The sequence below is a fragment of the Armigeres subalbatus genome, chromosome 3 (genome assembly GCF_024139115.2).
Source record: "Armigeres subalbatus isolate Guangzhou_Male chromosome 3, GZ_Asu_2, whole genome shotgun sequence".
Classification (NCBI taxonomy): Eukaryota; Metazoa; Arthropoda; class Insecta; order Diptera; family Culicidae; genus Armigeres; species Armigeres subalbatus.
The window spans coordinates 143,450,883-143,505,265 of NC_085141.1; the positions used below are offsets into that span (position 1 = coordinate 143,450,883).

Sequence of the window (54,383 nt, forward strand, 5' to 3'; positions counted from 1 at the left end):
CAATGAACATTAGTTTTGGGACAAGTGGTAGATTTCGTTCCTCGTATCCTGAATAAATGTTTTCTACTTTCCCTTTTGCTTCATCCAGAGAAGTTGCAAATACAACTGTATCTTCTTGGGCTACACAAACTGTAGGTTTGTATCGTGCTCCTGCTGCAATAGGTGGTAATACTGTATGCAAAGCTAACAAGAGAGCACAATGCCTGGTATCTAAAAGAAAAGAAGTTTAAAGTTAAAAGTAATCATTAGGTTCATTTGTTTATATTACTTTCACTTGTAGAGCAACTCGTCAATAGCTTCAACAGATTTTCAGCTGATAGATCCAATGCCTTTTTGGATATGTAGGAGATCAATGCAGGGCGATTAGTGGCCAATGTTTGCAAACCATACGATTGTCCAAGCGACAGAAGTCGAAAGTCAGCATCAATCTATAAAATAATATTTTAAATGTAAAACAGCGTTTTAATATGATATAAGTTCTTTTTTTAAGTTTCTTGTTCGATCTATATTAATTGATGAAACGAATCTTGATATAAAATATATTATTTACATTTTTAACACTACTACCACAGACAAACAGACATAATACATTGAACATTCATTCATCAAATCCATCGTCGTTCAAACACTAACGACATCTGTTGACTTCAGCTACATGGGCTAATCGCGAACTAGGTAGCGATAATGAGCAAATCTCAATATAGAGTAAATTCGATGCACACGCCACGAGTGATCGATTGGCCAACTAATGATTATTTGAATTGAACAGTAAATCAGTGAACGATGGAAATTTGTCGAGTGTTATGTCTGTTTGTCTGTGCTACTACCGTGATAACGTCAGCACTACCGTGATGTCCATGTTCATGCTAGTCTCTACAGCGGGATTTGACAGAAAATATATGGGTTAGTAGTAAAGACATTCTTCTGAAAAACTCTTAATAATTTTCTAATCAATGCTTAAGGTTGAACAAGTCGGTCCAAGTTGGTTTCTAGTTCAACTTAATTTCAAAGTGATTTGTGCGAAAATGTATAGATGCTCAGTTCACTTGCCCTGTCTAAATGTAGCATTATGAAAGCTTCACTGTATGCACTATTCCCAGCGACATGAATATGAACGGATTACAAATTCTATTAAATAAATAGTTGATACTTGAAGTAATAGCTCAGACATTTAATTTATAAATAAAAGATACTCTTCATCAAGTGATAAAGGTTGTAGTAGGAATGGGCTATGATTCGGTTAAAAGGGTTGAGTTACCGAAATAACGCTTCAGTTATTTACATGTTACAAAAATTATTTTAGTACGATGATGTAAAAGATATTTTTAGTTACTAGATAAAGATTGTCGCTTTGGTTCCCTTTGTTCTGCTGTCCGAAACATGTGTGGTACATACCTGTCAAATCGTATGGATTTTCCTTCTTTGACATTTAGCTCCCCTATCCTCGCCAGCAAAAGATGATCCGGACAGCGACGACAGCGACAATCTTTATCTAGTAACTAAAATATCTTTTGATGATGTCAACCAAAGATGCTAATGTTAAATGTAAAAAATGAGGGTATACTACGCGCTGGCCTCTGTATGTAAAACAAGTAATTTAAAGCGTCTATTAAATCTATGGTGGATGAAATTTTTCTACGAGCTACGTCTGTTTGTCTATGATAATACTATTCTGTGATACAGTTAAATTACTTACCAGTTGAAAACCGTATGCTTGTTTGTAGTGACTGTAGGTTTTGATGATTTTTACAGTTGATTTCCTATTTGACAGCAACCGCTTACGTGAAGTGAAGCTTGCATTCCATTTGTCAAGTACTGTGGACCATGGACTATTATTCAAAGCAAGCCATTCTTCAGCTTCTCTTGACATTTCGTCAACGGTATCTTCACCGGATTCATCAGGTTTGAGCTTTTTCAAGTGCGCTTCTTCTCTCACGTCGTTTCTTCTTCTCTTCTGTTTCAAATTGCCTATTTTATTGGCAATTTTCCCACCGATGTTACGACGATCGCCTCCTCGTGGGATGAAATAGTTTTCCTAGAATTGATAAGAACAATATGTTTAGTTAAATATAACAATCTTTTTCTATAACCTACAACATACATTATGTTGCATATACATTATGTATATTACATTATGTCAACACATTTTTTCTTCAATATTTGTTTCCTTTACATATTGTAAATAGAAATCGACAGATATTCTTAACATCGTATTTTTCGATTAAATTTGATGGATTTCGAAAAAAAATATGTTTAATCAAATAAATATTGCTATCATTGCACTATGGTCCAGGATACAGATTTACGCGGAAAGATGAATTTTACATAAAACTATATTTTTAAGAAAAACTGTTGTTCTACAAAATTGTTCGAAATAGTAAGGCCATCATTATGGTTCTACCAAAAAATAGGGTGGCCCATCATATAAAAAAAATTAGAATTTTTTTTTTTTATTTCTCAGAATATTGACATGTTATGTTCTACAAAGTTGTAGCGAAGCTCATTCCAATCAATTTTGCTAAAAAAGCTTTTTCTGTAGCTCTTAAGTTGGCTGATTTAGAGCAATTTTACCTAATTGGATTAGGGTGTACCTCAAAAAAACAGTATTTTTGATCTAATTTTTTTGTTTCAGATTTCTCGAAAAAGTCGTCTTCAGGTGACTTTTAGAGCTCAAAAAAATGCAACTTTTGATGGGTAAATATGCACAATATCTTTTTCCGATCAAAAGTTATAATCGTTTTTCTGTCAGAATTAAATTTTTTTTCATAAGTTGCTATCTCCGGTTAGGGCAGACCAAAAAAATATGTTCACTCGGCATTTTTATAAAATGGCCCACCCTATTTTTCGGTAACTCTAAAATAAGGGCCCAAGTATCCAGAACAACTTTGTAGAACAAATTTTGTTTCTTAAAAGTATGCTTCAGACCGAAAATGCATCTTTTCTCGTAAATCTTGCAATACGATGATAATGATAAAACTTATAAAAAGTGTTAGAGCTGTAGATTTTTTATTTTTCATTTCTCACGAATGTCATCTTCTGAAGACTTTTGGGGCTTTTCATAACGCGTATTTTGCTATAAGAATATCGTCTGTATCTTTTTCCGTTGTTGAGTTATATTAATTTATTTTAAAAAAACATGGTTTTAGTAAAATTGGTAAAACTTGAGATAAAAAAATAACATATCCCCAATTTTTTGACATATTAATATTAATTTATCTTTCAAATGCCGTGTAAACATATTTTTTTGGTCTGCCCTAACCGGAGATATCAACTTATGAAAAAAATGTAATTTTGACAGAAAAACGATTATAACTTTTGATCGGAAAAAGATATTGAGCATATTTACCCATCAAAAGTTGCATTTTTTTGAGCTCTAAAAGTCACCTGAAGACGACTTTTTCGAGAAATCTAAAACAAAAAAATTAGATCAAAAATACTGTTTTTTTTAGGTACACCCTAATCCAATTTGGTAAAATTGCTCTAAATCAGCCAACTTAAGAGCTACAGAAAAAATTTTTTTAGCAAAATTGATTGGAATAAGCTATGCTACAACTTTGTAGAACATAACATGTCAATATTCCAAGAAATAAAAAAAATATTTCCTAATTTTTTTTATATGATGGGCCACCCTATTTTTTGGTAAAACCATAATGATGGCCTTACTATTTCGAACAATTTTGTAGAACAACAGTTTTTTCTAAAAAATATAGTTTTGGCGTAAAATTCATCTTTCCGCGTAAATCTGTATCCTGGACCATAGTGCATTGATTGTTCTAATGCTCTTATTTTATTTTGACGGTTTAATGCTCTTATTTTTGGTCTTTTTTAAATTTGTACAATAGATTTACTTACCTCACGTTCTGACTTGAAGAGGGTAGTGATAGCTAGGGATCCTATAATGAGAGATATGCAAATACTTTTCCAGACGATTTAGCAACGCTGTTACTTTTGTTTGCAAACGCTTCCAGCACTTGCAGCACGGCAAAATGTTGAAGCTTGTATATGACTTTGCATTTTATAACAATTTGGAATATGTTTGTCTGTCCACTAACAGTGTTTAAAAAAGCATTATCACTAAAATAAAGGTGCAATACAAATAAGAGAAACACGATACATAAACTAGACTACTTCTACTCGCGAAAGTAAAACAAATGGTTTATTCGATGAAACTTTTTTTAAAATCTATCTCAATACCTCTCAACCCCGTCTCAATCTGCAACAATAACAACGTTCATTTGGCTCACGTTTTGACAGTTCTCAATGCTCGATTGGCTTACAATGGCCGCTTTCGCATATCTCTCATTATAGGATCCCTAGTGATAGCCAATGTATATTTCTGCAGAATATCGGCACGAAGGGAACTCGTAGACGCCAGCTGGTACTTCGCAATGATTCCGGCTAAGGCCAATTGTTTGGCCTCGCTCAGTTCACCCAAGGTGGATCTTTGAATTATATCCTTTCCTTCCTCAGTGCTGAGAAGAAGCTCACTCAACAATTTGACAGTGAAATCCGGGGAACTTGTAAAAGCTTCGTTGTTGTTTTTATCACCTGCGCCTTCTACAGTTCTTTGGCGACTTGCTAGTACGAAACGAAATTTAAAAAAAATAGTCTAGGATAAGTATTTACTACACGGACAGAAATTTACTTCAATTGAAATTATAATATCGTTTTTTATTTTCAAATGATTGAATTTATTTGAATTTACATCAATTATTATTGGTTTCATAATATTTGTTTACATGATATTGAAACAAAATAATGTTTGTTTCAATAATACAATTTATAATAATATTATTGTAAAACTAATGTAATTTATTCTTGAATCAATAAAGTTTGATTTAGATTCAAAGTTTAGTTACTTTTGTCATCCTATGCAGCAACCTTCCGTGTAACGGCATGTCGCCAGCAGAGTCTATTATATAGAGTTACGCAAAGAGTGAAGCCAAATCCAGAGTCTATTATATAGAGTTGCGCAAAGAGGATCTTCTTACTCTTATTCTTTTCATTTTTGTTCAACCCTTCAAGTGACTTCACGGGAGTGATCACTTCTAAAGCTTTTTAATTCGATAACCAAAGTCACCTACAGAGTGAAAAAAGGAGAGTTTCTTGTTGCAACTTAATTGGAAGGTGTGTTGAAGTTTTTTGAAGCTGTTTCTAGAACTAATCTAATACATTTCAATTCATGAGTTTTAATTCGCCATAATAATCATCAGGCGATAACAATACTTCCGCCATACCAACAATCATTTGTTTACTTTGCTCGATAGGTAGACGGTTTGACAGTTCAATAGGTAGATTTGGCTTCACTCTTTGCGTAACTCTATATTGTCGGCGTAGCACCAACTTAGAATTCGGAAGTCCGGACTTCCGAACCGAACTTTCTTCCGAAGTTTTATCTGTCAAACTAATGGATGCGTTGTTTAGCGCATCTTTAGGGGAATCCAGCGCACTACTTCCGAAGTTGGGAAAGTTGCCTGTATCTGGAGAAAAATCCAACTTCGGTATAAAAAGCGGTATAAATTTATTCCGGATACACAATATATAATAGACTCTGGCCAAATCTACCTATTGAACTGTCAAACCGTCTACCTATCGAGCAAAGTAAACAAATGATTGTTGGTATGGCGGAAGTATTGTTATCGCCTGATGATTATTATGGCGAATTAAAACTCATGAATTGAAATGTATTAGATTAGTTCTAGAAACAGCTTCAAAAAACTTCAACACACTCCCCAATTAAGTTGCAACAAGAAACTCTCCTTTTTTCACTCTGTAGGTGACTTTGGTTATCGAATTAAAAAGCTTTAGAAGTGATCACTCCCGTGAAGTCACTTGAAGGGTTGAACAAAAATGAAAGTTTTCAACATAATAACAAGAGCATCATTCAGAATAAGAGTAATGGGCCAAACACAATTGATACGTTTGCGTGCGTTTTGACAGTTTTCCCATGGAAAAACTGTCAAAACGCACGCAAACGTACCAATTGTGTTTGACCCATAAGAAGATCCTCTTTGCGCAACTCTATATAATAGACTCTGGTCGCCAGAATAACGCTCGCATAACATTTAAGAAAAAGAAAAACGCTCACATAAACGTCAAAAACAAAAAAAAAAGTTTGTTAATTTTTGTTGGATACCGGAAAGTTAATAATTTTAATCTGTACCAAAATAATTTTGCTTAGCAGCAGCAGTATTGAACGTACAGGTAAGTTAATTAATCCATTATTAATGTGTATTGATTAAACAATTTCTTCATAAAGGTACCGATGATGGGAAAAGTTTCGCGAATCCAGGAGAAGCCGATGGCAGGAACACAAGCATCCGGGATCTCAACAGTAGCAGCTAACTTGATCGACCTCCTCGTCATGATGACAACGAGATGGTCATGGGACAAGGTGCTATGCTGTGTAAACAACGAGATCGCTACGGTATGTGGATGGTGCATGGAGATCCGACAATCGTCAATATAGTAAAACGTCTAACTAAATTAAGTTCCGTCATTGTGTTATTTTTTTTTCTTTTTCAAGCTGGACGATACTATTTTTGCAAGATTTTCGCGATACCAACACCAACAGAAAACTTAAAACTTTTTTTGGTGAAACAACCTGAAAAGCTATCAGGTGGGCGGCGACTGCTGTTAATTATAAGTGAATGCATGGTGTTCTATTAGAATTGATCTAATTCACGCATGTGAGTACATTACCTGTTTATTGTTACTATGTTGCTATTTGTGCATGTCATATATGTTTTCCAGTATCTTATTGTACCTATGTGTTTTCTTGATAATTTCAAATCAATGGACTTTCGTTTAAATAGGTGAAGATCGGAAATCAAAAGGAAAATATTAAATAATCGGTGTTGAAGATGTAGTATACGATTCGTAAATGTTTTTTTTTTTTTTCAAATTTTGCTTCTAAGAAACTAAAAAATATAGGAATAAAGTGACTGAGATTGTTATAAAATAAAAAGAATGCATTGGAATAAACACGTGACATGCATAAATAGCAACATGTATGTTTGAGTCATTCTCAAAAAAGAATTTAAAAGAAATTTAAATTTAAATCACACCTATCTTAGTTATAACAATTATATCTACACTACTAAAAATCCACACATATTTATTGGCAAAAATCCATAGATTTAACTTATGATGTATATCAGCGCACACATAACCATTCTCCACGCGAACTACTTATAAAATATATATCCAAATAAACTTTATGTGTGGTCTCGAATTAGCAATTATTTAATTTATGTGTGGTTCTATATCGATTATATTAGGGTGGAGCTATTGCAAAAATCTATAACGGCGACACATATATCTTATATAGATATTTTTGGCAGTGTAACTTTAATTAAAAAATAAAGAATCATTAAAACAAAAATATTTTGAATGTATTTTTAATGAGAAAGCAAATTGATTTAATAAGTAATCTTTTAAAAACAACAATATTTATTGTAATTAGCGAGTTACACGTTACGACGTTACCAGTAAAGCGAAGTTTCAAATCATTATACCAATTAAAGTTTAAAAATATTTTCTTTTTATTTCAACAATCCTTGATTTTTAAAACAAAGATGTTTTCTTCCAAAACAATGTTAAATTCTTTTTGATTTTACATGAGATATTATTGTTTTACAATAGTTTTTTCTGCGTGATAGTATTTAAAACCCCAAACACCATGCAACGAAACGGCGACTTAAGTGAAATTTAATTCCACTAACTAGTCAAATAAATATTTAAGACAATAGTATCAGATTGCGCATATCACTAATTAAATTACAAATTACCTGTACAAAGGATCATGCCAATGAATGGTGACTTGTACACTCTATTTCTTAAATTACACTCGCGCAGTGTCGTTGGGGAATCAACAATTTATTACCGTGGACCCCCGTTAATATGACCGCTTTTAATCTGAACACTTTTTAATTTGAACCCCGTTCGTTTGAACATCGTTCAAATTAAAAATGGTTCAAACGTCATTTAACACGTGGAATCGAGAAAAGAAAAATGGAACATCGTGAAACGGAATGCAGAATCAAAACAAACCAGCAAAGAGAGCAGCCAGAAACCAGTTTTCTGATGCAAATAGAGTAACCAGAAGTTCAAATTAAAAATGAACCCCGTTAATTTGAATGAGGTACCGTTCAAATTATCGGGGGTCCACGGTATTTTAACCAGACGGATACGGGAAAATCTTGACCAAATTCATTGTGAGCAAGTTGTTGAATTGAACGCTTTTTTCACAATACGTAGTTATTGTTATTGTATAAAAGTAAACTATATCTATAATCGCATATCTCAAGCACTATCTGGAATAAGGGCGAATGTCGCAAGAGATTATTCTCTTCGTCGACTTCCCCTCATTTGAATAAAAGTGACGAGCAGCGAATTTCTTTGTCTTTTATCACCTCAGAACGATAGAAAACAATGCAAACTTGCATTCAGATGTGATAAACTGCAAAGAAATCCTCTGCTTATCACTTTTATTCAATAGAGCTTGATCTGTTCCAGCTTTGCTGAGTTTTCTATTTTTATTTATATTTAGAAAAAAAGTGTGTTTAAAATGATCGATTCGCTACAAATCAAGTGATATACGTGATTCTCTTACCTAATACATATAAACGAAACATATGAACATAAACATACTACAATATCGTGGTCGCTTTCCTATAAATTACTACTAAGCATTGTGATAATTGACTTACCCAATTCACATGTAGGATCAATTGCATGACTTCTCGAAGTAGAGGGCTTGGGAATACTGCTCGTCGAGTTAGCATCCGTCGAACTGTTGTAGAAGGCAGACGATCCGGAAATTTGTGTTGTTATTGCTGTTCCTGATTGGTGGTTACCGGGAAGATCTTCGGAAGATGATTCCAAAACTTGTTCACGCTATGTTGACAATGTGTGCTTCTAGTTATTTCCGGATTTTGTTCTGTGTGATTTGTACAGCCGACAGGCACCACGACACTAGTTTGCGCAACTGCCACTGTTCCTGCGAGGTTTGTTTTATCATCAGTAGGATCTTTGGGAGATAAACATCCGGAATTGATGTCCACTGCTACCTCGGGCACGACTATCTCTGCTTTGTAGTTGGAAGACAAGGAGCACTCATCCGGTGCCTCGATTGGCTGGCACGCGCTTTTTCAGGAAAGTGGGTCGGAATACTTATTGCGGCATCCGATGTTAGAAGTAGATGCTGGGGATTGCCTTTCGTTGCTCCTCCTAATAAATTGAGGATAGCTGATTTCTGAATTGTTAAACAAAACCAGCCGATTAACAAATTAATTATTGTTTTCAAGTATTTTACTCACATTTCGTTTGCGCCAAGATGTGATTATTCCAAAAATGTATTCAATTTCCCAGTCTACATCGGATTGGGACAAGTACTCTTCCAACTCCTCGGCAGAAATCTTGATCAGTTCAAACGGTCCGATTCCGCAAGCTGGAAAGATATTATTTCGGAAAATTAGTTTTAAAATTACTCAATCTGGTAATCCAAACGCACATTGAAAAATTTCTAGCACGCTTTCCGGAAAATTTAAATCGTCTAATAAGTCTGCTACAGAAGCCACTGCCGCCATCTTGAACGCAAGAAAAACACATAATTTTATTTACCGTAAATTCAATAAATTTTACCCAAAATTCACGTAACTTTTACCTGACATTCAGATGAAGTTTATTGTCATACCGATAAGTTGTACGGTTGTCACGTAAGAGGAAATAATTACATGGTTGCAGGAGGTTACCTGAATTTTCAGGTAAAATGGACGTGTGAGATCAGTTCAGTGAGCATTTAGTATTTGACCCAAATATTTTAGCACTCAAAAATACCAAATTTGTCACACTTTTAAAATAACATTAGAAAATGTTGGAATCCCAACTCTTTTTTTCTCTGTGTAGGTATTTCCTGTAGTGAATAAATTTACCTCGAAATCGAATGCGCTATTATTGCACTATGGTTTCTGTTCTGGTGTATATATGGCAAAGAATTGTTTGGGCGCAGCTGTAGATGAATTCAAAAAGCAGCAACGCAACGTATCTATCAAGAGACAGAACGAAATTTCTAAAAAGTACACAGCGTGCACTACTCTGTGTACCAGCATGGTACAAGGTGACACACCTGTGGTACAACTTGTACCATGGAACGAATACCATCAGTGTGTCATTATTATAAGACGATTCAGGTATTTGGATTAAACGTTTGTTCTTTTATTTTTTTTATTTTTTGCCACTCACTAGTGCCTAATAGAAATACTAGAATAAGAGATCGGCGAAGACGCCATCTTGTTTCCAATCGAACCGTCAGAAGCGGTTCCAATTCGACTTGTTTACTTTTTGCTTCCATAAGAAGCAAGCAAAAAGTTCAAGTGCTGCTAGTATAATTTAAACGATTTCATGCATTTTCATACGTTGCCGTTTCGTCAGTTTTTCACTCCGCCGGTCTCTGGTTATAGGGTTGCTAGTGCCTAACGAATCGCTAACACTACACTGCTAAAAATAACTATATATGATATATGTATCGCGATTATAATTTTTTGCAATAGCGCCACCCTAATATAATCGATATGGATCCACACATAAATCAAATTATTGCTTATTCGTGACCACACATAAAGTTTATTTCTATATATTTTTTATAAGTGGTTTGCGTGAAGAATAGTTATATGTGCGCTTATGTACATCATAACTTAAATCTATGGATTTTTGCCAATAAAAATGTGTGGATTTTTGGTAGTGTAACATTTTTCGTTCAGGGTATATTTTTATCCGGGCTGTTGGCTGCTATAAAACCGGACATATGCAGCAGAGATGCCAGATTTGAAGACATGTCTTCAATTTGAAGACATTTGAATCTCTGTGAAGACATTTATTTCGTGAAGACATTTTGAAGACTTTTCAAAATATTTGAAGACTTATCTACTTTTTTGAAGATACTTGAAGATAATCGATAAGCCAGCGAGTGGAAAATACAATTTAATTTTTTACTTATAAATTCTGCGACTTCTATATGTAAAATATACAAAAAAAAATTACAAAAGTTATAAAAGTCTTTGTCCCGGGCCTAGAATCTCAAACATAAAAATACCTTCACACAGCGCACAGTGGTTAAAATCCCGAAAACCGTGATCGTCAGCTTTTTCGGTATGAAATCGTGTTTTAAATGGCATGGTATGTTCAGCAAGTATGTTGCATACATCAAGGGGTATCATTTGAGAAAATTTCATTTTTGATTAATTCACCTAAAAGTGAGTTAGAAATTTTATTTGTTTTCAAAATTTGTTAACAAAATGGCGTTTTTGGAAAAGTTGTCAGAAATAACGTACAGAAAAACTTTGTCCAAGACACTACGGGTCTTTCTATTGAAACGAACATAATATGACTCAATTTTAGATAATAGGTCATTTAACCCTATAAAAAGTGGTATATACTGATTAACTTTGCATATTCGTATGTATTCGTTCTAGAAACTTATTCATCACAAAAAATACAGCATTCAGTTACTAAATCATGATAATATTTTCAATTGTCAGAAGGAAATTCGAGAATTACGAACAAAATTACACATTTTTCACACTAAAATATCTCGCAAGGTTTCAAAGAGTGGCAGTCAAATCAATGCACATTCAAAATAAAACCTTCAAAGCTTTCTATTACAAGTGGTTTTATTTGTATCTCGTTGTATCCTCGTCAGATATTTGTTATTGAAAAATAACAATTTTTCTACATGTTCTTTGGTGTATAACTGCAACGCATTTCAGACCTCATACGCACTTTATTTTGGGTTGTGCGCTGAGTAAAAAAATCACGATGGCAGAATTTGTTTGAATTTTCCTTGGCGGAGGCGGCGTTTTTGACGTGTATGTAAAAAGGTTTTTTGATCATTACATCGGAACGCAATGACTGATCAAATTTACGACAAAAATTGATTGAGTTCATCAATGACTTGATTTAATCTATTGAAGCGTTGAGCTCGAACCTGAATTTTATCTTAATTCCTTCTGAATTCATTTGATCTTTCATGAGACTTTCCTCTAAATATTCGTCGGGAAACTTTGAATTTTCCGTGAATTTTAAAAGGATTTTCAGTGAAAATTTCAAAGAATTCTTCGTGTAAAATAAGGAGAATTTCCAATGAAAATTATGAGGAATTTCTTGTCTAAACTCAAGAGAATTGAAATTGGAAGTTCATTACAAAATTTATATCTAACAATTTCCGTAAAAAATATTAAGGCAATTCTTCAAAACTTAAATTGAAAAATTCTGAAAAAAGTTCTTCTGAACTCCCACAATAAATCCCTTTTAATTTCCACAAGAAAATTGTCTCAATTAATTTAAATTGATTTTTTACGAATGTTGACAAGAAATTGAATTTTTTCTGGTGTTAAATGGATATTTCTCATTATTTCCATGGTACATTCCTACGTAAAAATCTTTCTAAAAGAAATTCAGAGAAATTCCCCAAAAAATCGGTGGAATTATTAAAGACTAAGTAGCAAAATCAGATGAAACTTGTTACACACTCTCGTTAAATTTTAACTTAAAACGGCTACGCAGTCTTTAAGGATTAAAACAAGATTTATATTTGTCCAACTAAACAATAGACAAGGAACAAACATAATATTTTTCCCCTGATGAAGACACCAACCCCGTGTCGAAACGTTGGACAAATATAAATCTTGTTTTAATCCTTAAAGACTGCGTAGCCGTTTTAAGTTAAAATAACAATAAACAGTCGATCATTCGAAAGTACTCTCGTTAAATTCTTCCTTAAATTCTTTTGGTAATTCTTCTAAAAATATCTTTGGACATTCTTCCAGTATTTTCTCTGAGTATTTCTCTAAGAATTTCTTCAAACATACGTTCTGGTATTCTTTCCGAAATTCATCCAAGAAGTTGTCCGGAAGTTTCAGAGATTTTTTCGAAAAATCCTCCAGGAATTCATTTGGAAGATCCTCCAAAAGTTCCTCCAGCACTCCTTCGGTAGTTCCTTCACGAATTCCTCCAATAGTTCTTTCAGGAATTCTTCCAAAAGGTTCCCCCGGGATTTCTGCGGAAGCTCCTCCAGGGATCCCTCCGGAAGTTCCTCCTCTGGAAGATCCTTCAAGAATGCCTGAAGAGTACTTCAGGAATGACCCTGGAAGTATACTTCTATTACCTCCAGGATTTCTTTCGGAATTTTCTGCAGCAATACCTCAAGGAGCTTCTCCAACTACTTCCAAGAATTTCTTAAGAAGTTTCGTCTTGAATTCTAGGGGAAATTGCTTCAATAATATATCCTTCAGAAATTCATTAGGAAAATCCTTCAGGTATTCCTCCAGAAAATCTCTCCGGAATTCATCCTGAAGACAGGAATTTCTTCTTAAGTTTTTCCAAGTATTCCTCCGGAAGGAAGTTTCTTCAGAACTTTCTCCAGAAATTCCTTCAGTAAATCCTTTGGATGTTCCAACAGCAATTCCTCGGGAAATTTTTTCAGGAGTCTTCCAGAAATAATAAGAAGCTCCATCCAGAAGAAAGTTATAAGAAGCTCCATTGGGAATTTATCCGGAAGTTGATCTAGATATTTATCCGGACGTTCTTTCAGAAAAATCTCTGGATGTTTCTTCAATTATTTCACAGTAAATTTTGCATTCCAATAGGGTATTCTTTAAGAAGCAATTTGGAAGAGTTCCACGTGGAAGTTTAATAGTTTAAAAATCCGACTCAGAACAAAATTCAAAGGAAACTCGTTTTTAAAAAATTAAGAATTTAAAAAAAATATTCTCTTGAATTCTAACAATTTGAATGTTAAAAAAAATAAACATTATTCAACACGAGATTCAACATCAGTAATACAAGGAGATTATTGAATTTATACACCTATTTGATTTTGAAATTTCTCGGATAATCATAATCTTAATATTGAAGACATTTGAAGACATTTTTAAACGACTGTGAAGACATTTGAAAATATCATCTGGCATCCCTGATATGCAGTCCCCTCGCCCATAAAAAAATATTTAAAAGATGTGGCAACCCTGCAGGGTCGACCGGCATCTCCTTTTCTTTATTTTGTTTTGGTTTCCTTTTTCGTCTTTCACATTCTGATGTCAAACTTCGTATCTTTTGCTACTGTCGTTGTTGCTCATCTTCGTTCTTTTATCACAATCTTTGCATCGAAAAAAGAAAACTGCGGGAGTGCTGACACGTATTCTTCCTGTAATCAAGAAACTGAGCTAAATTTGCGATATATCGTTAAAAAACGCGTCGAAAGCATAATGGTTCCCTTGTGATCTACCGGTTCCCGCTGGAGTTTCGGTTGGTTTATCGCGTAAAAGTGTTTAATATTAAATACTGAAAGTTTCATCAAAGTGACGGCAGTGCAAAACGCTGTGTCCGATTAGGAATAAGAAGAAACAAGGGCTTCGCTGCCGAGTCGAAATGGATAATGCGTATCTTGGGATTGTTTTGATTGCGCTGTCCTCAGTGTTGGCGGCAAACGGCCAAGCCTTGATAAATTCCGGAGGTCCGCAGATGGTAAAACTGCTGGATGAACCCAGCTGCCCACGGTTGGCGGAACTCTGCCCAAATGTTGCCAAAGGGATGGAGGACCTGAAGGCTCTCGAGTGTGTGCAAAATTTTTCGCAGGAACAAGTGGATTCCCTGTCTGATGATTGTCAGCATTTGATTTGGAGTCACACGTTGATCCTGATGGATGATAAGAACATCCAGCGGTTGGTGCAGAAAGGTAAACAAAAGCAATATTTACGTCATGAATCATGATATGTGCGAGAGTGACTGTAATTGAATTTGGAGATTCCAGATAATACAATTTCAATCCCTTAAAGTTTTAAGTTTTAATCTTTTTACCTTCTAGGTTGCCCCAAACATTACGATAAGTTTCCATGCACCACTCAACAAAATCCAGGTCAATTTCTGGCATGCGTGATCGATCATCGTGATCTCGTCGAAGGATACGGCTGTCGAGAATTCATTCAACGGCTGGAATACGTGGCCTTCTCCGATTACCGGTTGATTGGTCCCTTCCTGAAGGATTGCACCCGAGACATTGAAACCCTAAATTGCGGAAGGATCAGCAACGATAACCGCAAAGTTTCCCAAGGCGAAACCATATCCTGCTTGCAAAATCAGCTGGAACGTCTAAACGGAGAATGCAAGAAGGGAGTGCTGCATCTGTCGGAAATTCAGTCCGATGATGTGAAACTGGATCGACAACTATTCCTGTCCTGCACCGTTGATGCTATCCGGTTCTGTCCATCGATCCCGCCAGGATCTCAAATGGTTTTGCAATGTTTGATGAAAAACCGAAACGATGCCTCCATGACCGAGCATTGTCAGAAGCAACTTATGCGAAAAGAAAAGCTGATTGCTCACGACTACAAAATCAGCAAGGGGCTTACCCGGGCTTGCAAGGAAGACATCAAGTTGCACCATTGTCGGCGCGGCGTTTCTGATGATAAGGATGTCCGGTTGGCACAAATTTTACTCTGTTTGGAAGCGATTCAAAAAAATAATACCAAGTTGAGTCAGGATTGCGTTGTGGAAATTAATGACCACCGAAGAATGCTGATGGAGGATTACAAACTGTCGCCGGAAATTTTGACCGGTTGTGCTGATGACATCGACAAGTTCTGTAGCAATCTGGACGCAGGAGGTAAAACGATTCACTGCTTGATGGAGCATGCCCGACCTAAGAAGAAGAAGGAACGTCGCGTGACGGAAGTTTGCCAGAGAGCTTTGGAGACGTTGGTCAAGGTAGCAGACGTTGGGGAAGATTGGCGCGTTGATCCGGTACTGCGAAAAGCTTGCAAATCTGTTGTAGATGTGGCCTGTTCCGAAACGAAGGGAGGCGATGCTCGAGTCATGTCTTGTCTGATGGAAAAAATCGGAACCAATTTTATGAAGGAAGAATGTGAAAGCGCGCTTTTGGAGATTCAATACTTTGTCGCCAGGGATTTCAAGCTGGATCCACAGCTTTATAGGTAAGTTATTTTGCATTATTTGTGTAGAACTGCACGTCCCAAACTTTGATATTTTCATGTAACATAATAAATTTTATCTTGAATTTATTTTAGAAACTGTAAAGACGATGCGATTCGATTCTGCAAAGCAAAAAAGACATGGGCTGATCTCGAAACCGGACAGATGGATCCGGAACGAGGACCACTGATCTTACCCTGTTTGCATCGCTACGCGTATCACCCCGAGAAAGATATGCAACTCAAGCAGGAGTGTTTCCAAGAGGTCAAACGCGTCATGCGTCAACGTGCTCGCTCAGTAGATCTGATCCCCGAAGTCGAGGATGAATGCATCGATGATTTAGCTTACTTTTGCTTCGATAAAACCGGCAAAGGCGAAGAAATGCTCTGTCTGCAGGAGAATTTGGAGAAACTGCAGCCAAAGTGCAAAGATGCGGTGAGCAGTTTCACCGAAGAGGAAGCCGCACACATTGAGCTAAACCCAGTTATTATGACCGTGTGCGGCGATGCCATGCAGCGGCATTGCTCGGAAATTCTGAAAACCGGCAAAGACGAAGGCGACATGATGGAATGCTTGATCTCGTACAAAAATGATGCCGACTTGCGAAACGACGTCAAGTGCCGAGCGGCGATCGAACACTTCCAAATTATTACGCTGAAGAACTACCATTTCACATACAAATTCAAGGAAGCTTGTCGCCCTTACGTGGCGCGGTTCTGTCCACAGAGTAACACCAAGTTCGACGTGGTTGCCTGTCTTAGCGAGGTGATGCGGAATGACACCATCAAGGGCTCGAAGCACTCAATCCCGAAGGAGTGCCGACAGCAAGTACGGGCTCAGCTCTACCAGCAACGTGAAAACATCGACTTCGATCCGAAACTGAAGACCGCTTGCCGGGAGGAGATCAACACCTACTGCTTCAACGTTCCGCACGGATCCGGCCAGGTGAATAGGAACAATGCAAGTGTGATTTGTCTTCTGATTCATTTGACGCATTTATTTGTTAACACATCGTTTGAGGATAGTTTGTGATTTACTATCACCCACTGTCCTCGACGCTTCATTATATAAAAAGCACGAAATACCCTGAATTTGTCTTTTGATTAATTATCAATCAATTTCTTTAGGTTCTGGAATGCCTCCAAACGCAGCACGGCAAGCTGGGCGAACAGTGCCAGCACATGCTGTTCTCTATTAAAAAATCCGAACTGACCGACAGTTCCACAGACTACGTCCTGCTGAGCACGTGCAAGGACATGATCCATCAGTACTGCCGCGATGCGGAACCTACGGCCGTGTTGGGGTGTCTGAAAATTCACAAGGACGAAAACCTGTTCGACGGTCGGTGCCATCTGGTGGTGGTCAATCGGATGATCGAACAGAATCTCGACTATCGATTCAATCCGTTGTTGCAGAATGCCTGCGCGCAGGATATCGCAGACCACTGTACGGACATTGTCGCTAGTGCAAAGATCAATGAGGAACTGAACGGAAAGGTGATCGGCTGCTTAAAGGTCAAGTTCAGGGACGGAAAGCTACACGCGAATTGTGAGAAGCAGATGACGGAGGTTTTGCACGAGCAAGCGCTGAACTACAAGCTGAATCCGTTGCTGCAGAGCGTTTGCAAGGACGAGATTCAGGTTCTGTGCAGTTCATCGCTTGGGGAAGGTGGAGCTGCTGAGGAAGATCACGGCATGGTTGAAGAATGTCTAAAACAGGCATTCCTTAAGACACAGATTATTAATCCGGCTTGCAAAGTGGAAGTGGCGGAATTGATCCAGGAGGGCAAGGCCGACATTTATGCGGATCCTATGCTACAGCGGGCATGCGCCGTGGATTTACTCAAGTATTGTTCCAATGTGCAGAGCGGTAATGGAAGATGTAAGTAACTGTTTTATACCATTGAACTATCGAGATAGCTGATAAAAATGTGGGGAAGTTTTAGATGCAAATAGAGTGCGATTCTATAACATTCCCCAGAAAACTACTCCCCAGAATGTACCATTACCCAGAAAACTATTTCCCAGAATGAAACATTCCCCCGAAAACCATTCCCCAGAATGCACCATAACCCAGATTTTTTTCCATACCTTTAAAAAGATTCCTGCAATGAAGAAAAAAGATTTTGGCAACTAAGACACTGGAATAAAAAGAACGGCTTGGGAAAAAACTACAAAGAAGTACAATAGGTAACTGTACTGTAACTGTAACTGTATTGAACTGTTTAATCTGATATAATAGATTATGTTATACAAAAAGTTACCCTTAGTCTTCAAACTTAGACTAATGAATATTAGCATATGGTCCATGGTTCGCCGTGCGGCGCAGCTTAGTCTTGCTGGTATGACATGACCGCTGGAAGGCTCTGCCACATCGCATACAATTGCATACAATACCGTGGAGGCACCATATTTGACGCAGTTAAGAAAATTTTAAAAAGAATCATTATTTAAAAAATAATTCCAATGTGGATTCGCTTATAATTCTGCATAACGAGCTTACAACTATTATAGAATGTGTAGAAATAATGAAACTTCGAAATATAAGTTTATTTCTTAGTTTTTTAATCTGTTTTTATGTAGTACTTGAGGTGCCCAACTTGACGCACTAATTTTACTATGTTCCTTATTTGACGCAAAGTTGTTCCTAATTTGACGCACTTTAAAACTATGTTAAAACTCAATCAATTAAATGCCTTATTTTTTTATTATATAAAGACAGTGACAGACAGTGTAATAGAACTTGGTACGATATAAAATAAAAAGTTAATTAATTATACAAAGAGGCATTTTTTTAATTGTTCAGTTGTTCTGCAAGTTATATGGTCTGTGGCAAGTAAGTGTTTTGTTAGTTTCATGAACCCTGCACATCATTCAAAATGCTTCTTATTTATGTGTTAGAATCATGTCAAAATATATATTTACGGGAAAATTAACTTTTACATTACATAACCAGCCTACCATGGTCTGTTGTATTTGAAATAAAAACATAACTTTCTTTGGTGATCTGCAATTTTGAATCTTTAAACTGAGAAGTTCATTTAGCTTCTGTCTAAACTGAGAAGGATACAGAAAACGCAACTTGTATATGAATGCTTTTAGAACCACATTGAAGCTACTAATCTGCAAGTGTTACGTGACCGGCAGATATATCTAAATACATATGAGCTGCCCATCTATATAAATTTTTTTAATAAACTATTAACATAAACTGAAGCTTATATGAGAAAGGCAGCCATATTTTTGTTTGATTTCATATTCAGGGTTGCACGACTAGTAGCGACAGGAAAGCGACAGAGTAACAAATTGAAAATGTATTCATTGATTTGGTTTGTTAGAATTGCGTACAAAGAAAGTAAATTGAATTATATGATACTAATTTATATTAAAATATTGTTTTCCCGCAAGAATTCTAGCACTAGCATATAAAAACAGCATAATTACCAAATACATGTAAGAAACGCGTCAAATAAACGCATCAAAATCGAAGGCAGCATAAGGCATACTATCATGGGCTGGACACTTAGTGGAATGATCCAATGTTGACTAATATTTAAAGTAGTTGAGAGTTAGTTAAAACTTAATGAATACATATTGCTTTTCCTAATACTATTATTGAGGTTTATTAGCACTGCCTTGTCTATTCGTATAAGATTAATTAGGAACATCACAATGTATTGTGAGCCTAATTTGACGCAGAACATTTTGGGTTGAAAAATGCGTTCGAATGTTTCAATGTTCAACGTAAAAGGTAAAGCTTACTCATAATGCTCAGCTGTTTGTAGGTAGGGGTAAAAGATTCTCACAAAAGTTATTTTGCGTGAAAAAATGATCATTCGATCCTTAGCATTGTGGCTAAGAAAGAAAAAAATTGACGCATTATGAGTATGACTTCCATATATTTTATTCGGGTACGTTGATTCTTCATCAATAATATGCTTTTTATGCCATATATGCAAAGAAGAAGAGCAAATAAAGTCATCTAGCTTGATTCGTTGATATATTTTTGGCAAAAATAGGTTTTCTGCATCATTTGATTTGAGAGTGCGCCAAGTTTGGACCTGCGTCAAATATGGTAGAGCTTAGTTGACCAAAAAATGCTGACAATTTCGAAACATTTTCACGCCTAAAATATTCGACCGTGTACTGCTATGACAGTTTGCGAAACATTTTCACGCCTAAAAACTTTTCCCTTGGTCTTGGTTCACTTGATAAAGTGTACAATGCGTGCCACAATACTTCCTGTTTCGACGGCCTGTTGTAAGAATTCATTCACATAAAGTAATATTTCGGTGAAAGCATTATTATTGTGATAGAAAAGTATTGAAGTCATTCCAATGTTTTAGTTGCTACCATGTTAGTTGTTATAAGCCTAAATTAGTCATTGAAAAAATGACCTTATTATATTCAAATGCGTGCTTTTCTAGAAGCGTTCAATTATGATTCACCTTATTTCCGGCAAATGCTTATAGTAAACGGGCATTCCTATGTACATGGGACAGTTATGCGTGTAACGGCCGTGCAAACGCGTGATTTGAAAGAAGGCGTATTTCAGGCAAATGTGTGAGTCAAAAGAATGTATCACTCATTTGCCTTTTTCCGAGCAAATGCGCATTTTAAAAGAAGGAATCATTCGTTAACCTTATTTCGGGCAAATTCGTGCCTTTCAAGAAGGAATTATTCACTCATTTTTATATTCTTGTGCCTTATTATGGACAAACGCGTGTGTAGCACAAACATATTAAAGACACCCTATACAGGGAAAATGCGCGTTTTAAAAGAAGGAATCATTGACTTAATTGCCTTATTCCGGGCAAATGCGTGGAAGGAAGAATTTTTTTTCTGTTTTGGGGTGAAGTCAGAATAGACGAATCCAAGTAAAAATAAGAAGAAGACACATGACGGTGTTAACTTTGACAGATCCTACAGCACAGCATAGGGAGATCATTTTAAAATGCTTATAATAAATTCTAGACAAAATGTAATTAAAATCTAATTGATGTACGGTACGGAAAAAGTTTTGATTTACATATCTATAAGCTTATTTCAATTTTTTGAATATTTTCCAAAAATGTATCTATCATACAGTTCGGAACTTTTTCCGTACCATACATCAATCAGATTTTAATTAAATTTTGTCTAGAATTTATTATAAGCATTTTAAAATGATCTCCTTATGCTGTGCTGTACACGGTAAAAAATATGCACGTCCAAGCGAACTGTTCTGCATTTGAATATGCACTACTTTGGAATCAAATCAATATCAATAGCTGAACTCGTCGCATTCAAAGACCACCACTTCCATTTGACGTGCACAATGTTTTGAATATAAAACAACAAAATAAAATAATAGAATTACCTCAGCTCAGATTTGAATAACATACCTTTGCTTGAAAGTCCTTCGTCTTACCATGACTCCATCTCACACTTCGAAATACCTCTTGAAATAAGCAGAACAGATGAAAGAACTGTCATCTATTTTTACAACACCAATATCGCTCCACTTTTAAATCAATAGCATTGAACCTGTGAATTCAATAGCACAGCACTTTCAATTCTAGTGGAGACATTATTGGTGCTGATCGAAGTGCTTATCATTTCAACATCCAGTGAGTAGCACTTGGATCAACAGTGTTGATGTTATGGAATTGTCTGCATTCAACACACTTGTGAAAGGTGTGACACCACTTCAAAATCAAAGGAATATCATTTTCAATAATAGTGATTTTAAAGTTGATCATTCAATAGATGGAACAGTTAAATTGAGCGTGTTGATTTTTTACCGTGTAGGATCTGTCAAAGTTAACACCGTCGTGTGTCTTCTTCTTATTTTTACTTGGATTCGTCTATAGACGTCACCATGCTATGCGACGTGACGCGACAGTGCAGTTCACGGTTAGAAAAAAGTACTTAATATTAGGTACTTTTCACTCAAATCGGGGGTTCATTGTGGGAACCCAAAATTAAGTAATTTTTTCTTTAAATTAAATAAAATTCACTCAATATTAAGTAAAATATACTTAATTTTAAATAGAAACTAACCAAAAGTTAGGTAAATTTCACTCAACTTTTGTAAACATGAGATTACTCAACGTTGGGTTCCCACACTTTAATGCCCTTGTTGAGTGGTTTTGCTCTTCATTTTATGACAACAAAAGGAAGAGTGAGGGAGATGCAAGAGAAAAAAAGTACCTAAAATTAGGTACTTTTTTCTAACCGTGTTTGACAGTTCATTGACAATAATTGTTATTTCTTTGCGTGAGTCGCATCGCACATCGCGGTTAGGGTGCGACCAGAGTAGACGCGAAATGCAATGCGAAGCGAAGCGTCCATAGAATTTGACAGCTCCTTATTATTGATTGTTATTCCTTTGCGTACAAATTTTCGCGTGACGTCGCGTAGGCGCGTCTACTCTGGTAGGAACCTTACTCTGGCGGGCACCTTATGATCATTATGCCAAAAAGGCACATTGTATTTGAAACTATAGTTTCTAATAATTACCACAATGGCAGTTGCACATCCAACTCATCAAGACAAATGATTTTAATTATGGTCTTGCAATGATGTTTGTAAGAAAACAAGAAAATGAAATCATGTTTATCTATATATTCTGTTTTCTGAGGAACGGTACATTCTGTGTAATGGTTTTCTGGGGAACGGTACATTCTGGGGATTGATTTTCTGGGGAAGGGTACATTCTGGCGATTGGTTTTCTGGGGAATGGTAATTCTGGGAAATGGAATTCTGGGGAATAGTATAGAACCATAGAGTGCAACATCTATCAGCGAAATGGAAAGATTGAATAAGTAACGCTTATAATATTGATCATCAGAAAAAAATCACTAGTTTTGCATTTCCTTGTTTCTGCTTGCGAAAAATAATGGACCTCCTCCTGGTCAGGTACTTATATCGGTCAGATAAGTTAGATAGACTATCTGTAGTAACAATTACCTATAGTTTTACATTGTACGCATTGTCAATGGCCTTTTTATTGGAACAGATGCTGAACTAGAATCAGGGTGTCTACTACCTGGAAAAACGGGGATTTTCTCATCACCTGCAAAATACCTGGAATTCTCAGGGAATTCCTGACATAATCAGGGAAATTTCAATACCCGGTGATAATTGTTGAAGTACAAAGCAACTTATTGATCATAGTAGGCAACCTGTTACACTGTTCATTGACATACGTATAATTTGTAGAAAATAAATCATTCCTGAATTACACTTCAAACAGTAAAGACGTGTTTGGTCATTTGTCTGCTCAATTACCAATAGGTTATGGGCCCAGAAGAACTCATTGAAGAGGATAACTCAATTCAAACTGTGAAATCGTTACCAGCTATTCCGAGAGATTCGAGTACGATGAGTGATCTCAAGACGTCTTTCAAGAAGCTTGGTGATTCCAACTATGCGGTATGGAAATTTCGAATGGAGCTTGTACTGATTCAAGAGGACCTGTTGAGCGTCGTCAATGAACAGAAGCCTCAAAATCCGCCTGCAGATTGGATCACGAAAGATGCGAAGGCACGTGCACTCATTGGGCTCTCAGTTGAAGATGGGCAACTTTCGCATGTTATTCGAGCATCGTCGAGTAAGGAGATGTGGGACGCATTACGAACTTACCATGAACGGTCATCTTTGGCGAGCAAGGTCCATGTTCTTCGCAAGCTATGTTCCCAGAGGCTGTTGGAAGGAGGAAGCATGTCTGAACATTTGAACGAGATAACCTGCCTAACCAACCGGCTGATTGCTATGGGAGAAGAGCTGAAGGAACACTGGATAGTGGCCATGATTTTATCAAGCTTACCGGAATCGTATGGAAGTCTCATTACGGCGTTGGAGAGTCGACCAGAAGCGGATCTAACCTTGGAGTATGTGAAAGGTAAGCTCCTTGATGAATGGAAGCGACGTGAAGAAAACCAATCGATGGAAAAGGTGTTACGAACTGGTGGAGATGAGACAAACAAACTATCCATGAAACAGAAGGTAACCTGCCATTATTGTGGAATAGAAGGTCATTTTCGTCGGGATTGTAGAAAGTTCATCAATGACAAGAGAAAGCAGCAGAAGCCCAGAGATCAAAAGGTAAAGCTAGCAGTGAATGATGAAATCGAAATGTGTTTGGCGGCTGGTGAGCACACTGGTGACGCATTGTGGTTATTGGACTCTGGCGCAACTTCTCATATGACGAATGATGTACGTTTGCTGGATAGATTGGATGCTTCGCGGAGAACTAGTATTAGTTTGGCGGATGGAAATAAAGTTCAAGGAACTGGCGTTGGTACAGGTGTATTCCGAGGCGTTAATGATGAAGGCAAAGCAGTTAAGGTTCAACTATCTGATGTCTATCATGTACCAGCGCTTTCTGGAAGTTTATTAAGTGTTAGCAAAATAACCGATGAAGGATTCAAAGTTATATTCAACCAAACAATGTGCAAGATAGTGAAGAATGATGTGGTTTACCTGATAGGAGAGCGGCGAGGCAGTTTATATCATTTGAAGGCTGGACCCGAAAGAGTATTGGTTACTGTGGCCGACCATTCCCAACAATGTATTCATTTGTGGCATCGCCGGTTAGGACACCGGAACGCGGATGCGATTATGCGAATTGTGCGCGACGAAATGGGAACCGGTATGATGATGCAGAACTGTGGGGTTCAGACCATCTGTGGCACGTGCTGTGAAGGAAAACAAAGCCGTATTTCATTCCCGAAAGAATCTGAAAGCAGAACAGTGGTCGTGGGTGACTTGATTCATATGGACTTGTGTGGACCATTCGAAGAGTGTACACCGAGCGGAAACCGATTTTGTCTGGTGATCATTGATGATTTCTCCCGTTATACTGAAGTATACTTGATGAGATGCAAATCTGAAACTTTTATCAAGATCCAAGAGTATGTTAGTTTAATGGAAAATCAATTTGGAAGAAAACCAAGAATCATGCGGGCAGACGGTGGAGGAGAATTCACCAACAGTAAATTGAAACAATTTTGTGCTAATTATGGAATCCGGATGCAGCAAACCGCTCCCTATAGCCCTCAGCAAAATGGTGTAGCAGAAAGAAAGAATCGATACCTGGTCGAAATAATGAGATGTATGTTAGCAGAATCAAAACTGGAAAAAAGGTTCTGGGCAGCAACTGCAAATTACATTCAAAACCGTTTACCATTATCATCGTCAAACAAAACCCCCTATGAGGTCTACTACGGGAAGAAGCCATCATATACACATATGCGAATATTTGGATCAACGGCGTTCGTGCATATTCCAAAACAGAAGCGTAGGAAGCTTGACAAGAAAGCAGAAAAGTTAACATTTGTTGGTTACGCAGATGGATGCAAGGCATATCGTTTTCTGAACCGAATGGATTGTACTATCACTATCAGTAGGGATGCAAAATTTGATGAAAATTTGTATCAAGAATTTAAAATGGAAGAGCAGAATAACGATGACATAATAATAAGCCTGGATAATGGAACTTCTGTGCCTCAAGTGACAAATGATGAGCCTGAACCAGAACGCGAGACGGAACTTGCAGGAGTTATACCACCGATCGAATCAGATGTGGACGGAGACGCACACCAAGATGTAAATCACGAAGAAGAATCAAATGATCATGAAAGTATTCTTAGACGATCTTCGAGGCGAACAAAAGGAGTCCCCCCTAAGTGGTTCGAGCGAATTTGGTCGGTTACAGAATGTCAGGAGGAGCCATTGAGTTTTGCAGAAGCTTTATCAAGTAACCATAAAGAGGAATGGAAGATGGCAATTATGGAAGAAATTAATTCAATTGAAGAAAACAACACATGGAAGTTAGTTGATCTACCTGATAAAAGAAAAGCGATTGGCGTCAAATGGGTCTACAAAATAAAAAAAAGATTCTAATAGAGAGATTTCAAGATTTAAGGCAAGACTGGTAGCAAAAGGATTTAGCCAACAATATGGCGTTGATTATGACGAAATATTTGCTCCGGTTGTACGTCAAACAACTTTTCGTACTTTATTGGCAATTGCTGCAAAAAGAGGAATGTCTGTACGCCAATACGACATCAAGACTGCGTTCTTGAACGGCATCCTTGAGGGGGAGATTTATATGCAGCAACCTCCTGGATTTGTGGTTAAAGGAAGCGAACATAAAGTCTTTCGATTATACAAAAGCTTATATGGATTAAAACAGGCTGCTAAAGCATGGAACCAACAGCTCAACTCAGTACTAGAACAACAAGGTTTCAAGCGTTGTGAATCTGATCCATGTTTGTATACGAAGCTAAGAGGAGGAAAGCATTGTTATGTTCTAGTCTATGTGGATGACATTTTGATTGCAAGCGAGGACAACAATCTAATCGTTGAAACAAAAAAGCATTACAAAACAGATTTGCGCTTACATCACTGGGAGAAATGGGTATTTTGGAATGGAAGTCAAGCAAAATAAGGATGGAGATTTCTTCATATGCCAAGAACGCTACATCGAGCAGATTGCAAACTCATCCGGATTAATAGAAGCTAAACCATCAAAAATACCCTTAGACCCAGGATATTACAAGCATGAATCAAATGATTGTCTTCCAGATAACAAAGAATATCAAAAACTTATGGGCCAGTTACTGTATGTATCAGTTAATACCAGACCAGATATCTCTGCAGCTGTGCCCATTTTAAGCAGAAACACTAGTTGTCCGAATAAAGATGATTGGGTAGAACTTAAACGGGTTGCTCGTTACCTGATGACAACCAAACACTTATGGCTACGACAGAGCAATACGAAGAAGAATGAAGAATTACTGGGATATTGTGATGCTGATTGGGCTGAATGCCGAGATGATAGAAAGTCCAATAGCGGTTTCCTGACGAAATACAATGGAGGAACAATTACTTGGGCATGTTGCAAGCAAACGTGTGTGTCGCTCTCAACGGCTGAAGCAGAGTTCGTAGAGCTATCAGAATCTGTTCAAGAAACAGTGTGGTTGAAACGGTTACTGCACGATCTTGGCGAACATCCAGCTATCCCTGTGATTTATGAAGATAATCAAAGTGCCCTGAAAATGCTTGAAAATGAAAAATTCAGTAACAGGACAAAACACATTGATACCCGGTATCATTACGCAAGGGATATGAAAATGAAACAAGAAGTCAGTTTTATCTACTGCTGTACCGAAAAAATGATTGCAGGTCTTCTCACGAATCCTCTTGGAGCGGTCCGTTTGGAAAAACTGAGAACTATGTCTGGAGTCGAGATCATGCGTTGAGAAGGAGTGTTGAAGTACAAAGCAACTCATTGATCATAGTAGGCAACCTGTTACACTGTTCATTGACATACGTATAATTTGTAGAAAATAAATCATTCCTGAATTACACTCCAAACAGTAAAGACGTGTTTGGTCATTTGTCTGCTCAATTACCAATAATAATGAGTGAAATTCTCTCAAAAGGTGAAAAAAATCCTTAAAAATATTTGAATAAATATACCAATCAAATCTATTGAAAATGTAGTGAACGTTAACGGATCGTTGTTCCGCAAAAAACGTTTTGCCATCTTCTAAAGAATTCCTGGAGAATTTCCGAAGCTAAGCTGAAATCGGGAAATCAATTAGGGATTGCTTTGTAAATTCTTTTGAGTATTCCTTCGGAAATTCTTTAGGAATATATTAAAAAATACTAAATTAGTTAGGATTTTTCAAAGCAATTCCTGGACGAACGAAGGAATTTCGGGATCAGTTTTCCAAGGAATTATTCAAAGAAATCACTAGAAGAGTGTCATAAGAATGATTAGCAATTTTCCAAAAAAAATCTGGAGGAATTTCCAAAATAAAAACCGAAAAGAATTCCCGGAGGAATTTCAAAACGAATTTCCGGACGATTTTTCGTATGGTTTCTTTAAGAAATTCCCGAAAGGGAACCTTAAAGGGTTTTAAAAAAAAAGTGTAGAGTTATTTGTGAAGGATTTTTGCTAAAGGAATTCTTGAAAAAAATAGCCGAAGTATTTTTCAAAGGAGTTTCAGAAGGTATTATCGAAGTATTTCCAAAGAATTATTAAAAGCAAAATTTTCAGACGGCTTTGGCAGGTTTTGTTCTATTATTGGACGGGGGGGGGGGGTGGTTTAAGTCGACCGCATTTTATGAAATTTGGCCACAATATTTTTTGAGATGCAATAAATGTTTGGGCCAAATTTGAGCATAATCAGTCATAAAAAAAACCCGGCCAATAATAGAACAAAACCTGCCAAAGCCGTCATTACCCCTACTTCTGACTGAGTTCCTAAAAAATCCCAAAGAATTTCAAAAAAAGAAGTATCCGTAGCATTTTCACAGTAAAGAAGGTTTTTACAGTAAAGCATTAATAGAACGCTAGTGGCGCTGTAACCATTGAAATTGTTCTGCCAAAATATGCTTCAATAAGCTTAATAGCCTATTCAGGTTACGATTAGATTATTTATCGTATTGAATATCGTGTTAAAGCGGAGAAAGAAAATTGCAGGTAGGGGTGATCGGGGAAATATGGGCCACCTAAGAAAATCGTTCCAAAAAGCGCTGAAAGGCTAAAAAAAATCACCATTCAATTGCAGTTGACTTAAACTAGAAAGTGTTACCTTTCATATTACGTCGATGAATGATGAAAAATACGTTTGGAAATTGTTGGAATGAAATTTTGAAAATGTATTGATTTCAATGTGTGTTCCCGACTATACGAGGCAATATGAACCACCATGTGGGGCAGTATGGGCCACCCATCCAAAACGTTTTTTTTTGGGATAGAAAAGTGTCGTAATATGGAAGAATATGATATGCCTTCAACAGTTTAGAGTATTCCATACCAAATAAAATTAATAAACCGCCCACCAGCGACCCGAACCGATTTGCCACTCTTCACCGTTTGAACAGCCACATTTCAATTGGTCAATAGTCATTTTTTTTCTGTTTCGATCGCAGTAATGCGGTGTTGTAATTTATCCGTAAAGAATCTAACATAGATGATAATATTCTTGTATTCGGCAACTAAAATTTAAACTTGTTCGCATATTAAGGCCTAATATCTTGCTCTGTTCAGGTATGCCCATATTGCCCCATAGATAGTGGTTTTGGAAACCAAAAGTTTTATGATAAATTCAGATTTGTATCAGTACAAACATGTGTGCACAATATTCAATTATAATAGATCTTTTGCTTGTGCTGCATTTCTGACCTGTATTTCAATTAGTTTTGTGGCAAAACTAATTTATAAACTTTATTTATAAACTGCGGTTTTCATGTTGAGGCATACGTGGAGCATTCTTTAAAAGATCATATAACTTTCACATAATAAAACTTGTCAATTAGCTCAAATTGAGGGTGGCTCATATTGCCCCGTATGTTCCTATTGCCCTACTGCCCCTATGGGGATGGCATCAGGTTGTTGTTTATCATGATATTTATAATCATAAATGGCGTAATCTGAATAGGCTATAACTTGACCGTTTGACACTTATAGTACCGAGCAAACTAGATGTTGGTCACAAACTAGAATAAACTTGATGCTGGTCACACGAATAGGTATAATGACGTTAGGCATAAAGGATGTTAAGGATAAAATGCCTCAAAAACAGAGTTTGTTTGTTTTCTGATCTTTGGATCAACTAGGTTCGAGCTCAATGACAGACAAAGGAAAAAAAAGTATTCTATAAAGGTATTTCCGAGAGATTTTCACAAGACATTTTCGATCAAACACCTATAAAGGAATTTAAAAAAAATCGTAAAGGAATCGCCAAATGCATCTCTAAAGGAATTTCCGAAACAATTCCCCATTTTTCCAAATTTTCAGCAAAGAAATATTCAAATTAAATCCTGGAGGAAGTTCTGAAGCAATTCTTAAAATTCGGAGGATTTCCCGATGGAATCTATGGAGAAATTTTCAAAGGAATACCTGGAGGAAATTCTTAAGTAATTTGCTACATTGTTTCGTGAAGCCACCAAAATATTCATTAAAATAATATTTTTCGCAATATTTACTTTTTTGAATTGATTATTGCTAAAATCTATATATGGCACGTTTGTTTCCGTCTGGAAATTAATGTAAAACACCTGGAAAAATCAGGGAATTTTGTTTTTACAGATGAGTAGACACCCTGTTGATGATGCTTTCGTAACTCGTTGATGAATGTTACACAGACAAACAGACGTAACAGTTTGAACATTTTTCAGAAAAATCCATCGCCCAACTCCTCTGCCACCATCTTGCGAGCATGTTGCACGAAACAATGTTTCGTATGACATTGTCACCAGAAGGCGCTGGAGTGAAATGTCAAACTCGAAGGATTACGACGCTAGCGCCTCTAGTTGTGAAACGCGCAATCGATCAAATTCAAATTGGTCGTTGAAGTCATGGTCGATGGAAATTTCTCTAGTGTTACGCCTTTCTCTGCTTTGTTCTCTCCGAGGCAGCCAAGTTGGTTGCGACGAGACGGACGCAATGAGAAAACAATTGTGCAATAAAAATCCTATTCGACTAAATGCTGATGTCATATTAGAAATTTGGAGACAGTACTCGTCGATAGCAAATCCTTCCGCACGCGATGGCATATGAGCAAGTCAAACCACCTTCCTTTTGCCAGTGGAGATATATCAGCTTCCACACTGATATTCTTCCCTCCCCCTTAATTACGGGAGCTTGGCAGAAGGAAGGTCGTGTGATATGTGCCATCACAAATATTGCCCTCCGCTCGCTTTCAAATCGACTTCTATAAAAAATTCTTCATGCCTGCCGTATCCTAACGGAACTATCAATTCTATACTTTCACCTCTAATTCTATCATGAACATGTACGTCCAAGTTTGGAAGATGATATTAGCATTTCCATATCATTGTAAATCGTTTAACTTCACGTAGAAGTAACACACACGAAATCATTATTTTAGTATTAACTTTCTCTTAAAACTAAATCAAATTGACAAGCAATTCTACTCATTTTCTACATTTTCATCGAGAGCAAAATCATCATCAAGTTGTTCAACATCATCCATTAATTCGTCTAGTGCATTGTCTTCAGTGTTTACATTTTCAGAGCTGTAAAGATCTTCGAATACTAAAAGTGATTTTACAACATCTGGATATTCATGTGATACTTTCTTTCGCATTCTGCTACCTAGATTTATTGAACTTATCAAAGGATCAGATGGGTTCATACCTCGAATAAAGACGTCATGTAGATTATCAACTCGTGACCTTTTCCTAGCATGATGGGTACGACATTTTTTAATAGTATATGTTGGCATTCTGCTGCTTCTTCAGCTAACATGCCAAGAGGAGCCGGTGAATGGATTATTATGCTTCCAGCGTGAGCGAGTACTTTATGCACTGTTGCTGGAATTTTATACCAATCATACAATTTAATATATCGCCGATATGTTTCTTTACAATAGTCATCCATTTTTTTAGGATTGATCGAATCTTGGCAATTGAAATCTAACAATAAGATCTTCGTCAATGTCCAAAACTTTGGAAAGTAATTCAGGATTTGAAAATGCTTTTCGACACACGTTTCCTGTTGTGCTGGTCCCTGCTCCACCTGCCCTGGGTTGATCAACTCGTACTCCGAATGCTTCGTACAGTTTTTCAGTAACGAGTTTTTTCCGATCAAGAAATTTGGCCTTTAAATCCATCGTGATCTTCCACTTTTTAATTTCCATACTGTAGGAAATATGTAATAAACACTAAAAAAATCGCATCCAAGCGTGCAGTGGAGATTTGCCGTAATGAAGAGCGTTTTCGTTCGATTCGTATCCTGCTTCAAGCTACTGTAAAGTAAAAAAATAATGTTATCTTTATGTCACTTAAAATTTGATAAAAAAAGTATTACCTTTATATCACTCATTACATTTGGAGTAGCTCCACAAATTGGACAGTTGGACATGGAAGAAGTATCGGTTACATAATTAAGAACTTTGCCGTCGATCATACTCATAACGAAAATAAAATCAACCAAAACAAATTCGTCATTCGATAATTGGATTTTTACTGGGACAAGCTCACTTATTTGATTTTCAATATATCTCTTGGTGTTAAGTACCATCTCTTTAGATTCTTTGATAAACTCCAACATAATTGGCCTACAGAACCGAATGCTTTGGGGTGTTAAGTTATGCCACAAAATGCTTTTCTTGTTGTTCTGATAATAAAGTTGTATAGGAGTTGTCGTCACTGAAAAGACGTCACTGTCATCCTTTTGATTTGGCATTGATAGCGCTTGGTGGTATTGTGAATAGCCTGTAGAACCATCCATACCCCAGCTGCTTGAAAGCACTAGCTCTGTGTAATCGTTGGTATTCATTTGTTGGACGATTTCCGCATCAATGATCTTGATGATTCTTTCTGCTGTATGGTTCATGAGTGCCTGTAATTTGACCTGAAAAGAAAGAAACATTTAAAGTTGGTGTACTAGAAAAACACGTGGATATTTATATCTACCTGAATTTTTGATGGTGACTCTTCGATTGACTCGGCTAAAGGGGAGCAAACTTTTTTCATGCTCTTGATTACATGGTAGCTCGGAAACCTTGATGGGTTCTTTTTCACTGTTTGCTCATATGCATATTTGGTAAAATCGCAGTCTAAAAAATATTCGAATGCCTCTTCAGTTGACATCATTCTATGTGAATCTTTGAGAGTCGTAAACATTTTAGATGCACTTTCACGATTTTTGATAACAATCAAATTTACCATATTTGAATCGCCATGTCTACATGCAATTTTTCTTGTGGCCATTAAATAACAGCACAATGTACCCGTTGTTAGCGTTAAAGCCGAAAACAAACTCATGATTTGAAAATGTTTCCCCCGTTCTTTTTAATGCAAGTAAGTAGATAATATTTATTAGGAAAATAAATATACCTGAGTATAGTTGGTACAAATTGTAAAATGACACATGAACAGAGAATTATAAACAAGGGTATCGTGAAACCATTGAAAACTGTTTAGTCCAGTTGGGTAGATCAAGTTTCTATATGGAATGATAATTTTCGGTTTGTTTTTACCCATTTTCACAAAAATAATAATAAAGTGGGTAACATTTTTAAGACTAAATTTGACATTTAACAGTTCCACATTTAAAGCAGTATTTGATTTGTACGATTTTTTTTTGTTTGCCGGAGAAATTCCTGCAGAAACTTCCGGAGAAACTTCTGGTGGAATTCTTGGAGAACTTCCTGAGAGATTCTTGGAGGAACTTCCGGAGAAATTCCTGCAGGACCTTCCGGAGAAATATTCCTGGGGAAACTTCCTGAGGAATTCCTGGAGGAAGTTCTGGACGAACTTCTGGATGAATTTCAGGAGGAGGAACTTTCGGAGCAATTCCTGAAGCAAATTTCAGAGCATTTCCAGGTGGAATTTGTGGAAGAATTTTGTAAAATTTCTATTGCTTTAAATATGCTCACGCCGACGCGCCGCCGCCGCCGATTAATAACGGCGTGATGCTACCACACCGCCGCCGCTGGCTGAAAATGATCTATCACGCCGCCGTCAACAAATTTTCAATCGGCGCACAGGTCTATTAATAACTGTGGAAGTGCTTAATGAACACCAAGCAGCGAGGCGGCAATGTCCCAGTGGGGGTTATAATGCCAAAGAAGAAGAAGTTCTGACAGAATTTTTGGCAAATGAGAAAATTTTAATTAATTTTAATCGAGACGAGCCAGCCTCGGGCTGAAAGTCTCGATAATGAAGAGTTAAAAAAATAATTTTAATTATTTTGAGAATATTTTTAATCCAGAATAATTGTATAACTTTTTACATAGAAAATAAAAAAATTGAAAATTCTTATATTGCAATATTGGATGAAAATTTTAAGTGGTGAAAAATCGGCATGAATTAACAATCTTGAAAAGGAAAGTTTAATATTTTAACACACTATGAAAGATCGATTTGGAAGTGTTTTTGAACAGTGAAAATAAAAATTTGAGTCTTAGATGGTTAAAGAAAATCATCAATAAAATTCTGAAGCAATACTAAAGGGATTCTACAAGTCATTCCAAGAAGAAATTGGGCTTCTACTTTTTCTGTTCTTTAAAAAGTTATATTGGAAATTCTTGAATTGATTAATTGTATTTATTGAAGTCCTGGGCTAGCTAGTCCTTATTGTGGATTCTAATTCCTTGGATTCCGCATGTGACAAAACTGGGATTAATGCATACTGAACGAGTCAAAGAGCTTCCTATAGTCATCCCTCTATTCAGCCCTCATATCCAAGATATAGCAATAACCAAAGCAAAGTACATTAACGCGTTCTGCCAGAACCATAACACAACTGTAATCCGGTGATAAGTCAAGCCATGGAAAAATATTTCTCTGCCTTTTTATCATCTTTAACACGATGAATGATTTCTTTTGCTCAAATTTTATTAGATAAGTTGGAAATAAATAATAAATAATACATAAATTTCAGTGCTCAAATGCTTGGAAGTTATCCTACAGGATGAATCCAAAGCACTGGACGACGAGTGCAAAAGTACGCTAACGAAACGGATGGAAATGTTCCGCAACGCCGCAGTGGTAAGCCAAAAAACGCGCATATTTGGAATAAAACACCCAACCGAATGACACTCTTCCCCAGGTGGTACCGCAAGCGGAAAACCTCAGCCAGTTGTACACCCAGGTGGTGGATTCGCCCTCGAAGCACTACTTCCTGCTGGTGCTGTTCGGCTGCGTAAGTATAGTCTTCATTTCCGGGCTGCTGTGCGGACGCGTATCGCGGCGGACAATCGCCCTCAAGAACAAATAGTCACGGTGGTGCCGATCGTTTTGGCGTCGGAATGCCGCTAAACCGTTGCTGGTCGCTTATTTGTAAATTCAGAATTTATGTTTTTCGGCTCCTGCTCTTGCAAGCGGTTGATAGGCCAATATTATTGAATTCAAAACGGACAAGCTGTGAGGTCTAATACAATACAGATTGGCGATTAGCTAATCCAGGTCTGCCGTTGAATTTTGCGTGTCTGTGTTAATAGGACTTCGTACGAATATAGTTTTAAAACGATTGAAAAGTCGATCTGCTACGTTTTACGGTACGGATTTTTTTTTCTGTGTGAACTGAATGATTATTTCTTTGTTGTCCTTCCTGGAATTTCGGCCCTTCCTATGATGTCATTTGTAAAATATTAGTTAGATGTGAGATTTGTTTTCACACGTTTTAGTAATAGGCATGAAATTCTGTTCCTATCCTTTCTAATGTAGCACCCTCCCCACCTCCCCGACTAATCCACTACTGGTTTACACTACCTAGGTATGAAAATTGAGAAAAAAATGAAGCAAAACCTTTGCAACTAAAATTGAACTAATGTAGTAATCAGAGAGCAACTAATAAGCCGATGGCAACAGTATAGAAGACATTTTTATAAGTAGTTTAACTTTACATATATAACATCGTAAGGATCAATAATGAGATGAAGGCGAAGTAAAGAGCGAAACGTGTTAGTTCGTTTGTTGTCCGAAATCCATCTGTGCCACAGTATTCGTAGTAGTAGGCAGACTGTGGTGCTTGGCTCTTGTATGAACAATGACCCTATGACTTCTCATAGAAGTTACGTGCGTGTTACGTGTTCCGGAAGAAAAAGCGCCAGCAAAAAGTTCTATGAGAAGTTGAACCATTCACGTAAGGGCCACGTGCCACAGCCTGATATGTGTAAGGACATAAACGGGAACCTTCTTACGAACGAGAGTGACGTGATCCAAAGTTGGCGGCAGCACTACGAAGAACGATGGCGATGTGGGAGACGAGGATGGCGGTATGCTGATGAACCTGGGAGAACGCGCGCAGGACATAATTTTACCGGCTCCGGATCTCCAGGAAATCCTGGAGGAGATTGGCCGGCTGAAGAACAACAAAGCACCTGGGGTTGACCAACTACCAGGAGAGCTATTTAAACACGGTGCACAGTGGGACGGATTGAAAAAAAGACGGTCAAAAGTACAAATATGACTTAAAATGAGAACAAATGGGTTTATTATACTTACTGTGATGAAATTTTATCATTTCCAACTACATTCATAACGATTGTTGTGATTGTAGCATTCAGTACATATACATACATTTTCATGTATTTTACGTAATTTTCAAATGCCTCGGAAAAAAACCTGCGGGCCCTGGCGGGCCCTAAATTTGGTTTAATTTGAAAATATATATTTTCAGCTTCAGGTAATTTGGGTAAATTGTTTTCTGACCACATGAAAACACCACGAAATGAGTAAATTTCGAAATAAGCCCAAATTCAACTCCATAAGCCATGGGTGAATATTTCATGAAATTGTGATACAATGAATGCAATTGATAGTTGATTATGTTATCTTTGAAGATGTATTGAGTTTGAAATGATTGAATAACAAATTTAAAAAATATTGCAAAGATATCATACTTAATATTTATATACAGCAACCGTTCGCTAACTGGGCTAAAACACCAGCCCAGTTACCGAACGCCGCTTTTTAACTGGGTTGACGAGGGAATTTGCGATGCATTGTTGTGATCGTGTTTACATGAAGACTAAAGAATATACCATTCAGAATCCCCTCGTCACCGAGTCTTTGTTGTTGTTTTTTGACGGATAACTGCTTTTTAACTGGGCTTTGGCCCAGTTAGCGAATGCCCAGTTAAAAAACAGTCCAGTTAAAAGGCGCCTAGTTAGCGAACTGTTGCTGTATTATCAATGGTGTTAAAAACAGTTTTCATGCCAACTTCAAAGGTACCCCAATGGGCTAAGTATCGTCAAATTGACTCAACCAAAGTAATTTACAATCTTTTATAACCTGTATAATGCGAGAAAAATATTTAAAAAATAGAATACATCATTTTGAAAAATGACCTTTTGACCCTCTTTCAAAGGAGTAGATGGAAGGTGTCGTGTGTCCCATCTACAAAAAGGGCGATAAGCTGGATTGTAGCAACTACCGCGCAATCACATCGCTAAACGCCGCCTACAAGGTACTCCCTCAAATTGTATGCCGTCGACTAGCACCAATTGCAAGGGAGTTTGTGGGGCAGTACCAGGCGGGTTTTATGGGCGAACGCTCCACCACGGACCAGGTGTTCGCCATTCGCCAAGTACTGCAGAAATGCCGCGAATATAACGTGCCCACACATCATCTATTCATCGACTTCAAAGCCGCATATGATGCAATCGATCGGGACCAGCTATGGCAGCTAATGCACGAACGAACATGGATTTCCGGATAAACTGACACGGTTGATCAAAGCGACGATGGATCGGGTGATGTGCGTAGTTTGAGTTTCAAGGGCATACTCGAGTCCCTTCGAAACCCGCAGAGGGCTATGGCAAGGTGATGGTCTTTCGTGTCTGCTATTCAACATCGCTTTGGAAGGGGTAATACGAAGAGCAGGGATTAACACGAGTGGTACAATTTTCAATAAGTCCGTCCAGCTATTTGGCTTCGCCGACGACATAGATATTATGGCACGTAACTTTGAGAGGATGGAGGAAGCCTACATCATACTGAAAAGCGAAGCTAAACGGATTGGACTAGTCATCAACACGTCGAAGACGAAGTACATGATAGGAAGAGGTTCAAGAGAAGACAATGTGAGCCACCCACCACGAGTTTCTATCGGTGGTGACGAAATCGAGGTGGTTGAAGAATTCGTGTACTTGGGCTTACTGGTGACCGCCGATAACGATACCAGCAGAGAAATTCGGAGACGCATAGTGGCTGGAAATCGTACGTACTTTGGACTTCGCAAGACGCTCCGATCGAATAGAGTTCGCCGCCATACCAAACTGACAATCTACAAAACGCTCATTAGACCGGTAGTCCTCTGCGGACACGAGACCTGGACGATGCTCGTGGAGGCCCAACGCGCACTTGGAGTTTTCGAAATGATAAAATGTAACATGTGACATTTATGCGTCCAACGGCAGAATTAGTGTTTATACAAATCGCCTTAAACGACCAATTGATATGAAATATGTTTGTCTAAAAATGAACACACTTTTTGAAACAATGCAAACTTGTTCTCTTGTGCTTTTCTCGATACATTTCTTATTATATACGAGAATGGCATCATCATCGCTAGGTGGATTAATCAGAGTTTTGCCTTCTTTCGTATGGGACTAATATGTGATCATAGGCAGTGTAGAGGGAAACACGTATCGTTAATAACAATACCGCATTAACCCTTTCCTTCCCATGGTAGCTGTAGAGCTCCATCAAATTTTGCACCTTCCAACATTCATCGAATTATTTCAACAACAAAAAGCAGTATTTTACACAACTTTATGGTTTCATTAGGCTACAAATATAATCAATTTTGTGTAAAAATAGTGAAACTATTGAAAATAATCAAGTAACTATTGATTTACAATCACAAATTGTTTTTTTCGTTTTCCACTAATTTTAGCTATGCCAAACAACTTTTGTTCTAGCATTTTTTTCATAGGCGATTCCTTCCTATTAAAATCTTTGGAAAAAGTCGTGTGAAAGAGAGGGTTAATAGACTAGAGAGCAATGGATACAATTTCGAAACTTTGAAATAAAAAACAGAGCTAAGTACAAATGTTGCTTTATTGTCCTTCGCTATTCGCTCCGTAGCTAATTACTATCTACTATGAAGTACGACAATCAAGTACAATACATCCAACGGTAAATACTTTGAGTATGTTAAGTAGCAAAATCTTTGAAATCTGTGTTTTTGATACATATAACTATAAGTTGAAAATACTAAAACTTTTAACTACAACAAAAGCAACCCCTATTTGGCCATAATCATTATGCCATTTCAACGGCCATTGCCACTCCCATTCCGCCACCAACGCAGAGCGAAGCCACGCCCTTTTTGCCACCGGTCCGTTTCAATGCGTACAGTAAAGTAACCAGCACACGGCAGCCTGTGTATGAGAAAAAGTCCAAATTACACCAAGAACCTGCATTAACCGATGAAATTTACACTCACCGGAAGCACCGATCGGATGTCCAAGCGCGATGGCTCCACCTCCGACGTTCACCTTTTCTGGGTTCACTCCAAGACCCTTGTTGACGGCCAACGATTGAGCTGCGAATGCTTCGTTAAGTTCGAACAGATCGACGTCGTCCAGCTTCCATCCGGCTTTGTCCAACTGTTAGTCCAAGAATTAGATTTGATCACAGCTAGTTGCGATTCGATACTATACTTACAACTTTCTGCACGGCACTGATCGGGCCGGCACCCATGACCTTTGGGCAGATTCCCGTCTGACTGAACGCCACAATCTTTGCCAGTGGTTTCGCACTACGCTTCTGGACTTCTTCGCCGGACATCAGCAGAACCGCCGCCGCTGAATCGTTAATGCCGGAAGCATTTCCCGGCGTCACCGTACCATCCTTGATGAAACAGGGTTTCAGCTTGGCCAAGCTCTCCACAGTTGTTCCGTGCTTTGGGAATTCATCCTTATCGAAGGTGATGGTTTCCTTGCGGCTTGGGACCGACACGGCCACAATTTCGTCGTTGAAGTATCCCTTGCTCTGCGACTCCTCTGTCAACTGTTGGCTCTTAGTGGCGAAGGCGTCCTGCTGTTCACGAGTGATCTCGAACTCCTTTGCCAAATTTTCCGCAGTAACACCCATGTGCAAATCGTAGATCGCATCCGTCAAACCGTCGCTCAGCATGGTGTCCACCATCTTGGCTTCGCCCATTTTGGTGCCACTACGCAGATGCAGCACATGAGGCGCTTTCGACATGGACTCCTGTCCACCGGCTACGACCACGTTGGCATCACCGGAACGAATCGCTTGGTAGCCCAGGGCCACCGTTTTAAGTCCGGAGCCGCATAGCATGTTGATTAGAAAGGCTGGCACTTCCTTCGGGATGCCGGCCTTGAGGGAGGCTTGCCGAGCGGGGTTTTGTCCCTGTCCGGCAGCCAGAGCCTGGCCGAGGATAACTTCATCCACATCGGCCGGCGGAACGTTGGCGCGGTTGAGGACCTCTTTCACAGCAACCGCTCCTAGGTCGGCAGCGGTTAGGGATGATAAGGTACCGAGGAAGTTTCCTGGAAAATAGGCAGGAATTTATTAACTTAAAGTTATGCTTAGAGGATGAACATTTATTTTGGTCGTTTTGATGACGACTTCTTTCTAGTCATATGCAGTTGAGATGTTTAATCATGAAAGGTTTTAAATTTTCCTGTTTATTAAAAGTAACACAAGATAACAATGGTGCAATAAATGATAAGTAAAGCCATGCAATTTTAGATTATAGATTTAAAGCTGAGAAACAAGTAATTTGCCAGACTTTTATCTGATAGATTTGCAGCCCATGAGCTCACCGATAACTACCCCACATGAACAGCTTACCATTCTAATGCAAGTCATTTCATGTGAAAAACAACATTAAAAAAAGCTAGCTGTCAAGTCAAATGGCCGAATAGCTATTTATTTCGCCAATATTTCTTCTATCGTTACTATATCTGAAACGCGATGTGTGTAATTGCATAACATGTGATAGATTTAGTTCGAAAAATGTATTGGAGGGTAATCACTTCCTCCGGTATGGGGTTTGATCCCACAAAACCAGTACGCTTGATAGGTGCTTTCTCTACTAAGCTACGAAAGACCAGTTTAGTACTTTCCAAACTAGTCTTAAACGGTTGATTACATTCCACTGAAAAGAGCTTAAAATATTTTTTCTACGAAGGACCTCCGTCGTCCTCCGCAGCTAAGAAGGCTATTGATCAGGAATATAAAATCTCAGATTACTTCACCTAGCGGCGACGGCGATGATACCTTTCTCGTACATCGTAAAATGTTTTGAAAAAATCACATAAGAAATGTCAGAAAACCAGTTTAGGGGAATAAATCACATTAATTCTATCATTTCGCATTAATTTTTAATTTTTTTGCATGCCACCATTCTTAAAAAAAATATTTTGAATTTTTTTTCAAGACCCATCCCCAACACCCCCCCCCCTCCGGAAATTTTTCAATAACTCCAAAATGCAATGTCCGATCGGGCCAATTTTCAATAGCAAACAATTGGACTGCCTTCCCCGTCGTATACAACTTGTTGCGAGTAAATCGGGCAATGCTTTCAAAAAGTGTCTACAAAATTTATACACATACACACACAAACATACATAAGCACCTACAGACATCACCTCGGTTTGTCGAGATGAGCCGATGGGTATATAATATTATGGGTCTCCGAGCTTTATCTTAAGTTCATTTTTGGAGTAACCCTATAGCCTTTCGGTACAACTTTGTTGTACGAGAAAGGCAAAAATGATGAAAATTCAAATTGATTCTAGACTTCTTAGTAGCATGAAACTATGTGATGAAACCTTACTAAACGGGTTTGTAAAGTTGAATCCATAACATCGCATCGGCATTTTTATGTAAATGTTTTGAAAAGACTGATGGACATTCCTGATGCAAATTGTGAATACCCAATTCAAATGCAAAAAAAAATCTTATCTATCATCCGATTATTTGACTTTCAAATATGCATCCACAGGAACTCCATTATGAATAATTATTTATACATCGAAAGATCGTTTTAAAATTACGTACAGATAGTCCGAGATAATATATTTACATATTCATATCTATTCATACACATATGAAAGTAGCAGATGGAAATAATATTGTCAAATTTTTAATCTTTACGTATTCTATGGACGGAGTCAAACCGAAAACCAACGCAATATGCCAACACACAAACGCACATGTTACGATTGCGACACAGAGTGAAAGTTTTATCAACAACATCAAACAGCTGATGATGATTCAGCATCTCTTAAGAGCAAACAAAACACATAACGGGAGGAACGGTCCCTTTAAATTCGATTATCACGATTCCAATTGGAATAGATATTTTACCGATCGGTGTTCTGGCGGCCGAAACGATGTACACTTCTCCTGGCGACGTCATCGTTGCGCTCGTGTCGCTGCTGCCTGGTGGAATGCACTTTCACTCTCTTTCACTCCCGTTGATTATAACACCCGCGCACTATCTGGTGTCGTCGAATTTGTGAATGAATCACCGTTGCAATTTTTTCTATTATGAATGAAAGGTGCGTAAAATGGAATCGACTGCTTACAACACCCGACACGTTGATTGCTGAAATTGGACTGAAAGAAGAAGCACACGATGAATCTGTTTTGTGGCCTTCGTCTTGTCCTGTTGGATACGAGCGATGAGTGAGGTGCGAGGTTCAACCCAGCTATAAAAAAGAGCCGCAAACCGTTGATGCGGTTGTGAAACTTTTTACGCTGAAACGGGTTTTCTTTAGCTCGCTCTGTCCCTTTCTTGAACGTCAATGCATGTCTTTGTTTTGCTTGTCTAGGGCCATTCATAGAAAATGAGAGGAAATTCTCGCTTTGCATTGGAAACGAGCCCGCCGGGGCTGTGGTATCAATTAATCCAGAATAATAAATTTATAACGCTTTTTATACCGAAGTTGGATTTTTCTCCAGATACAGGCAACTTTCCCAACTTCGGAAGTAGTGCGCTGGATTCGCCTGAAGATGCGCCAAATAACGCATCAATTAGTTTGACAAATAAAACTTCGGAAGAAAGTTCGGTTCGGAATTCTCGACTTCCGAATTCTAACTTGGTGCTACGCCGACAATTATTATATTTTTATTATTTACAGGCTACTGTTATGCTATTTTTTAGCCCATCGCCAAATATACAAATTTACCGTTCTTCGTACAGTTACAAATATATCATGGACATAGTTAATATCGTAACCCATTAACATTAAGTTCTTCGAACAATACATATTTATGGTAAAATGTTGTAGTTAAACAACTATTTAAGTTTTAACAAATTTAATAAATAATGTCTTGCTTGGTTGACAGCTGAATACATAATGAACTATTTTATACTTCTACGTCATCAGGCATGCTATGATATTAATATTTCAAATCCTAGCTTGCTATGATGGTAATATCTCCTTTTTTTAATTGGCTAGATAATATAATCTTGATATTTTCTAGGTGGTCGAATGATCCTTGTTGGCCTCGGAGTCCTTAATTGTTCGGGCTGATTTGTTGTTGAGATGTTTGCGTCTTCTTCAAAAGATTCAAAGAACTCTTCGCCTACTGAGCTATCCTGGTTGTTAAAGGCAACATCAAAAACTGGTTCAGATGGCTCAACTTCCAATGGTGGATATTGTTGAATCGGGGTTAGCAGCTGAATAGGTACATTTTTCTTGCGGAGTCCAAATTCACTCACAAGGATGTCAAACGGAGTTAATGGTTCTTCAGACTGTACTGTATCTTCTTTGGTAGCTTCGAATAGTGGATGAAGTTGGTTTACGTGCGAACGAATCAGTTGCCTCCTTCCTGCTTGCTGATTTAAAAGAAAATTGTAGTTTACGGAACCGATTGCTTCGATAATAGTGCCTGGAACCCATTTCCACTTGCTTGGAGTAGAATACACCTTTGCATAAACCTTTGCACCTGCTGAAAACTTCTTGTGAGGCTTATTCAACTGGGAGCAGGTACGGTTTGGTTTTGGTCGTAATAAATCCAGTGTGGTTCGCATAGTACGGCCCAACATTTCTTGAGCAGGAGAATTTCCGTTCAGTATAGCACTGGTGCAGTACGGATGTGTATAATTCCAAGCTGGTCACACATGTGCTTAAATTCACTTCTTGTAAATTGTGTTCCATTATCGGACACGACTATCTCTGGTATACCGAATCTTGCAAAAATTTCCTTGAGGAAGCGAATGGTGGTTTGTGTAGTGGTTGATCGCGTTTGGAAGATTTCAGGTTATTTTGAATAAGAATCTACCACTACCAAATAGAACATTCCATCCAACGGTCCAGCGTAGTCCATGTGAATGCGTTTCCAGGGACCTTCTGCTCGAGGCCATGGCTGTGGTTGGAAATGCGGTAATGACTTGGCAGCGCTTGCACAGATACTGCATCGACGAACAAAGTCTTGAATATCTATGTCAATCTTTGACCAGAAAACAACGCTCCGAGCAATAGCTTTCATCCTTTCGATTCCTTGATGTTCCCGATGAATCTGCTTTAGAATTCGCTGACTATACAAATCTGGAACGACGACACGATCTTCCATCATAATGCAGCCATTTACGATAGACAAAGACTCGCGTCGCAAATAGAAAGATTGAAGCTGTGATGAAATACTGTTTTACAGCGTGGCCAACCATTTTCAATATGAATCTTGATCTGCTGCAAAATTGGATCCTTACTGGTGGTGGCCTTGAGCATCTCGAAATTTACTGGAAGCGATTCTAAGTTTCCAAGCAAACTGTCGTTGATTTCCTCTTCCAGATTGATGGCTGCGATGACGTATTCCTCTTCAGGCTTTTGATGGTTTGAAATTAGCCTCGAAAGAACATCTGCATATCCGAAATTTTTCGTTGAGACATATTCCACGTCAAAATCGTACCCCAGAAGTGACAGGGCCCATCTTTGCAGTCGATTCGCTGTATGAAGTGGAATTCCTTTTTTAGATCCAAACACTTTAACAAGCGGTTGATGGTCGGTTTGAAGTTTGAATCTTCTTCCCAACAGCATACGACGAAACTTAGTTACAGCAAATACTAACGCGAGCGCTTATAGTATACTTATAGTATAACTTGGCCATAGTTTTGCTCTGCTGCTGACAGCGTTCTTGATGCATGAGCAATTGCTTTCAGTTGTTCATCAGGAAAACGATGTAAAATAACTGCGCCTATACCAGTTCTTGAAACGTCGCCAGCTACAATCAATTCTAAAGAAGCATTGTAATGGGTAAGCAGTAAGTCTGATTGTAAAACCTTCTTGGTGTTATCGAAAGCTTCCTGACATTGTAGAGTCCAAATGAATTTGTTTTCTTTTTTAAGCAACTCGTCCAGCGGCCTTCGAATTCGTTGAATTTCTCGTACAAATTTACCATAAAAATTAGCGGCACCGAGAAAAGAACGTAACGTGCTTGAATCCGTTGGTCGTTTCATTTCGGCAATAGCTGCTTCTGGATATAGCTTTTTGGCAATAGCTGGTAATAGCTTTTTCTGGATCGGGCTTGATACCGTCTGCATTGACGATGATGCCAAGAAATTTGATTTCCGGCTGGTAGAACTTGCATTTCTCCGGACGAATACTGAATCCATATTCCTTCATGCGTGTGAAAAGTGCTTCAAGAATACGATCGTGCCCTTCTTTCGTGTCACTGTGGACGAAGAAATCATCCAAGAAATTGTCCACACCTTCTAATCCAGCAATCATTTGACTTGTAAGTTTCTGGAAGGCACCGGGCGCAGATTTCACACCAGGGGGTAGACGGTTAAATTGAAATAAGCCTCGATGAGTATTGCTTTTTGCATTGAAACTTTTCGTTTCGTCACTGAAACCATTGACACCCAAGCAGCACAGCTTGTCGTTAATCAGTATTGATAACTCATATAAGCTTATTCGAAAAGCCATATGTTCGTCCATAGGTACAGTTATACAACTTGTACAGTGATCGTTCGCTAATTGGGGCACGACCTCACCCCAACTAGCGAATGCCGTTCGCTAATTGGGGCGGTTTGACAAGCGTCAATGTTGTTTACTTTTTGCATTGAACAAAAGAAAATTTTACGCGCCAGAAAATATCCCGCCAAACACGGAAACAAAACGTCAACGCGTTTTGACATCACATTCTGACGTTTAGCTGCTTTTTAATTGGGTTTCGCCCCAATTAGCGAACCCCCAACTAAAAAGCGCCCCAACTAGAAAAACCCCAATTAGCGAACGTTCACTGTATATCACTGAAAAAGCGCAAGAGGTGGAGTCAATATAAAACATACTCTATGTTACAAATGAATAACCCAGAGAACCCCACTATAACAGATATAAAACACTGCTGCACAACTGAATTCGCAACTGTCACTTTTTCTCCATTTAAATTACTTCTGTGTTTATGAATTCATTTGAAAAAGATAAACAGCTTGTGGGATCTTCCAAATATGGAGTGTGACTAAACAGTTCATATATTTATAATATTGAATTCCATAAATCGGAACGTTTGTGGTGGGAAAATCCACATGCCATTTCGTATTTATTGTGAAGTTCAATATTCTGCTTCCACCAGCCGTGCACGCCATCATCATATTTCATATTATTGGTTCAAGTCATCGAAAAATCATACTATTTCATGAGCACCGTCGTCTCGATCATCATAATAAATCACCACTTGACAATATGGTGGTTTCTTGGAGGATTACAGTGCTGATCAAAATTATAAATTAATTAATTTTTAAGATACAAAATGTATTCGAAAAATTTTCCCAAAAATGTTTCATAGTATATTTAATACATGATAAATTAAAATTGTTGTATAACATAAATATTTAATCACTGTTCTACCGTTCTATTATTTATTTATTTATTTATTTATTCTTGTCTTCGCCTACAATTAAATTCCACAGACTGATTATCTTATTGGCTTGAGTGTGAGATTTATTCATTAACCTTCTGACTTACGTTGTCTGTGCTCTGGAGTCGAATTGACCCTAAATAGAAATTGTTATAACTTTTTTGATATTCCATCAATTTTGGATTTTTTAATGTTTCGAAAGATAATTTAATCACCTTTCAAGACATTACTTAAGATTGATCAGGGGTTTTCGTAAGAAGGGTATGAATTTAGAAATTTTTCAAGTAAATGTTATTTTTATCTGGTCGGGATGACCATTTTAAACTGTGCCTCCTCAAGAAAGTTGTGCAGGAAGGCGCATTATTTGAAATGAGGCATTGGTTAGTATATGAAATCATCATTTTAGACTTCTCAAAATATTCCAATATATGGAATATTCTGCATTTTAAACATTGTTATCGTACTAATAATTTACTATTTTTAAAAATGATGTCTAAAAGTTAAGTTCAACAAATGGAAATGGAGTAATGGAGTAATAAATAAATTATTATTTTTATTTATTCAGACTAAGGCCGAAGTGGCCTGTGCGGTATATAAGAGTCTCCTCCATTCGGCTCGGTCCATGGCTACACGTCGCCAACCACGCAGTCTACGGAGGGTCCGCAAGTCATCTTCCACCTGATCGATCCACCTTGCCCGCTGCGCACCTCGCCTTCTTGTGCCCGTCGGATCGTTGTCGAGAACCATTTTCACCGGGTTACTGTCCGACATTCTGGCTACGTGCCCGGCCCATCGCAGTCGTCCGATTTTCATGGTGTGGACGATGGATGGTTCTCCCAACAGCTGATGCAATTCGTGGTTCATTCGCCTCCTCCACGTACCGTCCGCCATCTGCACCCCACCATAGATGGTACGCAGCACTCCAACTCCAAGTGCGCGTTGGTCCTCCACGAGCATCGTCCAGGTCTCGTGTCCGTAGAGGACTACCGGTCTAATGAGCGTTTTGTAGATAGTCAGTTTGGTACGGCGGCGAAATCTATTCGATTGGAGCGTTTTGCGGAATCCAAAGTACGTACGATTTCCTGCCACTATGCGTCTCCGAATTTCTCTGCTGGTGTCATTTTCGGCAGTCACCAGTGAGCCCAAGTACACAAATTCTTCAACCACCTCGATTTCATCACCACCAATGCAAACTCGCGGTGGGTGGTTCACATTGTCTTCTCTTGAACCTCTTCCTATCATGTACTTCGTCTTCGACGTGTTGATGACTAGTCCGATCCGCTTAGCTTCCCTCTTCAGTCTGATGTAGGCTTCCTCCATCTTCTCAAAGTTACGTGCCATAATATCTATGTCGTCGGCGAAACCAAATAGCTGGACGGACTTATTGAAAATTGTACCACTCGTGTTAATCCCTGCTCTTCGTATTACACCTTCCAAAGCGATGTTGAATAGCAAACACGAAAGACCATCACCTTGCCGTAACCCTCTGCGGGTTTCGAAGGGACTCGAGAATGCCCTGAAACTCGAACTACGCACATCACCCGATCCATCGTCGCCTTGATCAATCGTATCAGTTTATCCGGAAAACCGTGTTCGTGCATTAGCTGCCATAGCTGGTCCCGATCGATTGTATCATATGCGGCTTTGAAGTCGATGAATAGATGATGTGTGGGCACGTTGTATTCGCGGCATTTCTGCAGTACTTGGCGAATGGCGAACACCTGGTCCGTGGTGGAGCGTTCGCCCATAAAACCCGCCTGGTACTGCCCCACGAACTCCCTTGCAGTTGGTGCTAGTCGACGGCATAAAATTTGGGAGAGTACCTTGTAGGCGGCGTTCAGCAATGTGATTGCGCGGTAGTTGCTACAATCCAGCTTATCGCCCTTTTTGTAGATGGGACACGACACCTTCCATCCACTCCTGCGGCAAAACTTCCTCCTCCCAAATCTTGGTAACGACCCAGTGCAGCGCTCTAGCCTGGTAGTTGGTCAACCCCAGGGGCTTTGTTGTTCTTCAGCCGGCCAATCTCCTCCTGGATTTCCTGGAGATCCGGAGCCGGTAAAATTATGTCCTGCGAACGTTCTCCCAGGTTCATCAACATACCGCCATCTTCGTCATTCAGGTGTTCTTCGTAGTGCTGCCGCCACCTTTGAATCACCTCACGCTCGTTCGTAAGAAGGTTCCCGTTTATGTCCTCACACATATCAGGCTGTGGTACGTGACCCTTACGTGAACGGTTCAATTTCTCATAGAACTTTCGTGTGTTATTAGCGCGCTACAGTTGCTCCGTTTCTTCACGGTCTCGATCTTCCTGCTGGAGGTTTTCCTTCGGAAAATCGATTTTTGTCTGTTCCGCGCCCGTTTATATCGTGCCTCTTTTGCCCTCGTGCGGTGTTGCAGCAATTTCACGCATGCTGCATTTTTCTCCTCAACTAACTGCTCACATTCGCCGTCATACCAGTCGTTTCTCTGATCCGGGGCACCGTTCCAAGTGCAGCGGTGGCGGTGCCAACAATGGCGAATATCTCTCCAGCCATATTCAAGAGACGCTGCGCCTAGCTGCTCTTCCGTTGGGAGTGCCACTTCCAGCTGCTGCGCGTATTCTTGGGCTAGTCTACCGTCTCGTAGCCGCCCGACATTAAGCCGCGGCGTCCGACTTCGACGCGTGTTGTACACCGTCGAGAGTTTTGAGCGCAGGCATACTGCAACGAGGTAGTGGTCGGATTCAATATTCGCACTGCGGTAAGTGCGGACGTTCGTGATGTCGGAGAAGAATTTACCGTCGATTAGAACGTGGTCGATTTGGTTTTCCGTTTCTTGGTTAGGTGATTTCCATGTGGCCTTGTGGATATTTTTGCGGGGAAAGAAGGTGCTTCGGACTACCATTCCGCGGGAGGCTGCGAAGTTTATGCATCGTTGGCCGTTGTCATTCGATACGGTGTGCAGACTATCCGGTCCGATGACCGGTCTATACATTTCCTCCTTCCTACCTGTGCGTTCATGTCACCGATGACGATTTTAACGTCCCGCAGTGGGCATCCATCGTATGTCTGCTCCAGCTGTGCGTAGAACGCTTCTTTCTCGTCGTCGGGTCTCCCTTCGTGTGGGCAGTGCACGTTGATGATGCTATAGTTGAAGAAACGGCTTTTAATCCTCAGCTTGCACATCCTTGCGTTGATTGGCTGCCACCCAATCACGCGTTGGCGCATCTTACCCAGCACTATGAAGCCGGTTCCCAGCTCGTTGGTGGTGCCACAGCTTTGGTAGAAGGTAGCCGCTCGATGCCCGCTTTTCCACACTTTCTGTCCTGTCCAGCAAATCTCCTGCAGCGCCACGACGTCGAAGTTGCGGGGATGTAATTCATCGTAGATCATCCTGTCGCAACCTGCGAAACCTAGCGACTTGCAATTCCATGTTCCAAGCTTCCAATCGTGATCCTGTATTCGTCGCCTAGGTCTTTGCCGATTATATCGAGTCGCATTATCTCTTATATTGTTCGTAATGATTGGTTTTCTAGGCGGCTTATTGGGCCTGCGCAAACCTCCTGTCTCGTCGGAGGGCCGTCGTGTCAGGGCTGTTTAGCGTCCCACCTAACACCAGGACGCAATAATAAATAAATAACTAAATAAATCTTGATAAGTAGAAAGTGATAAGGGATTGTGCATATAGGCTTCGCTAGTGTGTTTGTCTCGGTGCTTGCAATGTTCTTGTTTATGTGAAATATTCATGAAGCTTGAGATCCTTAGTAGGTACACTCAAGTTATATTCAGCAAAGTTGTTCAGAATGCACAGGGCCCAAGACAGGGCCACAAGACTATAAAGCGATGCTCAGTATAATAAATATTTCTTTCAAATGGTGTATGGCTCGGGTTATTGCAATGGTATTTCTCCGTATTTGATGTAATAAATATGCATGGCCAATCGATTTGGGAGAAAGTATACATACAGGTAGGGATTGATTCTTAAAGAGAATGAACAAGTCTCTCACTTATCATCTCTGTTTACATATACACGAGAGTCTTTTTTCAAGCTGTCATGATAGAGAATTGATTCGGAAGGCTATACCCCGTGATAAATTTCTTTTAGAAAGCTCCAAACGCAGGGGAGCACTGGCTCTGATGATGCATTTAAACTTGTTCTACACAGCTGTGCGGTTACCAACACGAAATAAGCGAAAACAAAGCAAGAATCGCCATTTTTCTGTGGTGGCTGCTATCCGATTCTGTTTTTCGCACTTGTATACAAGTTTGATAAATTTGTATCATGGCTTGTTATGATCCAGAACAGTTTTGTCTCTCTTTTATCGTTGTTCGTTATCTATTTAGAGCGATTTCTGCAAACCCTGCATACAGGTCTAAATAAAACGCAAATAACATCCCGCATAGAAATAAATCGTACGCTAAATGATCAGTATCATAAGCTTTCCATTCCCTTTGTAATCATCATTATTTGTACGATACATATACAATTATAAGATAAATATATTTTCCGACATAATCATACACAATTATTGGCAAATTATACATGTTATAGTAATGATTACTAGAATGGGAAATGAAAAATAATATGCAAGGAAAAAATCATACCTGATATAATTTGGGTAGTTATTCACATCCGACCGCATAAAAAGATTTTTTTTATTTTCAGTGTTATAGTGACATTTCTGCTGACGGCATTGATCGTTGGAAAAAGTCGTTGGTGAGCCGAAAAAACAAAAAGACTAAAATGCAAGTAAGTTAATTTTTATTAAATAAAACGGAAAGTGAATTTATTTTTGTTCCTCCCATTTTTGTTTATTCACAGAATCCACTACACGGGAAAACAGATGCATGCCACCTTGGGCACTGGTGTTACGCCACTCCATACAGCGCTGGCGGAATAAGCAAAGCGGCTGAATCGACTAATAAAATGGATATGCTTGAGATGGTAATAATCTTTTGTGATGCTCCTTTCAATATATTCTGTGTAACACGGCGAATAACGTTGTTTGAGACCGTCGATCCAATGATTGAACGGTATTGCGATAGACCATGCCACGGAACCGAATGTCTGATGAAAACACTCCCAAAAATATGCGGCTGAAACACCTGTATGCGGTATGACCAATCACAATAATCTTTCAATTATTGGACCGATTGGTGGGATTTGGTACCTAGATGTTATGCCTACCTTCGTTCTGTTCATGATCTTTTATGTCGTGAATAGACAGTACTCTCTATGTATTTGGCGTGAAACCAAGCTTGGAACAAACCTTAGAGCAAATGAGTGCTAAGTCCGCTACGAAATGCAGTGGAACGTCAACGGAAATGGCAAGATCTGTCAAATCTTACCACTTCCGTCGCAGTTCTGTTACATTGCGTTTAGGACATTAGGAACTGGTGTCCTGCAGAGTAGTCAGCAGAGGAGGATACTGCCGAGTTTTATGGTTCATACAAAATGTATTTCAAGAAGAAGCGTTGGGATTCAAAATTGCAAAATACATATCATAGTGCACAAGAAAAGCACCACATTAATAAGTAGATTAATTGTTTTAATATAATTCACAGGTGGAGTATCCAGCTTGGAAATGGCGGAGATCAAACGTCCCTGTATTTTAAAATGATAATAGTTCCAACAAAAATATGGATGATGTGAAAACTATGTAAGACAATAAATGCAATATAATAGCAATAATAGCAACTTTCCTGTGTTGGCTTAATTTTAAGAAAATTGAAAACCACCCAAATCTAAATATTGTCCTATATTGTGGTTTGTAAAATAGTATACATATTATAATATAGTTATCATATAATTGAATAATTATCGCACAGCGTTTAATTTGGATGAATAGCTTAATCATCAAAAAATCATACTATTTATCGTCTTTATTGTATATAATCAAACCCCAAATGATCGAACGAAACAAAAATGAAGATAAACTAATGATTCATGGTAAAATTCCTTCGCAAAAATGCATGGAAAAGTTGGTGTTTCTGAATGGTAACGATACTTAACAACCCATTCGATGTATCATCCAAAAGCTAAATATTTTAAGGGTTATCTTAAATATCATTCGTGGTATAATTAACGTACAGTATTTCATATGATTCCTCAAATAATTCAACTTTAATTTTCTATACTCAAAAAACGATTACTAGAAAAATAGTTGAATAATTCCATTTTATTCGGGATGTGCCAATGTTATTTAAAACATGACCACTTCAAACATCCAATTGGTTAATTGGAAAATTCGTATTTATCTACTAGCACACCATGACATATTCAATCGAACGAAAATAATTTTCATGTTCAGTATTAATAAGAGATATCTTTTTATTTTTGTTCGGCACTGTTTTCAGATTTGTCAAACTTATTGCATCCAACAAGAAATATGGACTTCGTTCCAAAAACTTTTATAAAACACTAATATGCCCATGAATAAAAACCCCAAAATCAGCTTGTTATAACACAATCGTAAATCGGTGTTTAAGTTATAAACAACATTTCCAAATTGCAACACAAAACAAAGATAAATTTATTCAAGAATTGTGGTTTGGAGATTTTCTGTTTTTTTCCGTGATATTAGGTGATGCACATGTTGCTGAATTTATACGTTCCAGTATTGTTATGAAATAATCAAGGTGAGACGAAATAATTTCAGCAAGAGCTATGCGAATTAATTCCAATATAAATCATTATTCGTTTCCATTTGAAACGTCATGTAGAATGTTACACAACAGTTCCTAGCAAACGCAATTAAAACAATCGTACCGTTTTCGATCGCTATATTCGTTATAATTAAGTTATACATAAGTCACATATAGGAAAATTTTAGAAAGTTAACTTTCCTGGATACAAAACTTAAAAGACTTAGATATAACTGAACCAAAACTTTGTGTGACAGTTGAAACATGTATACAATTCATATACAACATTTCTATTTTTTTTATTACACAGAAAAAATCCATGGTAACAATTACCATTTTGTAGACTACGCCATGTTTTAAAACTACCACAAATTTTCAGCTAAATTAACCATGCATTCGGACAAATCCACCACTGATTCAGTTCATGTAACAACATTCCACCAGAACCACAGTTGATTTTTACTGCGCGCATGGTAAAATCAAACGGGTTTGTTGTCTGCTGAAAATCGTCGGTGCGTATTCTTAAATTAACCCTCGGAATGGTAGTTTCGACCGCAACATTTTTTTGCGTGTAGGAACAAGTTGCAGGTGCTACTTGGGGCACTCGTCTTCAGCGACTGCTTCCGCGATAGAGCATTTGCACATTTTATTCACTCATACATCTATATTGCTGTCAAAATGTGCATTTGACAATTAAATTTTCAGCTAAAAGCTCTATTTTTTGATACCTGTGCACTCACACAACCAATCGACATCAGTTGTCAGAAAATCAGGAGTACCAACTTGACCACTATCTCCTTGTCGCCGAGTCTGGCGCTGAGTGCTCGGCGCGGAAACCCAAAGGTGGGAATAAAATTTTGGGGCTTATGCGCAATATTTATAGTCAATATCTTCTTTGATTCTGTGAGGAGCGATGACTACCCCCTGTCAACATGGTGCTTGAGCACCCCTAGTGAGTACAACCGATAAACACATTGTTACACCCCTATGTATGTTTGATATTTCCACAGATAAATATTTCTTTTCTTTCCAAAAGCACATTTCCCAAGTGCAGAAGTATTTTTCCACTCGAATTATATTCATTAACAGTTAGCTCGCGTGTTTTTATTTCACCGTAACCAAATCCGAAACTGGCTTCGCTGATCCGTTGTGCTACTCCGCCTGGTCGTATTATCGTCAGATTCATCATCAATCTCGACCTGAAGATAAGCATCGGACAGGTCTATGACGCTGAAAATTTTACTTCCCGAGAGCTTGGCAAAAATATCCTCGGGGGTCGGTAACGGATAATGATTTGATTCCAATACCGCGTTCAAACCGGTTGAATAGTCCGCACAAATTCTTATCTTTCCTCCCGGTTTTTTTACACACACGATTGGAGCTGCCCAGTCCGAATAGTCAACCGGTGATATAATCTTTAAACGTTGAAGATGATCTAACTCTTCGTCTA

At 38.3% G+C, this 54,383-nt stretch overlaps 4 protein-coding genes and 2 long non-coding RNA genes across 8 annotated transcripts in view; 3 read left to right on the forward strand and 3 right to left on the reverse strand.

Annotated features, from left to right (window-relative positions):
* The window catches only part of LOC134222025 (uncharacterized), a 3,846-nt gene extending 1,727 nt beyond the window's left edge, over positions 1–2,119 (reverse strand). Inside the window, exons 1-4 of the mRNA XM_062701178.1 lie at positions 2,102–2,119; positions 1,697–2,035; positions 269–428; positions 1–210 (exon numbers count right to left, since the gene is read on the reverse strand). The exon at positions 1–210 is cut by the window's left edge and continues 1,727 nt beyond it. Of these exons, the coding sequence (XP_062557162.1) occupies positions 1–210; positions 269–428; positions 1,697–2,035; positions 2,102–2,119 (727 nt within the window). The remainder of the gene's footprint in view (positions 211–268; positions 429–1,696; positions 2,036–2,101) is intronic.
* Positions 2,120–6,019: 3,900 nt separating this feature from the next.
* Positions 6,020–7,001, forward strand: LOC134220575 (uncharacterized). The gene is made up of 3 exons (XR_009981960.1): positions 6,020–6,204; positions 6,260–6,427; positions 6,527–7,001. It is a non-coding gene; the product is annotated as an uncharacterized LOC134220575 (long non-coding RNA).
* Positions 7,002–14,112: 7,111 nt separating this feature from the next.
* On the forward strand, positions 14,113–35,416 carry LOC134225680 (Golgi apparatus protein 1-like). 2 transcript variants are annotated; one of them, XM_062705952.1, is made up of 6 exons: positions 14,113–14,734; positions 14,864–15,989; positions 16,083–16,947; positions 17,115–17,868; positions 34,399–34,505; positions 34,567–35,416. In XM_062705952.1, exons 1-6 carry the CDS (start codon positions 14,428–14,430, stop codon positions 34,732–34,734), a joined length of 3,327 nt encoding a protein of 1,108 aa, XP_062561936.1. In that variant the 5' UTR covers positions 14,113–14,427; the 3' UTR covers positions 34,735–35,416. The 2 variants fall into 2 exon arrangements, with proteins under 2 accessions (XP_062561936.1, XP_062561937.1); XM_062705953.1 differs by having other exon boundaries at positions 16,083–16,932.
* LOC134223925 (uncharacterized) lies at positions 31,259–32,686 on the reverse strand. Of its 2 annotated transcripts, none has more exons than XM_062703149.1 (3): positions 32,427–32,686; positions 31,819–32,364; positions 31,259–31,753 (listed from the first exon to the last, which is right to left on the reverse strand). In XM_062703149.1, the coding sequence occupies exons 1-3, from the start codon at positions 32,679–32,681 to the stop codon at positions 31,673–31,675; spliced, it is 882 nt and encodes a 293-aa protein (XP_062559133.1). In that variant the 5' UTR covers positions 32,682–32,686; the 3' UTR covers positions 31,259–31,672. The 2 variants fall into 2 exon arrangements, with proteins under 2 accessions (XP_062559133.1, XP_062559134.1); XM_062703150.1 differs by having other exon boundaries at positions 31,259–31,756.
* A 3,088-nt stretch (positions 35,417–38,504) lies between the features above and the next one.
* Positions 38,505–42,198, reverse strand: LOC134226149 (acetyl-CoA acetyltransferase, cytosolic-like). The gene is made up of 4 exons (XM_062706737.1): positions 41,808–42,198; positions 39,132–39,982; positions 38,911–39,073; positions 38,505–38,845 (listed from the first exon to the last, which is right to left on the reverse strand). The coding sequence occupies exons 1-4, from the start codon at positions 41,857–41,859 to the stop codon at positions 38,727–38,729; spliced, it is 1,185 nt and encodes a 394-aa protein (XP_062562721.1). The 5' UTR covers positions 41,860–42,198; the 3' UTR covers positions 38,505–38,726.
* Positions 42,199–50,954: 8,756 nt separating this feature from the next.
* Positions 50,955–52,003, forward strand: LOC134227177 (uncharacterized). The gene is made up of 3 exons (XR_009983625.1): positions 50,955–51,038; positions 51,111–51,233; positions 51,854–52,003. It is a non-coding gene; the product is annotated as an uncharacterized LOC134227177 (long non-coding RNA).
* The last annotated feature ends 2,380 nt before the right edge of the window (positions 52,004–54,383 follow it).

Coding starts and splice junctions, on each gene's coding strand:
- LOC134223925 (XM_062703149.1), bottom strand. CDS start 32,681: ATGGTAAATTTGATTGTTATCAAAAATCGTGAAAGTGCATCTAAAATG. Junction 32,365..32,426: donor AGTCACCATCAAAAATTCAG/GTAGATATAAAT, acceptor CTTTCTTTTCAG/GTCAAATTACAGGCACTCAT. Junction 31,754..31,818: donor ATGTAATGAGTGATATAAAG/GTAATACTTTTT, acceptor ACTTTACAGTAG/CTTGAAGCAGGATACGAATC.
- LOC134226149 (XM_062706737.1), bottom strand. CDS start 41,859: ATGACGTCGCCAGGAGAAGTGTACATCGTTTCGGCCGCCAGAACACCG. Junction 39,074..39,131: donor TCAGTGCCGTGCAGAAAGTT/GTAAGTATAGTA, acceptor TTGGACTAACAG/TTGGACAAAGCCGGATGGAA. Junction 38,846..38,910: donor ACATCCGATCGGTGCTTCCG/GTGAGTGTAAAT, acceptor TCTCATACACAG/GCTGCCGTGTGCTGGTTACT.
- LOC134225680 (XM_062705952.1), top strand. CDS start 14,428: ATGGATAATGCGTATCTTGGGATTGTTTTGATTGCGCTGTCCTCAGTG. Junction 15,990..16,082: donor CTGGATCCACAGCTTTATAG/GTAAGTTATTTT, acceptor AATTTATTTTAG/AAACTGTAAAGACGATGCGA. Junction 16,948..17,114: donor GCCAGGTGAATAGGAACAAT/GCAAGTGTGATT, acceptor CAATTTCTTTAG/GTTCTGGAATGCCTCCAAAC.